Source organism: Elaeis guineensis, chromosome 5 (assembly GCF_000442705.2).
Source record: "Elaeis guineensis isolate ETL-2024a chromosome 5, EG11, whole genome shotgun sequence".
NCBI lineage: Eukaryota > Viridiplantae > Streptophyta > Magnoliopsida > Arecales > Arecaceae > Elaeis > Elaeis guineensis.
The window spans coordinates 113,679,974-113,752,062 of record NC_025997.2 but is presented as its reverse complement, the minus strand read 5'-3'; the positions used below and the strand labels follow the sequence as shown (position 1 = coordinate 113,752,062).

General features: G+C 41.3%; 1 protein-coding gene and 1 pseudogene across 7 annotated transcripts; one reads left to right on the top strand and one right to left on the bottom strand.

Annotated features, from left to right (window-relative positions):
- Positions 1-25,606: 25,606 nt before the first annotated feature.
- On the top strand, positions 25,607-47,332 carry LOC105045536 (pentatricopeptide repeat-containing protein At2g41720). Of its 7 annotated transcripts, none has more exons than XR_832077.3 (11): positions 25,628-26,063; positions 27,505-27,677; positions 28,954-29,059; positions 30,941-32,050; positions 32,138-32,243; positions 32,329-32,533; positions 34,193-34,328; positions 42,793-42,897; positions 43,699-43,819; positions 46,646-46,749; positions 46,938-47,332. XR_832077.3 is itself a non-coding variant. In XM_010923846.4 (11 exons), the coding sequence occupies exons 3-11, from the start codon at positions 27,511-27,513 to the stop codon at positions 46,961-46,963; spliced, it is 2,082 nt and encodes a 693-aa protein (XP_010922148.1). In that variant the 5' UTR covers positions 25,924-26,063; positions 27,174-27,324; positions 27,505-27,510; the 3' UTR covers positions 46,964-47,332. The 7 variants fall into 7 exon arrangements, 5 of the variants coding, with proteins under 5 accessions (XP_010922152.2, XP_010922148.1, XP_010922149.1 ...); XM_010923846.4 differs by lacking the exon at positions 46,646-46,749 and adding an exon at positions 27,174-27,324 and having other exon boundaries at positions 25,924-26,063; XM_010923847.4 differs by lacking the exon at positions 46,646-46,749 and adding an exon at positions 27,174-27,324 and having other exon boundaries at positions 25,924-26,063; positions 27,495-27,677.
- Positions 37,828-41,930, bottom strand: LOC140857757 (uncharacterized; annotated as a pseudogene).
- Positions 47,333-72,089: the final 24,757 nt, after the last annotated feature.

The window sequence follows — 72,089 nt, the reverse complement described above, 5'->3', positions numbered from 1 at the left end:
TCCATCCGATCTAAAAGAACCGGGCCTTCGACTTTGCTCATGTTAGGATGAGGTTCTTCTCCTGTTCCTAACATGGCTGTGGGGGCACATTAGGACGTTGTAGGGCCTCTCCCCCCATCCGATCTTAAAATAATCAGACTTCCATTTTATTTATGTTAGGACGAGGTTCTCCTCCAGTTCCTAACATGACCTTGGGGGCACCTAAGGGCCGTTATATGGGCCTCTCTCCCAATCCGATCTTAAAATAATCGGACTTCCATTTTATTTATGTTAGGACGAGATTCTCCTCCTGTTCCTAACATGACCTTGTTTTGATTGTTTGAAGGGGTTATCCCCAGTCGTAACAAGCCCATGTCGAAAGGGAAAGACATGCAAAGTCGAAAGAAATTTTGATTCAGAGCAAAGTCGTTAGTAATACATTTACAGGCTTTTCGAGTCCCATGGTCGTGGAAGGTCTGCTCCTCCTTGAGGTCCTCTGGTGACGGAGTAGATGATCCCGATTGGAGGCCGATCTCTGGGCTGCTCTTCCCTCCTCGGCGGCTCAGGCTGCGGTAGGGCCCGTGGTCGATCTTCTCTATCCTCAGGCCGACGTCGAATGAACCTATCGAGTCGACCTCGCCGGATTAGCTCCTCGATCTCGTCTCGAAGCTGGATGCATTCCTCCGTGTCATGGCCGTGGTCACGATGGTAGAGGCAGAATTTGTTGTGGTTGCACTTCTCGGGGTGCGTGCGCATCCTCTCTGGCCTCGAGAGCTGCTCTCTGACTTCCATCAGCATCTGGGTTTTCGATGCGTTGAGGGGGCATAGTTGCGGAACCTTCATGGGGGAGAGCCCCGCCGAGCTCGGCGCTCCGGGCTTCCCTGCCTGCGTGCTCGAGGAGTCTGGACGCACTTGTGCCCGGGAGGAGTTCGAGAACGTGGTCGAGCTTCTCTCATCCCTTTTTCGACTGCGGGCTTACTCGAGTCTCCCGCCTACCGCTCTCTCGCGGTCTCCTCATCCTTCATCTTGAAGGCTTCTTCCGCTCGGGCATACCCTTCGGCCCGAGCCAACAGGTCAGCAAAATTTCTGGGGTACTTGTTCTCCAGGGAGAATAAAAGGTCGTTCTTCTGAAGGCCGCCCTTCAGAGCGGCCATTGCTACCGACTGATCCAAGTTCCGGATCTCCAGTGCGGCGACATTGAAACGGTTGATGTAGGCCCGAATGGACTCCCCCTCCCTCTGCTTGATGTTGATGAGGGACTCCGAGCCCTTCCGGGGAAGCCGGCTGCTAACGAAATGAGCCATAAACTGGTGGCTCATCTGATCAAAGGAAAAGATGATACCCGACTTCAATGCCGAGTACCAGTTTCTCACCGCTTCCTTCAAGGTAGATGGGAAGGCTCGGTATAGAATGGCGTCGGGCGTGCCACGAAACAGCATCATGGTCCGGAAGGCCTCCAGGTGGTCAACCAGATCCGAAGTCCCATCGTAGCTTTCAAACTGGGGGAGCTTGAAGTTCGGCGGGATTGGCTCCTGCATGATCATTTGAGAAAAGGGGGGGTCAGTACAAATGTTCTCATCATAAGCGGGGGGAGCGTGGTGGAGTTCTTCGATCTGTCGGTTCATCTCCTGAAGTCTCCGGTCCAGAAAATCCTCTCGACTACGGGTCTCGAGTGTCTTCTGGCAAGATGGAGGTAGAGATCTTTCGAGGGTGGAATCGTGGTCTGACTGTGGGCTTTCCACCCTTGGATTCATCTTTCCGGGAAAGACTGGGCGGCTGGCCCAAGTGGCCCGTCCCACCGTCGGATTTTGCAGTTCTGGTGACGCTCTTTCTGGTCGCACTGATGCCTGCGGCTGCTGCTGCTGTTGCATGGCCTGCACAGCTTCAGTGAGGCCTCTGACCTGCTGCACCAGTAGGTCGAATTGCTCCGTGCCAACCGCCGTTGCCGGATGAGGGGGTAGAGGCTGGGAGACTGGAGGTGAGGTCGGAGCCTGAGATCTGACCGTGGAGGCTGTGGATCGCCATGTGGATGCTTTGCGGGGAGGCATCGGGCGAAGGTCAAGTGGGGGAAGGAGGAGTGGATGTCAGAGAAGATGACCAGAGGCGGTCCCGTTGAGCGCTCCTTTAAGAATAAGGGTACTGCAAAGGTTCAGACCGCCCTTCCTCTAGCGCCAATCCTATTGGTGCAAAAATCTGCCTGCGTCGGAGAAGCTGGAGTAGAGGGAGTCGCGGTCACCGTCGGGACCTGCAAAAGAAGTCTAAACCGGAGGTGGGGTTGCTCCGGCAAGATCCTCCGACGCTCAAGTCAGTTCTCTGCCTCAATAAGAATGAAGTGCTCGAACGAAAATTTTAGCAGAATTTTTGGGATAGAAAATAGAGCTTAGAGAATAACGTATCTGGGGTCCCCCTTTTATAGGCGGAGGGAGCAACAGACTGATAGCGATGTCTGTAACCATCTGGTAGTGGGCCGCCCAGAGTCAGGAGGAGTTTGTTACGAAGAGTAGTGGAGTGGAATCGTGGCTATCACCTGGACATGCCACATGGAATCTATCGCGGGGAGTGGAGCGACGTCCGTTGTCGTGACTTGCTAGAGGATGGAAGAATCATGCGGTATCCGTCGCAGGAAGTGGAGCAGGATCGTGGCCATTATTGCGGTCTGCCAAGGAGTGATGGAGCCGCACGGAATCCATCGCAGGAAGTGGACCAGAGTCGTGGCCGTTACTGCGGCCCGCCAGGGAGTGATGGGGCCGCGCGAAATCTGTCGCAGGAAGTGGAGCAGAGTTATGGCCGTTACTGCGGCCCGTCAGGGAGTGATGGGGTCGCGCAGAATCCGTCGCAGGAAGTGGAGCAGAGTCGTGGCCGTTGCTGCGGCCCGCCAGGGGGTCCAGGCCTGTCGGTCGGAGTTCGGCTGGAGTGTCTGGCGGAGATAGGTGATCAGCTACCCGTCCGAGAGGAGCTCGGAGTCCGGATGAAGTCTTCCTTCAGTCGAAGTCGGGGATGAGGTCCGGCTCCCGTGGGAGTCCGGACGGGGTCTTCCCGCAGCCGGAGTCGGAGACGAGATCCGGCTCCTGTAGGTGTCCGGACGAAGTCTTCCTGCAACCAAAGTTGGGGGCGAAGTCCGGCTCCCGTAGGAGTCCGGGCAGAGTCTACCTGCAATTGGAGTCGTGGGCGGAGTCCGGCTCCCGTAGGAGTCTGGGCGAAGTCTACCTGCAATTAAAGTCAGGGGCGAAGTCCGGCTCCCGTAGGAGTCCGGACGAAGTTTGCTTGCAGTAGAAGTCGGGGATGAGATCCGACTCCCGTAGGAGTCCGGATGCAGTTCACTTGCAAGTGGCGTCGGGGGCGAAGTCCGGCTCCCATAGGAGTCCGGATGAAGTCTTCCTGCAGCCGAAGTTGGGGACGAGGTCCGACTCCCGTAGGAGTCCGGACGAAGTCTTCCTGCAACCAGAGTTGGGGGCGAAGTCCGGCTCCCGTAAGAGTCCGGGCAGAGTCTACCTGCAATTGGAGTCGTGGGCAGAGTCCAGCTCCCGTAGGAGTCTGGGCGAAGTCTACCTGCAATTAAAGTCAGGGGCGAAGTCCGGCTCCTGTAGGAGTCCGGACGAAGTTTGCCGGTGGTCGAAGTCGGGGACGAAGCCCGGCTCCCGTAGGAGTCCGGACGGAGTCTTCCCGTAGCTGGAGTCGGAGACGAGATCTGGCTCCCGTAGGAGTCCGGACGGAGTCTTCTCGCGATTGAAGTCAGGGGCGAAGTCCGGCTCCTGTAGGAGTCCGGACGAAGTCTGCTTGCAGTAGAAGCCGGGGACGAGATCCAGCTCCCGTAGGAGTCCGGATGCAGTTCACTTGCAAGTGGCGTCGGGGGCGAAGTCCGGCTCCCGTAGGAGTTCGGATGAAGTCTTCCTGCAGCCGGAGTTGGGGACGAGGTCCGACTCCCGTAGGAGTCCGGGCAAAGTCTTCCTGCAACCAGAGTTGGGGGCGAAGTCCGGCTCCCGTAGGAGTCCGAGCAGAGTCTACCTGCAATTGGAGTCGTGGGCGGAGTCCGGCTCCCGTAGGAGTCTAGGTGAAGTCTACCTGCAATTAAAGTCAGGGGCGAAGTCCGGCTCCCGTAGGAGTCCGGACGAAGTTTGCCGGCGGTCGATGTCGGGGACGAAGCCCGGCTCCCGTAGGAGTCCGGGCGGAGTCTTCCCGTAGCCAGAGTCGGAGACGAGATCTGGCTCCCGTAGGAATCCGGACGGAGTCTTCTCGCGATTGAAGTCAGGGGCGAAGTCCGGCTCCCGTAGGAGTCCGGACGAAGTCGGCTTGCAGTAGAAGCCGGGGACGAGATCCGGCTCCCGTAGGAGTCCGAATGCAGTTCACTTGCAAGAGGCGTCGGGGGCGAAGTCCGGCTCCCGAAGGAGTCCGGATGAAGTCTTCCTGCAGCCGGAGTTGGGGACGAGGTCCGACTCCCGTAGGAATCCGGACGAAGTCTTCCCGCAACCAAAGTTGGGGGCGAAGTCCGGCTCCCGTAGGAGTCCGGGCAGAGTCTACCTGCAATTGGAGTCGTGGGCGGAGTTCGGCTCCCGTAGGAGTCTGGGTAAAGTCTACCTGCAATTAAAGTCAGGGGCGAAGTCCGGCTCCCGTAGGAGTCCGGACGAAGTCTGCTTGCAGTAGAAGCCGGGGACGAGATCCGGCTCCCGTAGGAGTCCGGATGCAGTTCACTTGCAAGTGGCGTCGGGGGCGAAGTCCGGCTCCCGTAGGAGTCCGGATGAAGTCTTCCTGCGGCCGGAGTTGGGGGCGAAGTCCGGCTCCTGCAGGAGTCCGGATAGAGTCTACCTGCAATTGGAGTCGTGGTCGGAGTCCGGCTCCCGTAGGAGTCCGGACGAAGTCTGCCTGCAATTGGAGTCATAGGCGGAGTCCGGCTCCCATAGGAGTCCGGACGAAGTCTGCCTGCAGCCGGAGTCGGGGACGAGGTCCAGCTCCCGTAGGAGTTCGGACGTCGCGAAGAATCCGGTCGATGCTGGCAGGGTCCTGTCCGTCGGCAAAACTTGGGAGTGTTGCGGGGGCTCGGCCGCCTGGGAGGTTTGAAGAGACATTGTCGGAGGTCGGAAGTTGGTTGGATCCTCGAAGGGTCACTCCTGTCACGAACTTCGGCTGGGGAGGATTTTATACCCAACAGTGGGGATAAGTAGAGTTCATCACCATGAAGGGGTCGGCAAAGGTGGACTTTTGTCCCATAGTCTCCCCACTAAAACTTCTAGGTAGCTTCTCATCTGAGCTTTTGACACCGACTGAGAGGACATGTGGGTAACTAGGATATGATGTAACAATATGTAGTGCAATTTTTTTCTTTTTTTTTTCTCACGTAGTCGCTTCTATTGTCCTCTTCCCTGTATCCTATTAAAAATTCAAAAATATGAAGGAGGAGACGTGAGTCTTATTATGGCAAAGATTTTTGTAATCTTATTCTTTATCTGGATGTTGTGATATCTTTTTTTATTTAAATTTTTCTTTCTTACGTGATCTCCTTCCGCGTTTGGATCCTATCAAGAATTTAAAATTTAAATTTTAAAATGAGAGAGTGTGTTGTGATCTCTTTTTTCATCCGGAGCCTCTCAATTTTGAGTCTGACTAGAATAATTTGGAGGGTACTGATTGTTTCAAAGACATTCAGATCTAATCAATATCGACCGACTCAGAGATGCTCAGTCCGGATCTTATTTCGGATTTGGCCTCGACTTAGACTCGGGAGCTTACGACTTCGATAGAATTTCGGCCTCATGGGAGTCAATTTCTCCAGAAGGTTCCTGCAGATTTTCTCGTGCCAGCTTGGCCCGCATTGCCACGGTCTGAGCCGGAATTTCATGCAGGGACCCCTGTGCGCGCGGATGCCTCGGCCTCAACGATCTGAAAGAAGAGATCGGCCGTTCATTGTGTGCCATCAGCTCCATCGAATCGGTCTCTCCAGGTTGTGTTCCAGCTGTCGCCGTGGTCGACTGATCCACTACATGAATCTTGCTGTGGGTTCTCGTTACGCCCGGCTAGGCTACACGGAGCAAGTCTCGTCCATCGATGGATGGGAGAGGGCGGCGATGATCAATGGACACATGAGGTTCGCGATCAGAATCAAATCTAAAGCGCATGGTGGTTGCCTCGCAAATCGTCTGAAGATGAGTCTCAGAACGACCGTGCCATCTTCGTCGTTTGTCGGGTGGCTTCGACCGCCTGGATTTGGAAGACATCGGCGCCACGGGCGAAGGGAAGTTCAGGTGGTCGAAGCTAAAGGAGATCGGCACCAGAAGTAGCGAGCGAGCTTACCAGTGCCACTGAACTCGGGAGCTCGGATCTGGGTAAGATCGGTGCTGTTGGGGGTGAGGCGCGAGCCAGGGAGGACTTTGGAGCCAGTAAGGGTGCGCATGAGTGCGCGGGAGGACTTCGGGGCAGTAGAAGGCTGCTTCGGCACCATCGGTCAAGGATGTGAGGAAAACCGGCACCGGCCGAAGTGAGGCATGAGTGGGGGAGACTTCGGATGCTTGGATCTGGTTTGGGCCGGCACCGCGAGGGGTAGGTCAGCACCGTCAAAGGTGGATCGACGCCGTCAAGAGATGGACGCGTGAGAGAGGAGAGAGAGCCCGGAGCCACTGACTTCGGTGCAGGCAGAGGTCGGACATGCGGAAGCATTTCGAGGCCGTGCAGATCTGAGAGGGGTTGCCGCGAGCGGGGAAACTTGGAGAGAGCTCGGATGGTCAGATCCGAAGGGCTGCCATGGCGAAATGAACTTCCAGCGATGGGTGCTCGGCCAGGAGGTTGTAGGCCTCGTTGGTTCCGTCGCCCGCAGTCTCGGAAGCGGTCGGAAAGCTGCCATTGAATGCGTGCAATGAGATGTGATCAGTTCTTTTGGGATTGCTTCAATTACTTCGACAGCAGCTCTTTTTTTTTGTCCTATTAGCTCTGATTGTCCTCTACTATCGTTGGAAGAAGGGAAGTCACAGTTTTTTGTGGACGCTGGCGTTTCACAAACTTATGAAAGTGCTGTCCGGGCCCCAGGGAATTTCAATGCAAGCAACTGTATTTGGAAGTGACGTTGGGACGGCGCGATGAAGTTTTTTTGACCAGAATTTGGATCGTCTAATCGATTTGAAGATGGGCGATCGGATCTCATCAGCGTCGAAGTAGTTTGATAAAATCTCCTCTCTCTATTTTATTTTATTTATTTTATAATTTTATCAAATTTTTTATTTAAATATCGAAAAATTCCTGTCGGAATCATTTTCGATCAGAAATTTTTTTACAGATTCTACCACCACTATCCGACAATTACCGATCTACCGTCGCTGTCCAACTTCAGTCAAATCTGACCTCAAAATAGATTTCTGCATTAATAGAATCTATGAAAGCAAACTATATCTGGGGCTTGATTGACCTTCCATCGACTGTAAAGCAATCGGAAACAAATTGATTCTCAAGATTAAGTGGAAGGTGGATGGATTTATTAAAAGATATAAATCTCATTTGGTGGTAAAAGGTTATATCCAACAGAAAGATATAGACTATGAGAAAATCTTTTCTTCGATAGTTAGATTTGCTTCTGTTATGGTATAGGAGGGGAGACATTATTAGTCCCACATTAATTATGTGTAAAAGAGGACTCTAGCTTATATAGGAAGGGATCATCCATCTCATGTAAAACATCTTTTGGATTGAAATTCAAATAGCATTGTGGAGATTATCCGTCGTCTAATCCAACACCTCCTCCTCGGATTGTCACTAAACACTTGCTAACAGGACAGACTCCAAGGTTGAAGGGAGATCCAAAGAACTATGGCAAAGCAACCATACATCATTGGCTGTTGTCCCCCTAAGGTCGGGATCCTATTGATGCCGATGAACATTAACCCGACAACATGCACGGATGCCGACTCATGCATGGAGCACGTGGCATCTACTAAGAGAATATTTGCTAGATAAATATTAATAGTATTGATAGTAATAATACTAATACTAATACTAATGATGATAATAATTATGATATTAATATTGTTAATGATTCAAAAATATTAAGCATGGATTTAAAAAAAAAAAATTTTTTGATAGCTGCGTATAATTTGTTGTAATATTTTTTTTTCTTTGGTCAAAGGTGACAGTTGTCAGGCATTGCAATTGGAGGATAGTTATGCATCGACGAAGTTGTTAGTTGGACAAAAGTTTTTTTTTTTCATATATATATATATATATATATATATATATATATATGTCTTTGATAACAAATACTTGGATCATATTGTTCTACTGTCTTATAATATTACTATAAAAAAAGACTATAGCAGTGCTTATACGGTAGCGGTTTCTAAAACCGCTACTATAGAACCTACGACAATGAGACCTATGGCAGTGGTTATGGATAACTACTGCCATAAGTCCAACTTACGGCAATGGTTTAACTGCTGCGATAGGTATAATCTACGGTAGCGATTATGGATAACTACCGTCGGTGGTGGTTACGGATAACCGCCACTATAGGTCAAACCTATGGTGGCAGTTACTGTAACTGCTGCGGTAGGTTATACCTACGACAGCGGTTATGAATAACCTCTGCCGTAGGTGATCTACGACAGTAATTATTATAACTATTGTCGTAGGTAAAAATTTTGTCATTCCATAACTTTTGATCTAGATAAAAAATTTCAGTAATTTTTTTTTAATTTCATATAAATTTTCGAGATCTACATAGCTACGATGATAATTTTGAAGAAAAAATTATTTTATCTCTCAAATTGGAGTTTTAAAAAAATTTAGTCGATACTTACAAATAATTTTAGATGATTATGTGAACCTCTAATAGTGAAATCAAATTTCAAGTACATTTTCACCATTCATTTTCTAAATAATTATCATTAGAGTATCCTCATAAAAGACTACTTTGATCTGATACCTCTAGCTTTATCGATCATTAAAATTTGATTTCGACGGTCACGAATAATCATACGGTGATCTGATAGATAGAGACTACCGATGGGTCTAGAAATTTACGACGATGATTTTGATAATATTTGTAGTATACTATCAAAATTTTACTTCAATCAGACATTATTAGTATGGTCAATTTAGTATGGGATGATTTTGATCGTTAAATAAACAATTAGTAATCACAAGGCCAATTGATGTCAGATTGAGGTGATTTTTTGGATAAATGATCTTTGTTAGCACTTTAATCATTTGTATGGTGATAATCATAAAATTCAAACCATATGTATATATTGGAATCCACTTGAGCACATCTTACAAGAGCACAAATACAATTATTTAAGGAATTTAAGAATGAGTAGCAAGTGACATATAATTTTAGATCGTTCATATATGCGCGGTTTGAATTTTACGATCATAACCATACAAACGATCAAAGTAGTAACAAAGATCATTTATCTAAAAAAAATACCTTATAATCGGATGTCCTTTGGCCTTTTCATCACTCATTTTTTATTTAACGGTCCAAATCATCCCATGCTAAATTGATCATGATAATAATATTCGATTGAAATAAAATTTTGATAGTATAATACAAATATCACTGAGATCATCGTTATAAGTTTTTGGATCTATCGGTGTTCTCTATCTATCAGATCATCATGCGATCATTCGTAATCGTCAAAATTAAATTTAATGATCGACATATCTAGGGCTGCTGGATCGAGGTGATCTTTTATGATGATACTCTAACGATAATTATTTAAATAATGAATGGTTAAGATAGATTTTAAATTTTAAAATTATAGCATATTCAGAAAAAAATATAAAAAAAAGTATATTCTGCCTCTATAGCAGCGATTGCGTAATAACCGCTGCTATAAGTCTATGACAGCAGTTTACTAGCTGCTGTCATATGTAGTTATGACAGTGGTTAGATATAACCACTACCATATCTCTACTTATGGCAGCAATTATCACCAACTGCTGCCATAGATTGACCTATGGTAGTGGTTATCGATAACCGCTACCATAGATCAGCCTTTGGCAGTGGTTATCGATAACTATTATTGTAGGTCCAACTTATGGTTGATTGTGATATTCTTATATCGGTTGTAGAAGAAATGAATGACCTATATATAATGACTTAAGTAGTCAACCAGTGACAGTATGGGCTTGAATATTTCGCGATCTCTCTCTCTACTTGGACCTCGTTGAGGTCATTGCCATCGCCCGACCGTTGCCATCGCCCGTTGTCGCCACCGCCCTCCATCACCCCTCACTGCCCCCCTCCCGTCTGCCGTCGCCGACTGCCATCGGCCACCGTCCATTACCTACCGATCATTTTGATCGATGAAAGACTATGGCAACGATTTGACAATCGCTGCCATAGTATCTATGGCAACGGTTGGCATAACCTTTGTCGTAACTTAGCTACAGTAGCGGTTGGATAACCACTACCATAGCTGTAAGGCAGCGATTGCTATAGCAGCGGTTGTAAAATCGCTGTCATATTTTTTTTTGACAGTGGTTGATACAACTACTGTTGTATCCCAAAAAATCACTGTCATAGACCTACGACGACAGTCACAGTGGCAGCGGTTAGGCTATGATAGTGCTTTTTTGGGCTACAATAGTGATTTTTAACTGCTATCGTAATCCTATTTTATAGTAGTGTTATATCATGTCATGATAAATATTTGAGCTATATTATTCTATAGATTTGTACCATAAATTTTTGATTATATATTCTTTGGCATCTTGTTGTATCTCTGTATCATTTTTAAAAATTTTTGATGACTATTTTTGGATTCTTGTAATTATATCTCAATATATATATATGTATTATTTATAAAAAAATTAGTTTATATGTATTCCTTATTAGTTTTGATTTCTTGTATTATGTTATTACATATTCTTCTTTTGAATATTATGTTTTGCTAATTACTAATTTTATGGATATTTATAATTGTAGAAATGGATGTGGTTAGGATTTCATCTAAACTCATGTTGAAAGAAATTATATCTAAATTAGCTCTTCCAAAACCAATCAATGGAATTGAGGTGCGAGATGACATGTATCTAAGATCGTTTATTAATATCGTGCTAGCATAAGGGAGGACTCATCTGAGGTGACTAGGATTTGGGGATGATCTAGTAGCTATCAGGTTGAATTGGAAGAAATCGCTGCTGGATTTATAATTAAAAAGTTGAAGAATATATTTAATTTTAAAATCCAAGATTTTAATTATGAAGATAAAGAATATTTTAGGTATCTGTATAAGAGATTCCACAATGCTCGTAATAATCTTGATGCTCAACATAGACAATTATAATGGGATCATTATTTATGTATTAAGAGATATAAAAATTTGATGGTTGACTATGATGTGCTCCAAAAGGAAGTGAAAAAATATTAAAAAATATTTTATCCTGACTCTAGATCATGTGTAGGAAAAAATAGTTTTTAAAATGGTGGGATCATCTTTTTTTATATTTTATCTAGTCTATAGAGTTTTGACGATTTTTTCTATATTTTGATCCTTAATCCATGGCGTTAGATCTTCTCTTCTTGTATTTTGGTACTTAATCCATATGAGACAAAAGAAACTCATCCTTTTTTTATATTTTGTAGTGTGGAAATAATGCAATTGTAAGTATAATATATCACATACATGATGCATCCATCCTTACATTCATTGACTGATGAAATCAATTTATGATTATTTTTTTGATAATATATAGTATCCCTTACTTCAGTTCTTTTATATGTATGTGTACGTGGGAGAGAGAGAGAGAGTCCTCACGCTGATGCCAAGAATCTCGATGACTACTTTATGATTTTCAATAGAGCTAATAGTTATAAATTCAATCCTTGACTTCTTCCGGTATCCCTATTATAGAGTGCCTGAGAATATGTTTAGATCCATTGGGCCTAGAAATATATAGATAAAAAAATAAAATGAAGTAAAATAAGAATAAAAATTTTAACCATCTTAGTATTTTGAATGGCATTAGTGGTTAGACAGCATTGATGAAAATCAAGTCAATATTGAGAATATCATCATCAATAAAAATATAGTTTTAGTACTAGCTTTCTTATTGCTTTGCATCCATATTTACTATTTAAATGTCACTCTCTAAGACCTATATAAGTAGTATTTATAAAGCTTCTAGCTTCCTTGAGTTTAACCTTAGAAGAAGAATTCTTATGTATAGATATATCATTACATTTCTACAAGTATGAAACCTCTTCACAGTTTCGAATTTCATAAGTCTGAGGAATTACTGAGACATGCAGATCCTAAGATTTTCTAATTACTGGATGATGTCGCCTCTTTTTATTGGTGAAGAATAAAACATACGCTATCTTTTTTTCGTGCTATTACTACTTTCTGCAAAAAAAAAATTCTTCCTTCAGTTCTTTCATGTTCGCTTTTTTTTGGTTAATTTTATTTTTAAATTATTCATAAAAATATTTGGCATTGTGATTGTTTGTTTTTTTATTTTTTTTTACAAATATTTTTTTCTATGGTAAAAAATATGAATCCCAACGGAATACATAGTAGAATACGATAAGAAGAATAAATATTATTGTTCGATGAAAGGATAGAAAATTGAAGAGGACAAATGATAGTTTGGATAATAATATTAATGTTAGGATTTGACGCCTCGAGATTCAGCCCACATTGATCCTACAGCGAGGTTTGCGGCGAAAAACGGAGTCCAACGAGACCAAGATCATCTGAAACGGAGCTCGGATGGAGGAGATACGAGCTTTTGAAGTCGGCACGACATTCGAGGCGGTGGAGGACCGCCGGCGGGCGGCAGCGGCGCGGCCACAGGCGGAGGCGCGCGGGACGCGCGACCCAGGCCCGCGTGGGGGGGCCCGCGGCCCAGGCGGGCGCGCGGCCCAGGCGTGCGCAGGCCCACGCGCAGGCGCGGCCTAGGCCCGCGCGCGCGGGTCGGCCCAGGCCAGCGGCCTGCTGGCCCCCTTGCCCCGGTCCACCGTGGACCGGGCGGTCCATAGAGGGGCCTGTGGACCGCGTGGGCATTTCCCACGTGTTTCTTACGGTCCACGGTACTATTTCATGGACCGGAGCGCGATCCGACGGCATGGGTGGCTCTTGATCTTGATCGGACGGTCTGGGACGTGATTTGGGTTGATTAAGGAGTCCTAATCACGATCTAAGTCGTGATTAAGGTCTATAAAATCCCTGTGATGAAACAGAGATGTGGGTGGTTGGTTTTTCTCGCGCCGTACGAACCCGATAGAAGAGAGAGAAAGAAGCGAGGGCGCTGAGAGAGAAGGAGCAGGAGGCTCTTGGACAGCGGTCGCCAGGCTCTTCAGGGGTTCAGGGGGTCTCCAAGAGAGAGAGAGAGCTTTTGTGAGGGGAACTTCAGGTGAGAGAGAATTGGGTGTACAAGGGTTGAGGGTGAGGTCTCCTCTTATAAATTTTTTTTTCATAGTGAAGTTTGCATGCCCCGTGGAGGCGAGCCCTTTTGTGGCTGATCCACGTATTTTGATTGTTTTTCCTTTTATTTTGTTTCTTCTTTCTTCCTGCTGCATCGCGTGGTACTGAAAGGATCTTGGGAGGTGGTGTCCTGGCCAGACATCCACCCAACAAGTGGTATCAGAGCAAGGCGGTACAAGGACGCAGATTGCAGTGGTGGTGAGCAAGACTGAAGATGGAGAAAACAGGAACAATCAAGATGGAGATCAACAAGTTCGATGGTAAGAGCAATTTCTCCTTGTGGCAGGCAAGGGTGGAGGACGTGCTCATCCAACAGGGGTTGATCGATGCTCTCTTGTGCGATGAGAAACCGACCACCATAGAGGTGCGGGATTGGAAACGACTACAGATGCAGGCGGTGAGTACCATCCGCATGTACCTGGCGGATGAGGTGGTGATCCATGTGCTGAGCGAGACTTCCCTGATGGTGCTGTGGTCGAAGCTCGAGGAGTTGTACATGGCGAAGTCTCTCACCAACACTCTTTTCCTCTGAAGGCAGTTTTACCAACTGCGGATGACTGAAGGACAGAGCGTGCAAGAGCATTTGAGCCACTTCCAGAAGATCCTCACCGACCTTCTCAGCATTGGCGAGAACCTTGAGGAGAAGACCAGGGCGCTGGTTTTGCTGGCGTCGCTTCCCCCTTCGTATGAGTCCTTAGTGACTGCACTTCTAGTGGGTAAGAGCACAATCAAGATGGACGAGGTCACCGCAGCGATACTCTAGAACGAGGTTCTCAGGAGGGAGAACCCAGCTTCGAGCTCAGGTAACGGTAGCTCAGCTTTGGTGGCTTCTGAAGGAGCAGGAGGCGGTAGACGGAGCGACAGGAGATCGCAACGAGGGCGGTCTAAGTCCAGGAGGCTCTTGAGCAAAACTAGGTGTTACCGGTGTGAGGAGTTGGGGCATCTAGCCAGAGATTGCCCTCAACTGAAAAATCGGACGGTGGCTGCTGTAGTGACGGCCGGCAGTGATTCAGATGGAGATGTCCTGGAGATATCTGACGAGGTATCTACTTCTTCCCAGCAGTGGATATTAGATTCTGCATGCCCCTATCATGTGTGTTACAGAAAGGAGCAGTTTGACTCCATGGAGAACAGTGAGGGCACTGTATATCTGCCGGATGGATCGAGCTGTGCGATCAGAGGCATTGGGACGGTCAGCTGGAGGACACATGACGGTGCAGTGAGGAGATTGGGGGAGGTCCGATACATACCCGATTTCAGGCGGAATCTTATCTCACTTAGCAGACTGGATTCGAGAGGCTACAGGACGGTAGCTGGTGGAGGAATCCTGAGGGTGCTACGCGGCGATAGGATTGTGCTGGAGGGGAAGAAGGGGAGCAGAGGATATTATTACCTGGCAGGGAGCCCAGTGCGAAGTGGAGCTTCGGGAGCCAGGTGGAGCCCAGAGCGAGGTGGAGCTCCAGGAGGCGGATCGGGCACGAGACAGGAGACTCGGGAGGACGAGAGGCGACGTCGCAAGGTAAGATTCCTATTGCCGCAGGATGATGCCCCGAGCAGGTTTCAGGTCAAGAGGAGCACAGCATACGACGGAGATGGGATCGAGCAACCTGGCTCGACTCCCATGTTTGCCCATCCATGATCAGCAGGCGATTGCCCCAGGGCATCGGGGCGAGGAGATCCAGAAGCTCTCAGAGTTTGGAGGAGGCTGAATATCGAGTCGAGGTGGAGATTGTTAGGATTTGATGCCTCAAGATTCAGCCCACATTGACCCCACAGCGAGGTTCGCGGCGAAAAACGGAGTCCAACGAGACCAAGATCACCTGAAACGGAGCTCGGATGGAGGAGATACGAGCTTTTGAAGTTGGCACGATATTCGAGGTGGTGGAGGACCGCCGGCGGGCGGCAGCGGTGCGGCCACAAGCGGAGGTGGGCGGGATGCGCGACCCAGGCCCGCGCGGGGGGTCCCGCGGCCCAGGCGGGCGCGCGGCCTAGCTGGGCGTGCGGCCCAGGCCCACGCGCGCGGGCCGGCCCAGGCCAGCAGCCTGCTGGCCCCCTTGCCCCGGTCCACCGTGGACCGGGAGGTCCACAGCGGGGCCTGTGGATCGCGTGGGCGGTTCCCACGCATTTCACGCGATCCACGGCACTATTCCGTAGACCGATCGCGATCGGATGGCCCAGGGAGATTGCGGTGACGATCCAACGGTTCAAGAGGTTGATTTGGCTTGTTTAGGAGACCTAAACCTAATCTAATTAGGTTTTAAGCTCTGTTTAACCCTTTAAAAGGGCCTGAGACGAACAGAGAAGGTAGTGGTTCGGTTTCTCACCGTACAGAGCCGTACGAACCCGATAGAAGAGAGAGAGAGGCGAGGGCGCTGAGAGAGAAGGAGCAGGAGGCTCCTGGACAGCGGTCGTCAGGCTCTTCAGGGGTTTAGGGGGTCTCCAAGAGAGAGAGAGCTTTTGTGAGGGAAACTTCAGGTGAGAGAGAATTGGGTGTATAAGGGTTGAGGGTGAGGTCTCCTCTTGTAAATTTTTTTTTTCATAGTGAAGTTTGCATGCCCCATGGAGGCGAGCCCTTTTGTGGCTGATCCACATATTTTGATTGTTTTTCCTTTTGTTTTGTTTCTTCTTTCTTCCTGCTGCATCGCGTGGTACTGAAAGGATCTTGGGAGGTGGTGTCCTGACCAGACATCCACCCAACAATTAAAGAATTTAATATTTCATACGATGATATATATTCCACAATTGGCATTAAAAGATGCTTCGATAATCATGCATGTGAAGAGATTCCTATCTTGAATCAAACAAAATTGTTGGTAAATAATATGTCCAATGGATCTGATAATTCTCAAAGTATGATTCTAAGTGTTATAGGTGAAAAAAATGTTGCACAAAATATTCCTTTCAAAGTAGTTCAAGAAGATGCTGAACCACTAATAGTTTAAAGTATATTTTTTATATATTAAAAAATTATTTATCATGTAAATTTTGTTTTTTTATATATAAATGGTATTTGTTACATTGAAGTTTCTTGTTATCCAAATACCAGCATAAGGAAGTGGAGAATCCGATACAGTTTCTACAGATCGACTATTTTTTTGTTAATAAAAAAAATTCATTATACTTTCAAAATTGAAGTAAGCACTTTCGTATTATCTATTTTGATATTTTTTTGAATCATACTTTATTTAGGTATTTCAATTTTTTTTTGATGTAAGAAAATTTAGCATACCTCTAAATTTAGGATTATTTGAGCATGAATGCTGATTTTATAGAGCTGTATTCTCATACAAAGATCATATATGCAAATCATGTGATGTGGTTAATGCTGTATATACTTTATGTTGTCAGTAAGAAAGGGTGGATCTTTCACCGCTGTAGAAAATTTCATCTTATTTGGATTTTTTATTGGATTAGGGCAGGAAAAAAGTGCTGAAAAATTTTGAGAGAATATAAGAGCCTACAACTCTATCTTCTTACTTACACCCATAAGAGCAAATATTGATAATAAAATCAATAAGAAACTAAGGTTATATGTGTTTTGGATCAATAGTTAAAATCATCAGCGCATCGGTTCGCTCCTCCCGATTGATGGAAAAAAAGTCTAAATTTATTCAATTGTATATTTATGATATCGAAAATGAAGTTAAGAACCGAATGAAGGCATTGAACTCAAATAAGGATCCTTCAGTTATAGATAAGAAATTTGTAGATGGTCTGATGACCATGTTTAATTGTGAAAATCAAATTATCAAAGCTTTTAGAATGGTTAGAGATCACTTTAAATAATCAGAGTTTTTATCCATTCGATTAAAATTACTGGACAAGTGTTGTGGAGATAGCATATAATATAATGCTCCTTCATGTTCGAAAATAGCTGGTTTGATAGTTGGTGATTTGAGCCATGTCGATTAGCAATGTAATATTATTGTTGAACACAAAATAGAAGGTTTAAAGTGTATTAGTGACTTACATCCTAGCTTTATGACTTTGTAGTATCTAATTCTATTTTTATATAGTGAAGACGGTTTCAAAATTGATATTATGTGTAAAAATAATCAATATAAATATCGAATAAATAGATAATATGTTATCATGAGAGAATTTTATGCTTATAGATCGCAACAGAGAATGTATGAAGGAAAGACATTGATAAGCGGAGGAAGATTATTCGATAATATATAGTTAATACTTTTTTATGTGTTGAAGATAAAAGACTTAATTATATTAGGAGAAATCAAAAGAATCTTTGATCCAAAATTTATAAAGAAATTAAAGATACCATTGCAAAAGATAATGTTGATGGTAATGCTATTGGAAAAAGAATAATATTATCTTCCAATTTTATTGGGAGTTCAAGGTATGTAGTTTCAAACTATCAAGATGTAATCGCTATTTACAAATGATATAGACATCCTAATCTATTTATTATATTTTTCTATAATGCTTAGTGGCCAAAGATCCAATCCGCTCTAAATTTAATTCCTGATAGAGGCTCAAATATAGAACAAATATTGTTAGTAGAATTTTTAAAATGAAAGTTGACGAGCTAATGCTGGATATCATCAAATGCCAGCATTTTGAAAAAATATTTGTAAATATTTTTTATTATATTATATTTGGATGTTAGAGATCAGTATATCATCATGACTTTGTATCATATCTTGATTTTTTTTACCATCTGCAGCTTTATATATGATAGAATTTTAGAAAAATATTCTGCCTTATGTTCATATATTACTTTGGTTGGATGCTAATCATACATATGTGATGTCGGTCAACATAGACTCTATAATCTATACAGAAATATCTGATAAAGATAATGATATGATTAGATATGAAGTAATTATAAAATTTATGATATATGGACCATATGGAGTTTACAATCCCAGCTCAGCATGTATGTTACAAGGCCATTGTTTGAAATATTTTGTTAAGAAATTCAGATGGAGATAACAATTGATGAAAATGGTTTTACCATTTATAAAAGAAGAGATAACGGATGATTTGTAGTAAAAAATAGAGTTAAACTTGATAATGGATTTGCCATTCCTCATAATCTAGATTTGGTAATACATTATCAAGTACATATTAATGTTGAAATGGTGCACATTAATAAAGGTGTTGATAGAACAAGAGTAGTAATGATAGAAAATTTTTTGGTGGATGAGAATATTGGAGATAAATAATATGAACTAGTTGGTGAGATCAAAATCTAATTTGATTGTAGGTATCTATCGGCATATGAAGCTATGTGGAGATTATTTCAGTTTTAATCTATTTTAGATAACCTATAGCCGAGCATCTTTCAGTGCATTGTTTGTATATGAATACAATTATATAACATGGAAATCAAATCTTATCATTCATCCTTAATAGAAAAGATTTGAAAAAATGATGTTCATAGAATGATTGTAAACCAATGAAGTATATAAAGATACTCGCGAGTTAATATATACTTAATTCCCTATGAAATGGGTATGGAATCTTAAGGATAAACTTTGGACCAGAAGAAAGCAGAAAAGGTGGATTAGTAGGATTGTTTATGTTCATCCCAGTTCAGGTGAGCTATATTATTTTAGAATTTTATTGAATGTGATTAAAAAATCAAAAAATTTTAATGAGATCAAAACCATGAATGGTACTATACATCTAATATTTCAATCTATATGTAATGTGCTTGGATTGTTAAGTGATGATAAGGAATGGCATGAAGTATTAGAAGATACATCTCATTGGGTGACATTATCTGAATGGAGATAACTTTTTATTATGTTAGTCATTTACTATGAGGTTGTCAATCCCAATAAGTTATTGAAGATACATTATAAAATATTTGCTGATGCTATCATCCATAAATTATAAGATATTTTAGAGCTACCTAATTTACAGATACCTGAATGACAGTTAAAAAATCATATTTTATTTGAATTAGAGAAACTATTTAATAGAAATTGTTGTTCTCTTTCTGACTATAATCTTTCAATGCCTAATAAAATTATAGTAGGTGAAATGAATAATAGATTGTTGAGAGATGAGTTAGATTATGATATCCGCGATTTATAAAGAAAATATTTTATATTATTGAGAGGGTTAAATAGTGAATAAAAAAATTATTTATGATACTATTTTGGATGCCTTTAATAAATTTGAAGGTAGATTATTTTTTTATTTATGGTTATGGAGGAACTGGAGAAACATGTTTATGGTCATGGAAGAACTGATAAAATATATCTTTAGTAAGTAATAGTTTCAAAATTTTGTTTCAAAGAAAATATTATGCTAGCTGTTGATGAATGGATGGACAACGCATTCAAGATTTAAAATATCGATCCAAATTGATGAATGCTCTACATATGAGATAAGAAAGAAACTTAACTTATAAAATTAATCAAATGAACTAGATTAATAGTTTGAGATGAAACTTCAATAAATCATAAAAATTGTTATGAAACTCTCAACATATCTCTATAAGATATTTTAAATACAAAAGATTCAGATACTGAGGAAAAACTATTTGGTGGAAAGATTATATTGTTTGAAGGAGATTTCAGATAAATTCTTTCAGTCATTATTAGAAGAAATAGGAAAGAAATAATAGATGCATCAATATGTCAATCATATCTATAGAAGTATTATAGAATTTATCTTCTAAAAAAAATATGTGTCTATTGGATAGTAGTATAGATGAAGAATCCCAAACACCGATGCTTGATTTTAGTAAATAGATTTTGGATATTGGTGATGAAAAATTTTCTCATTAAATTAAATGAAGAAGAGGAAGAAAAAAACTAAATAAAAATTCTGAATAATTTGCTTATAAAGGATAATAAAGGCCACATCAAAAGTATTGCTTCTTCGATATACTCTGATTTTATGAGAAACCATGATGATCTTAATATTTGAAAGAAAGAGCTATCATTATATCTACGAATAAAATGGTTAATGAAATCAACATGTATATACTTTTTTTGGCATTATTAGAAGAGAAGATATATTTGAGCTCTGATACAATATGTAAAATATCAATGAATGCTGTCGTTGAAGATATTCTTTGTCCTGCTGAATTTTTAAACTCTCTAAGAGTTAATGGCATCTCACATCATGAATTGAAGTTAAAAATAGGTTATTCTATAATTCTATTACGAAATATTAATCAGAGTTCAGGTCTGTGCAATGGTACTAGATTAATAGTAACATGTTTAACTTCAAAAGTGATCGAAGTAAAACTCATCATAGGTAGCTATATCAACAGCAAGATTTATATTTTGTGTATTATAATGTAAGCCACTGAAACAAAATGATCATTTATTTTCAAAAGATGATAATTTTTAGTAAGACTTTATTATGCTATGACAATTACTAAAAGTTAAGGCCAGACATTGAAGTTCGTAGGATCATATTTACTAGAATCTGTATTTTATCATAGTCAATTCTATATAGCGGTTTTATATGTAATGTCACATCATGATCTCAAAATTTTAATCAAGAATGAGTATGTTGGTTTTGAAGATTATATAAAGAACATTGTTTATAAAAAAAAATTTAGAACTTCTTTTAGATGCCTTTACTATTTTAAAGTGATACAAAATGATTTAATGAATTCTCCTCTTCTTATAATCCATTTTATGTTTTTTTTTTCAGTAGAATAGAAGAAGAAATGGAATATACTTTATTATTAGACCTGTGGCTCAAAAAACACAACTGAAAAATTAAAGGCAGGCTTGCAAGGATGTGGGATTCAATAAATTATAATATTGAAAATCAATTGATGAGCGTTGACTGCATTTTGATTGATGAAAAGTTATGTTGTTCTTTTGTTGCCTATCAGTACTTTCTTTTATATATATATATATATATATATATGTTTTTTAGTATACAGAGAATTTTTATTCAAGATCAATAAGAAGAGAAGATGTCGAGTAATTTAAAAATTTGCTTAATGAGGGAAGAATTTATTTTTTTCAAAATTTTTATTTTACTTTAAACAAAAGAAATTTCAGGACTGCCATCTGTAGTTATATCATTTATATCCATCGACGAACAATTATCTGGCAAACTAATAATAATAATGATTCTATTTTCCTCCAAAAATTTAACTTTGTCAATTTTGATGAGCTTTTGTCAAGAAATTATAACAATATCTATTAAACAGGTAAATACCGGTTGTGGATAATATCATTCGTACTATTATATTTTTTTAGTATGTATATATATTTTATCTTTTTTTTTCAAGATAAAAAAGGTATGATGTGATTATATTCACTTACTAATTTTATAGATATCATTGGTTATATTGTTGCCATTGGGGCCCTCGATCAAATGCATAGAAGGCAAAAATTGATTTACAAAAGAAAATTGAAGATTGAAAATTTAAGTTTAGAACTAAATGCTCCTTTCTTACATATCTTTATGTAATATGATAAAAATATCATAAAATATCATAGTCATCTTATTTGATTGACAGCATGAAAAAAATTTGGATTACATTTTGGAGAAAGTTCACTGAAAAATTCTATGAGGATATCATATGACAAAGAATGAAAGAATATGCGGTTATTATCATTTTGGTTGGCATTATTATGAGGACATACAAAGGTATTTCATTTCTCTTTATATCTATTTTTTCAAAACAAAAGATTAATGGATTCATATATTCTTTAATAGAAAGAATATGCTTATCATCGTCCTCCACATTCAGATACTATATAAATCCCTAAATATCTAAAATTATAGACTATCGAAACAAGTTATGTAATACAATTTTATAATATTACCCTTGATAAATATATAATTTGTATAACAATATTTGGATGTTGCTAAAAAATTAGTGTGCAGCCTTGAAATTGCCAGTTGCTTCAATTACATTTATGTAGCAAGAATAACAAACTATTATCGACCCTCGAGAGGAAGTTATTGTCCACAAAAAAATGCTTAAAGAATTACTTGAATTAGAATCGGATCAATTTCGGGTATAATCCCAATTTTTTTACGCTCAAACATATTCTTAACCAAGAATCTCAAATTTATTTGATATTTTTTTAGGATACAAAATTTATATGCAAGTTAAACTTGAAATTGGTTGATACCACTTATGACTGGCAGTACAAAGTCTGCTTTAACTATAAATCTATGATGAAAATTTATGATGATGCTTTTTAGTGTATGATGATGCTTTTTAGTGTAATCATTGCGGTAGGAATAACCAACCTCTAGTATCATGGTAAAATCATAACCTCTTAAGTTTACTTTGTCTCCCTGATGAATTAGTATTTTTTTTCATAAAATGAATCTCATAAGGTTCTAACATCCTTTGTAAAATATAAATTGAAGACTACCATCCAAGATGATACAGGTGTCACAACTTTCATTATATTTAGAAAATTGGGTCAGTAGCATATTATTATACCATCTATTAATTTTCAATTGGATTCAAGATTTTACAGACTTGCTCTTCCACCAATTATGAAGAAGGTTCTTGACAGCACTTATATCTTCCAAGTCATATTTTGGTTCGTAGAATTTTAATGATAATTTTTTAAATTAAAGTAACAAAAATTTATGATGAGAATGGGTTTGGGTCGGTAGATCCTCGTCATAATTTTGATTCTGAATTTTTATCGGTTTAAAATCTGAAAGAAGTTGTTATTTCAATTCATGACAAAGAAGTTCCAATAAAATTTTTTCAGAAAAATTCTACTGCAAAAGCGCCATCGCCCATAGCTCAATAATATTTTATATTTATTTATTATTATCCTACTACTCTCTAATAATGAATTAAATAAATTTTTTCTTGTCCTATTCAAAGATCCATCTTCACTATCAGTCATTAAGAGACATTGCACAAGATAATTTATCGACAATCATTATTTTATTATTTTTTATTTTTTATAAATTTAAAAAGATGGATAATTTCATCATCTAACATTTATTTTTTTCTATTTTGTAGCTCAAGCAAGGATCATTCAATTTTTAGAGAACAAGAATGTTGTTATTTGTGGTAAGTATTCGTATATTTTAAAATATTTTAGTTCTATTTTAAAAAAATATATTTTTTAAATATTTATCATTAATAATATAATATTTGTAAAGGTATCTATTATTATATATATTAAAACGAAGCAATCGTGTTGCTATGTTTCTGTTTGACACGTGGTTTTCTGGAAAAGGGCGAAAGAGCCGCGTGGTGTTTTGGAAAAGCGACCCCCTCTTTTCTATCTATCCCAGGCAAAGCCCTCCCTCTGCACTCCCGAGCAGAGAATGAGCGGATCGCGAGACAAAGCCTCCGTTCGTCCTGTGTAAAAACCTTCGTCCGTCCCATATAAAAAGTTCCAAAGGTGTTTTATTTTTTTTGGTTTTTGGAGCGTCGGGGCCATCCTCTCTCTCACTCGCCGTGAGCCTCCACACTCCTTTTTCTTCTATGGTGCATGGACTACTTCCCCTCCCATCTCCTCCCTGCGAAGATTTTTGTTAAGTATCTTCTCCCATCGAGGTTTTTTGATAGAATCTAAAATTCATGGACAAAAATGTGATGGTGCAGGAGGGGTGGCATTGGAGGCCCCCGGCATGGCATCATCATCGTCCTCGGCGTTGGTGAGGAGCTCGATCCCGTTCGACTTTACCGAATCTAGAGTTCTTGGACAGAGATGAAATGGCACGGGAAGGGTGGGCCGCGGTGTTAGAGACCCATGGTGTGGCATCGACGTTGTCGTCGTCCTCGGCATGTCGCGTTGGCTCGAGAGGCTTTGGTGGACGAATGCCGATGGTTGAATTTCAGCGCACTCCGGATAGAAAATCGTGTTAGTCTCGAAGGTCATCTTGTGGGCTGGCTCTCAGTGGCTTTTCTTTTTATTATGAGATTTATTTCTTCCTTTTGCTAATATCAACAAAAGAGACAAGCCTAATATGGAGAGGTCACTTGCTTTGATATAGTGGGTGGTGTCGATCATGCGGTGGGCGGAACGGACGGTGGAGACATGACGGTGAGATGAGGCTTTAGGTGGAAGGGACCGGAGAGGAGTGTGGGGGTGGTGGTGGTATTTGAGCCAGTGAGCGGGCCATGAACAAAACCAAAAAATTTGCACTCGGTGTCGGGGGTGGAAATCGGAAGGGATGGAAAAAGAATTTGGTTGACGGGTTACGTATGTCAACATAAGTAACTTTTTTGTTAATTATACCTTGAGTTATTTTGTACAGAAAAATAGTTTGGAATTCATTCATTAATCACAGCTGTACATCTATGATATGATGACTATGATAGGATAGATTTTGGTAGCCGGTACATAAAATTTGATAAATTTTATTTTTATAAAAAAATAATTTTTTATTAAATTAATTATAATAAATAATAATTTTGCAAACATCTCAACCATATGAACTTCTTAAAAACCAAGAGTGTTATTAGTTTGCACCCACCTCAAAATGTGGTATTTGCTTCAAATTTTGATTACAGAAATTTCCTACAGCTAGATTTGATGCTGATTAGTAATCTCAAGCATGATTCAAGTAGTAATATATCTCAACATAGAGTAAAATTTATTTTAAAAAATAAAATTCTAACCGACAGAGGAATACGATGTTGGAGCACCGCACTCTAGGACGAGAGCACGACGAATAGAGCCAATAAGATCTAAATTGTGCAATTGATGATGGAGACCATAAGATCTAAATTGCGTGATTAATGTGGTGCACCATTATGTGGTATTTCATACCTCCTTCACCATTCTATCAAAGTTTATCATGATCCAGACTCTAATTCAAGGTGACAGTACCAATTGAGAAGATGTAGGATAAAAATGTCATAAATCTTTATGATGTATATCTAGACATCTAATTAAATTACAGCTAAAACATGAACCTATATAATTACACTATTGAGGTAGAAAAGAATCTATAATACAATATGGATTTATTAGCTCACATGATTCTCGATGGGTCTTATATTTCCGCTCATCTTTTGCTTAAGACTCATTATGAGGGATCTATTTTATATTATAAAATAATATTATTTGTTCATGAGATCTAGATGATATATATTTTAGATAAGAAAAAAAAAAAAAATCCCCGCGCATCGCGCGGGTTATATGCCAGTTTTACTTAAAATCCCGTCGCCAGGCGCGGTTTACCTGCTAGTATCAGCATTTATGAATTGTAATTTGTAGGGTAGGAAAAAGCCAAAACAAAAAAAAAAACAAAAAAGAGAAAAGACCATCAACCCAAAAACTGGGGTGCCTTATCCTCCTCTTTCTCTCTCGCGGTCACTCCCGATTTGGGCTGCAGCGGTCCCCAACTCACTCCATTCCCATGGCCACCGCCCCCTCCGAACCCCCCAACCCTCCAAACCCCTACCTTAACCCCCCCAAAACACCCCAGCCGCCGATATGGATCAAACCCACTCCCAGAACCAAACAAGACCGTTCATGGGAGGAGAAGAAGCTGGTCGGCTTCGTCGACTACGACAAGGGCAGGCACTGCGTCTCCACCGAGGTGAGCGGTGTCGGCAAGGACCGAATCCCCGCCAGGTACCGCCTCCGCGTCGAAGGCAGCCGGTGGCAGAAGGATTGGAAGGTCTCCGAGGTCGTCGACCAGGTGCTGAGGGTCGACCACTGGGAGGACATCGAGGGCGTTCTCAATTGCTGGGTCGGCCGGTTTGCGAGGAAGAACTTCCCACTTCTCATAAGGGTATCTGGTGATCCTTTTCTTCTCTTGCACTTAATCTTTAGCTGAAATTTTATCTGATAATTCGAGTAGAAGTTCACCGTAATGGATGGAATATTATTGTTGTAGAGTCAAAAGCTAAGTATTAAGCGAGGGAAATTAATGTGGCCTATCTAATCCACAGGCTGGTAAAGGTCACACGGAAAAAAAAAGATCATTTGGTGTCATATCAATGAGCTTTTTAGACAAATATTTATATGATCCGTGAATCTATTGTGTTAAAAGGGGCGGGGCTTAAAATTAGGATTCAAGTTAATTACCTGAGAGGATGATGGAACAAGAAAGAAGCATGATACAAGAACATAATATTGGTAACGCTGAGCGTCTAAACATGAGTATTGCAGTTAAAAAAAAAAAAAAATCCAATGAACATATTAACATTGCATGTTGGATTAGACAAGCAAAACAAAGAGCTCAAACATTGGGAGATTTGAAGGTTAGTATATAATAAGGGATTCAACTGAATGGTAATTGATTTTGGGTACGTTGGGTTCTAGCCGCATGTGATGTAATGAAATATTTACCTGTATTTCTTCATGTTGGACTGTATCGCTGCAATGTGCTATGACTTGTAGTGATGTTGGCGGGAGAGTAAAAAGGTTATCTCTCATGATGAATACAGGCCTGCACTTTAAGCCTCAGCATAAATGCATAGAAATATGAAAGAACATATATTGTCCACACAATGATTTTTAAGATGCTCCAAAATGTATATATGTACAAATTAGGCAACCAATTTTTTTTTTTTGGGAAAATATGATGGTTTAAATTGCATCTTTTGTCTAGGGTTAGGATGGGATTGGATAGCTGAGTATCATTACATGAGTCAATGAATTGGTCCAGTTCTTATAAAAATCCAACTTTTGTAGGAAACTCTGATTTGTTGGTTAGACTCATAGCATATCATTTTGCTTTCATCTTTTGGAGTTACATGTCATTCATATAGTGTTGATTCTGTCTAATATAATAACAGCTACATGATATGTGAATGCATTCACAGCACTCATGTAAGGCATGTATTGTTGCCACATAGTGCAAATTGACTCCTTTTCATGTTTTGTTTGTCACTTGTAGAAGGATCGACTTAGCTGATTCGGTAGACATTGTGCATATCTGATGATGTCTAATCAAGTCAAGTAATCTATGGCAATCGTGCTTTTGTTGATTTGTATCGAGTAACACGAGGCATGTATGGTTACGCGAACTAAATGCACTAATCCTTTAGGTAGGTCATCCTGAACGTATCGAATGCTTTTGGTCAGCATGTGACCTCACATTACATGTTGGCAAATATGTGTAATTTTGTATATTACTAAACTGCTTCTTTATTATGAAAATATCTTCACAAAACATTCTATAGGGGGGATTGAGCAATTTTTTTTTTCTGTTTTGGAGTTTATTGTAGGAAATAATGAACACCGGATCCCTTCAACATGCTGTTCATGTGTTTCACTGGATGAAAAATCAGAAGAACTATTGTGCTCGGAATGACATATACAACATGATGATAAGGTTGCATGCCAGATATAATCGAACCGATCAAGCACGTGGCTTATTCTTTGAGATGCAAGAGTGGAGGTATGGATATAAAAAGTTCTAACCATATTACAGGGTACCGCCTGCAATGTTAGATGCTGGCCTGGATGGTTGATTACAAGTTCTGGAATAAAGATCGTTATGAATTTTTATAGTCATATCATGGAATGGTTGGGTTAGACTAAGGGCCTGTTTGGGAAATTCAGCTAGATTTCCTGTTGGAATCGTGGATTGGGAACCCTATTTGGATATGACCTATATCAACCCAACACCTCCATAGCCCAAATCCTATGGGAGGAAGAAAGACCTCCATATGTTTTTTTCTGCAGACCAAAGGGCCTGTAGGCTAGAACTTAGATGAAGATTTAGGGGAGTCTGCAGGCTGTTTGACCAACAAGACTGATTCATGTAGGATGTTCTCGCATAAAAATCATATGGGATTTGTGGGTTGGGCTAGTACAACCCACAAAATCATGGGATTACAGGCCGGACTAGGTCTGTACAACCAGCAAAAGGATCTCAACAGGTCTTTTTTCTCCCTATGGGATTCGGGCCGGCCCACTCTAAAGCTATTCCTGGGTGGTTATGATTCTTTTGAACACAGACCTAGCCCAGCCTACAATCCTATAATTTTGAGCTCATAGGAAGGAAAAAAAGATATAGGCCTAGCCCAACCAACAAATCTCATATAATTTTCAATCCAATCATCCAAACAGGCCCTAAGTAGTTTAATGATCCTATATTTTTCATTGCATCAAATTTTGGACTGTTGTTTTTAAAACTTGAAGACATGAAGTTTGTACATGTGATAGTGGCATCATTTTTAGATCTTGAATACCATATCTGAGAAATTGAATTATTAGTCCTATAAAGCAAGTCATTAATGTTTTTTCAGCCATACCCTTCAAAGAAAGAAAGAGTATTGTTAGCCATCTTTTGGAACTAATTTTGCTAATACATTAATTTCTATTTCAGTTCTGTTTGATACATACTATGGATTTGAGGAGAAACAATATGCTTTGTTTATCATACTTTTATTTCTTTTAGTTATTTTTTCATCATTTTTACAGCTGGAAATCATTATATTCTGAAGACAGATCCAATAGTGTATCACTCAGTTTTATTTTATTTTCCAAATTCTATTGTGCTTATTTGAGAAAATATTGCCATTTCTATCTTAATACTATAAAATTTAAATGCGGATGTCATCCTTCATTCAATTAATTTGATAGGGCAGACAAAATTGCTGTACTATGTTTAATATTCTCTTGCCTATTGTTACGGGTTGGCTGATAGCATGCCTCAATTTTCTTTGTAGATGCAAACCTGATGTTGAAACTTACAATGCTCTCATCAATGCACATGGTCGAGCTGGTCAGTGGCGCTGGGCTTTGAATATAATGGAAGATATGCTTCGAGCTGCCGTATGTATCTGTATTTTTCATATCTGATTGCACTTAGTGGTTTGCACCTGATATTTTTGTACTTATTTTTATGTGGAGGTTGTGTTTGAGCTTGTTTTGGTCAACTAGATATCTGAAGTCTCTTGATAAATAACTATATGGCGCGAACCACTTAGTCCAGTCATGTTCAGAATTATGTTTCCTTGGTGTCTTGCTTATGTCTAGCATTGTTTACTTGTTAGTACCATAATAGTAATCCATATTACTGCATGTTCCTGTTCCATTGGTATCTCATGTCGTTTAATAGTTGAATATATCATAACTAATCAAGGATAGAAGACCTGGTTACCGTTCCATACTAGGCATACCATGTCCGACTGGTAGCAAACTGGTTCACTGTACAGTGTTGGTCCCTGATTACTTGCATAACTGGTCCGCCTCAGTCTGAAATGCTTAGAATCAACTGGTATAGACCAGCAGCTGCCACTTCTGCTTGATACTGGTCAGGAACAAATCAAAAGTAGCCCAGCTGCTTTTTTCCCTGTTTTGCATTAGAGCAGGAAGAAGAGAGTGATGGAAGGAGAAAGACAAGGAAGCTTGTGAGCAAGATTTTCTGAACTGGTACCGGACGCCGTTCCAGTCGCCGGCCGGTGCGGTATGGTACCGGTTTGGTACCATACTGACACATGGTATGGTAGGCATGCCGGTCAAACCAGCACGTCAATTTTTTTTTAATTTTTTTAAGCAGTATTTAATATTTTTTTATAAATTTTTTGAGAAATTTTGATCAATAAAACTATTCTTTGATCTCAAATTATGGCTTTAGGAAGAATGAGTATCCAAAAAAAATACCACCCTTTTACAAAGTAACAAATAATTCAAAGGAGAGGCCAGATGTTTGGATTAGCAGTCCTGACAAGTTGGCAGCCCTTTTTCTCTTTCAATTTTATTAAGTATATCAATGATCTTGCAATTCTTTGATCTTGTAAGACCCTCATTCATAATCTGATTTTACAGTTCTTTTTCGAATTTTATTTTTTTAAATAATTTTTTATTTTAAAAATATATTTTTAATTCTAAAAATTATATACGTAACGAGAATTAATGATTTTAGTGTCATTGTGTAGATCTTCTATAGATCTACAACATATATTAAAATCAAAGAAATTTTTTTTTTGACATAGTTTCTCCTTGTTTTTCCATTTTCCACGAATTTAAAAAAAAAAGAGAAGGGAAGGTGAAGAACGAAAGCTAGGATCGAATACGTACCTCTAATCAAGCTTGATTGCGCATTTTTCGACTGTTCTGAAAATGAAAAAGGGATGAAAGATGCCTCTGCTGCATCGAAATAATAGAGAGAAAGCCTTTTGGCTTCCTCTCAGGCCCTTCCCCCTCTTAAAACAGCCGAACCGGTGGGTTTGGTTCGAAACAGGGCCGAACCACCCGGTTCGGGTTCAGCGGTTCACTATTTTTTTTTTTTCTGTGCCGGTTTTCACGGCCGAATCGGGCCGTTTGGCCGCCGGTTCGGTTCGGAACGCCTCGAACTGAGCGGTTTGGGATGGTTTCGAAAACCATGCTTGTGAGAGCTCAGGTCCTATTGATGCGGCCCATTTGCTTTTTGCGTTGCATCTCACCTATTATCCATAAGACTATAACTCCCTCTTCTGTAGACTACCAGTCAAATATTTAGATATTGTCATGCTTAAGAACCTTGCTAGTGTGTGTCTTGTTTTGATTCAAATGAATATGCATACTGTTGATCATATCTTTCAGCTTTTCTGACAAGCTCTGCCATCAAAATAGATATTCCTTTCTCTCTTATGGATCTACAAGCAATGATTTCATAATTAGTATTTTACGTTAATTCTTTTTGCTATTTAATATTTTCTAAATCACTTACAGATACCTCCTAGCCGAACTACATACAATAATTTAATCAGTTCTTGTGGATCTGGTGGCAACTGGAAAGAGGCTCTTGAAATTTGCAAGACAATGACAGAAAATGGTGTTGGACCTGATTTGGTGACTCACAACATTGTTTTATCAGCTTTCAAGAATGGGGCTCAATATTCGAAAGCTCTAGCTTATTTTGAACTTATGAAAAAGACAAATATATACCCTGACACTATCACTCTTAATATTGTTATACATTGCCTTGTCAAACTTGGACAATTTGGAAAAGCTGTGGATATATTCAACTTAATGAGGGAAAAAAAAGCAGAATGCCCCCCAGATATCATAACATTTACCAGTGTTATTCATGCATATTCTGTTTGTGGACAGATTGAAAATTGCAAGGCAGTATTTGACATGATGCTTGCTGAAGGGTTGAAACCTAATATTATTTCTTATAATGCACTTCTTGGTGCTTATGCTTCACATGGAATGCATATGGAGGCGTTAGCAATTTTTAAGTTAATCAAGCGGAATGGACTCCGACCAGATACTGTATCATATACTTCCTTACTCAATGCCTATGGCCGATCTGGACAGCCTGAGAAGGCCAGGGAGGTCTTTGACATGATGAAACGAAACTCATGCAAGCCAAATAGAGTTAGTTATAATGCATTGATTGATGCTTATGGATCTGCAGGAATGTTGGAGGAAGCTGTAGAATTGCTGCGTGAGATGGAAAAGAACGGTATTCAACCAGATAATGTCTCAATAAGCACTCTCTTGGCAGCCTGTGGCCGATGCTGTCAAATTGTTAAGATTGACTCAGTACTTTTAGCAGCGAAGTCCCGTGGCATTAAATTAAATATAGTTGCATACAACTCGGCCATTGGGAGCTATATGAGTGTTGGGGAATATGATAAAGCTTTAACATTATACAAGTTGATGAGAGAAAATAAAATAAAACCTGATGCTGTTACCTTTAATATATTAATTAGTGGTTTATGTAAGGTAGGAAGATACATGGAATCTCAGAAATTTGTCAATGAGATGATGGACATGCAGATTCCTTTATCTAAGGAGGTATACTCATCTTTGATCTGCATGTACAGCAAACAGGCAAGTGCTAGTGACCTGCATGATATTTTTTGATTCTGAATCTACTTCAGTGCAAATTATGATGTCTTATAAGGCTTTTCCTTTCAGGGTCAACTAACAAAAGTGGAATCTACTTTCAATATGATGAAGGAGACAGGCTGCTTCCCTGATGTTATAACATACACTGCCATGATACATGCCTACGGTATAGTAGGTAATATCTTTCCTTGATCTGTAACAAGGATAAAATGTTGGTAAGAGAATTTTTCTCACAGGATATTAATTGTGGACTGCTTTAGAGAACTGGAAGAAAGCATGGGAGATTTTTCAAGACATGGAAAAAAATGATACCCGGCTAGATCCTATTGCATGTTCATCCCTTATGGAAGTTCTGAATAGAGGATGTCAACATACAAAGGTTCTTCAGATGGCAGAGTTGATGAGACAGAAGCACATTCCTCTAAACTCAAGTGCCTCTTTTGAGATTATTTCTGCTTGCAGCATGTAAGTTACCTGTTTCTTACTAAATGTAATGCTTTAATTGAGAATTGATGCTTCTAAATGGTAATTATTGCTTGTTGCTTGTCTTTGTTGTCATTTATATCCTTTTCAGATGATGATTGTGGTTGAGCTTATTAATCGAAGACCAATATCATTATTCTAACAATAACGTTGTTATATATGATTAGAAACTGATTAATGTGGAAATTATTCATGACTGTTTGATGTTTAGAAGACTATAGTTTCTGTTTTCTTCATACTAGCTTATACTCTTGGGACCGTTATACTTGCTCCTGCAATTGGAAAAATTTCTTAAACCTCTTCCAGTTTATCTATCGAGTTGAGTACTGAACTAGTACTTATTTATTTTTTTAGAATAAACTAGTACTTATTTATTTTTTTCAGATGAAATATTCAATGCTTCCAATTTCACTTTTCCTTTGTTTGTTCTTTATCATTCATGGTGTTTGTGACTGCAGTTGTTGGCTGTTATTTAATATGGGGTCACTTTTTGCATTTTCCTTTTTTTTTCTTTTTTTTTTGACATAGCCTCTTGGGAAGTAAATTCACTTCCACCTTGGTTATTCCTTCAGAAGGCCATCATATATTGCCCCATCAGGTGATACAAGGATAGTTTTCATCAAACTTCTTTCAATACAGTATGCCTGACCTTTTTCCGGTTTTTCTTTCTTTTTCTTACTTATGTTGACAATTAAATACATTTGATGATGACTATGATTTCTAACAAGTGCACAAACATTAAGTAGTTTACTACCCATATATGGTTGATTTCTGGCGTAGAAAGACGGATATTATCCAGAGAATCTGTTAAAACTTCTAATTTGGTTGCTGGCACTTGCTACTTATGGCATACAGAAGCATACTTGATAATCCAGTAGCATTATGTAACTTTTACTCTCTCTCTCATCTTTGATATGCAGTTTAGAATTCATATTTAGTTACAAATCTATTTTATAAATTGAGATGCTTCTCACAATTGCCTATCAACCCATTGTCGACCTGCAACCTTCTTCATTTGGGCTTGTATGGGTGGGCAATTCTTTGGCCTTAAAGAAAACAAGTGAACAGTCATCCCATGTGTAGTTCACCCTCAGGATATTTTGTGCAAGTAGTTGACCTCCTCAGCCTCTCTGCATACGAGGGGAAGGCTGCATGCATCTGACCCTCCCTGGGCTTTACAGCCTTGTGCAATGGGATGCCATTTTGTAAACCTCCTCAAACCCCTAAAAGAGGGCTGGCCATCACTTGTAGATCCACCCATGGTATGAAAGCGTGAAGCTTCAATCTTAGATATGACATCTAGATATCTTTAAAATTTCTCTTCTTAATTGTTTCTTATTTTATCTATTCTTTTCTCTAATGTCTGTTAACAGACTGGCGCCTTTCAGTCTGCAGCAGTTTCATAAAAAATTATTCCTGTTTTCGGACCTCTTAGGTTGTCAACCCTACTTCACCTCATATTATACATGTTAATCCTTCCTGGAATTCTCTTAAGTATATGCCAGAATACCTAACTGCTGCAAATCATTCCATGAAGGTTGTCGTTTAAACTTCTTTCACTGTATCATTAATTTCTTGTCTTGAATTTGATAATTCTTCTTTCTTATCCAGAAATTTAACTACCATTTTTTCCTGTTCAAGGCTAAGAGACTGGAAAAAAGCAAGCGAAATAGTTGAACATATGGAGCCCTCCTTATTCTCATCACTTTCACTTGGGATTTTAAATCAGCTTCTTTGTTTTCTTGGAAAGAGTGGGAGGATTGAGACTATGATAAAGGTAATTATTGCATATTAGTGGGATCATTTGTCAAAAACTTCGGTATAGCTGTTAGTTTTCTTCAGGAACCAAATAATTATGCATATGATATTCTTTCTGAGCACTTGAATATGCCATCAAACTATCAAAATGTACTGAGTTCAGATATATCTATGTGTAATACAAGGGACACTGACATATTTTTGACTAAATATTCTTATGCATTCATGGACGTTAGTTATAACTTACTAACTGTTACTTACAAGCCTTGCCCGTTTAATTGGGTTGACTATATGATTCATAATGGTTCTATTTAGAGTCTTTTATCTGATAAATTGGTCAATTTTTTTATACTTCACCATCACACTGGTAGTGTGGCTCCCTCCCTTTATTCCCGTTATTACTCATTTTTTGTTATGAATGGATGATATTTCATATCAAAAGATCCACTAGTAGATATGATGTGTCAGGTGACATGTCTGGTTATTATTACTATTCTACCAGGTATTGATGAACTTTGTGCTGGTAGCATGGTACATATCATGCTATGCTGTGCGGGTTATTCCATGCTGGTGTTGGCATGCATTGTCACAACAGCAAGCCAGGTACTGTCATGCAGCCTATACCGTGCTAGTGCCATGCTGGTGAGGCACTGGCACCATGCATATCCCTGTTGACAGCACTTTGATTCATGTTGGTACAAGAGACATTACATTGTGCATCTAGGCATGTGACTATGCACTTTTTATCTTTCTACCTGAGATACTTCTGCTTGAATAAATTTTATTAAAAGGAATTATTCATTCTCATCGCATTTTTGATTGGTTCCCAGATGCACACATTATATCAGGCTGTCGGATATTGTTTTCTTATAATTTGTGAAATGGCATTGTCACAGATATTCCAATATCGCTTTCTTATAACTTGTGAAGTTGATGGTAGTGGTGGTACTATTGTGTAACACCTAAGCACAATCTGTATATGGTCGGGTGTCAGGTTGAAGCAGCTGCAGTGTTCTGCGGAATATTTCATGGAACCTTCTTGAATTGTGGTCCATAAACAAAGACAAATTTCTGGACAAAGATTCATTGACGTTAATTGCCATTGTTCTCCAATGACTATTTTGCATATGATTGATACATATTCAGTTTTTACACTAAATGACTGTTAATTTCCAGCATCAATATTCTATGAGTTACTGCAGAACACTTGAATCGCCATGAGCTTAACTTGTGATCTATCAAAAGTTGAGAATTTTCTATATGGGCTTTCAACTAAACACCTGCCCTGTGTGATGCTGAACGCTTGGTTAAAGGCAAATTTTGCGAGTGGCCTACCATGAAACTTAAAGATCAACAAAAGGGTAGAGAGACATGTACTCTTTATGGTTCACCTTTCATGGTCTCCTTAGACTTCCAAGTGTTTAAATGGAATAGGAAGAAAAGAAATGGTATGATTAGAAGACTGCAAGAGCACTGAGCATAGTGATGTTGAAATATGATCCTAGTTTTTTTTTTTTGATGATCAAATCCGTAAGAGATTTAGTTAGTTCAAATTGTTCAAATGATTCTCTGTATTAATTACAAGAAAGTTCAATAATTCACAAAACTTTCAAACAATGTTCGCTGTACCGGTACTGGTCGGCGTGCCGGTGCCGGTGCCGGATCGGTACGGTACCGGTACCGTACCATACCGACACATGGTACGCCCCGGCGTACCGGTCCGGTACCGGTATATAAATTTTTTTGATTTTCAATTTTTTTTTAATTTTTAAAGTTAATAATTGATAAATACAACCTCAATATGGCATTATATTGCATATTATTGACATATTTGGGTTCAATTTGGAGTTAGGTTGCGGTACAAAGATTCTTGATCCAAAATTTCAAACATATATTTATTTACATTATATTTCAACTATGTCATCTTAAAACTAAAGAAAAAATATATAAAATACGCATTAAAATGTATCTAAATATTTAAGTACAAAGCCAAATAATTGATATACGAACCTTAAGATGTACTCTGCATTTAATTTCTTGTCGAGTGTCTGTGACGCTCGTAGATATCTGGATCATCAACATAGTCTGAAGGGACATCAGTCCAACCCTCTAGCCAAGCTGCACCGTACTCTCGAATATTCATCATCCCATAAGGCATCCTCTCTGGATTGTAAGACATCTCAGACTTCTCGCTAAAATTCTGACTCTGAGAAGTATCCTCGAGATGATGGTATGGTTGTGGAGGAGCCCATCCAAATATGTCAGTAGCAAAATCTGATCCTGGAGCTGCTCCAGGCTGCATAAGGTAGTAACCACTAGAAGATGATGCCTCAGATGCACCATATGCATATGGATCATAAGGTGGCTGTGGATAATAGGATCCATAAAGCGAGGATGATCCAGATACATCCATGGACCCTACTCCACGTGCAAGATCATCCGCAGCTGCATCATGTGCTGGACGACCTCTAGGAGCCCGTCGTCTATATGAAATCGACTCTCCACGATCTCTACCGATTCATCCACCATGATCCCTATCCTGTGTGACATGCGTAAACTGAGACTCATCGGTGAATCGAATATCACCCTGTGGCTGTGTCTCATAAACGGTGGTCTCTTGTCCTCCAGTTCCTCCCTGATCATCAGATCCATGGCTACTACTACCAGTATCATCATCACTCTCCCTGGTGTCCGTATCTGAACCAGATCGCTCCTGTACTCTCGAGAGTGGTGCACGTGCAACTGTCTTTTCCTTCCCCCCTTGTGCCCCTCTGTGACTGAGTTTCCTGTGATTGGGAGGATGAATGCCTTCTTGCTGGCTACCGGGAGGAACGTCTATACATCTCTCGCTCGAATCTCTGGAAAGATGTATCGGATAGCGAGTCATGTGATGAATGAGTCCCTTATGTCCCCTCAGACTGTGGCTGATCAGCTGGAATCCTATGTGAAATATTTTTTTTCTGCCCATTGTCTTGGATCCACCCTGATCTCCCTTGCCACCACACTGGCTGGTTGTGGAGGGGATCCTGGCTCATCAAGCTCTGGCTCCTACTGCTGACCTGCAAGCCATCCGATGATCGGATCGTCATCCTCATCGGTATAATCATCCAGCGTCGGATCAGTGTACTTCAACTGAATTTCCTCCTGAATACATTTTAGTCTCAACCTCAGATTGTAGTGAACATATACAAGATCGTCGAGATATTTTTATGTCAGACGATTTCTCTGTTTGCTGTGGATAAGGGCGAAAGTGGACCAATTTTGCTCACAGCCACTAGCAGAGACCGTCTGAGAAAGAATACGGACAGCTATGTGTCTCAAATTTTCTGCTGACGTTCCAAAATGAATCCACCATTCAGCTATAAAAGTAAAATTATATATCAAATTTGATGATATTATTAAGCAAAATTACATATCAATCTACATTGCTCATTATTGATATGTAATTTACCTGGATTCATCTGCTTTTTGCTTACGACAGCTGATGGGACTCCAAAACTGTCTGATCTCTTTCTAAACTGTTTCGTCTGAAATAAAATATATTTATTATTTATAAATATATCAGATCGAATTCAGTTGAATAATTACATCTGTTTTAAACTAGCATACCTCTTGCAGACACAACGACGCGATTTCTGGATCGGGCACCATCTTATATATGACATTGCGAAGAGCAGCAAGAAGCTCGCTATTCATATCTATCCCCGGAATAGTATACTGAAATCTCGGATTCAAGTAATAAGCTGCAGATAAATTTCAAGACTGATTAAGCATAATTTTATTTTCATGCTTCGAAAAAATATTTTAAAACATTCTTGAATCCAAACTTACCAGCTAGATGCAAATCTCTGTCCATCTGATAGTTCCAACGGCGCTCAATAATGTTAATGAATTATTGAGCATGCTTAGGATCATTCTCACTGATCTGATTCTTTGTCCTCTCCATCATGTAATATAGGAAGCCCATCTGGGGGTATCTCTCGCTGTCTACAGCGCGAAGCACCTCATATAAAGGCTTGATAGCCTTCACTATCTTCTCAGCTCGCTGCCAAAATGACTGACTCGTCATCAAGTTCTCCACATGACTTCCATCAGTGCCGGCCCTCGCATATTTGCTCTCTTGCCACTCGGCACTGACAAACATCTGACGTAGGGCTGTTTTCTTCTGAAGAAAACTATCAAGTGCTATGTAGTTGGTAGCAAACCGTGTGATACCCGGTCGTAAGATCTCCCTCCCAGTATACGTCCGCATCAATGAAAGAACCCATGTGTGGTTGTAGATGAATCTAGTAATGGTCTGGGCAATCTCCACTACCTGCTGCACTCTGCGAATCTTTTCGATATCTATCAATATAAGATCAATGCAATGTGCAGCACTTGGGGTCCAGTATATCTGCGGTCGCTGCTCCATCAGCAACTCTCCGGCAGCCTTATGTTGTGGTCCGTTATCTGTGATGACCTGCACGACATGCTGCTTACCCACTGAATCAATCACCTTTTCCATCAGACCAAGAATATATGTGGCATCGTGCATCTTATCTGAAGCATCGATTGATTTGTAAAAAAATATTTTTCCATCACAGTATGTCAAAAAATTAATGATGCTTCGTCTAGTAGGACCTGTCCAACCATCACACATCACTGTCAAACCGTATGTAGGCCATTTATTTTTGTAAGAAGCAATCCATCTCTGCAGATCCTCCTTATTGCTGTCAAGAAGCTGACCATAGATGTCCTTAGGTCCTGGAGGATCTACATCCTGGCCGGCAGCCTCTATGGTTGAAATAGCAGATCGGTAGTAAGGATTGGCTGCTGCATTTGCTGGAATATGGCTGAAATGAAACCATGATCCAATAGCTCGCCACATATCCTTCTTCTTATCTTTTTTCAGCATACTGTCAATTCTCTGTTGCTTTGAATCCTTGTTGGACAAAGCATGTGGATCCAAATCCTAAATGCTGGCTCTTGCTGGAATATCTCTGGAGGACCTCCTCCTACTGCCAAAAGCTCCTAACAAAGAAGACATGCTGCGTCTGCTCCCTCTACCACCAGGCTCTCTGACTGAGGTAGTCCTCCTGAACTCGAATTCTCTCCTACCAGTCGCTGATCCAGATCCTGATTCGTAGCATGATGGTCCGAATCGGTCTCTGTACCGGGCCATCTCCTCCTACTGGTATTGATCCGCCAAGCTCGCATGAATGGCAGCCTCAATCTGTGCCTCCTCATCATCTAGAGCAGAAGCCTCCTCTGACTCTCTAGAGTGATAAGAAGGTGGCTCTGCAGCTCGATGGTCTACTTCGATCTTTTTCTGCTTTGTCCTTTCCTTCGTTGCTTTCGAATCAGCAAAGTACTTTTTCATCAATTGTCGGATCTCTTGCGGACATTTCCGACACATCGACACATCAGGATAACCACCAGCTAGGTGCTGCTTCAACCTAGTCACTCCTCCTCCCTTGAACTTTGTGTTGCACCATTTGCATCTCCAATGATGCCGAGCCGAGAGCATCTCGCCATGATCCCAACCGATATCACGCTCTTGATCTTTTTTCTTACTCATTTCTGCAGATATAACAAAATACTAATTATTTCAAATTACCTGTAATATAACACTAATTACATATATTTTTTATTTGATAATATTTTTTACTATTTAAATATTTACAAAAAAAATTTCAAAAAAATCTCAAGTTAGATTCAAATATTTCAATTGTTTTGAATCATTCTAAACATTATTCTCAATTTCAAAACTAACACTGATTTTTTATTTTTTTAATAATTTTTATATAAATAAATATATACTATAAAATACCTGATTAATTAAAGTGAACGAACGTCATGCTCTAAATTTTTTTCTTATAAATATATGCAAGTATAACAAACAACGATAGTTTAACGATAATTAAAATAATTATATATAATTTTAAAATAATTTTAATAATTATTTTAAAATTTATAAATTCAAAATAAATATGTTATATGCTTCAAATAATATTTTTAAATTAACTAAAATATAACACTATTTTTATATATTTTTTATTTTATAATTAAAATTTTAAATTTAAATAATTAAAAAAATATTTTTTTAATTTCAAATATTTGAAAAAAAATTAGAAATTAGATTTAAGTAGTTTGAATCATTCTAAACATGATTCCCAAATTCTGATTTTTTTCGTAAAATTTATTTTTTTTAATTTTTAAATAAATAAATATTTAAAAATATTTAAAAATATATAATTAACGAAAATTAACAATTTTGTTGTCATCGTGTAGATCTTCCAAAGATCTATCACATATAATTAAATCATCCCAAAATCACAAGATTTTGGCATGATTTTCTTTTATTTTCATTCTTTCTCATTCTTATCCTATTTTTAATAACAAAAATTAAAAAAAAATATTTACTAAGAAAATAACACATTATCTTACCTCCGACCAAAGATCAGCCTCTCCTCGAACCACTCTTGCAATTTGACGGAATTTTTTTCTTTTTTTTCTAATTTTTCGGAGGTCTCAACGGTTTCGTTGAGACCTTCGAATCCTCGGGAGTTCTCTGAGACATCTCAGAGAACTCCAAAGCAGCAGGTAAGGCTTTTTATGCATGTGATCTCCGACCCCCCCTCGTCACTTTTGGCACATGGTGTGTCGGTACGGTTCGGTTCACACCGAATCAGACCGAACCGGACCATACCGTCCGGTTTTGGACGGTATGGAAGCGAACCGGACCGAACCGCTCGGTTCGGTACCGGTTCGGGCTGTTTCTCGAAAAAAAGATCTGAACCGGACCGTTTGAGCACCGGTCCGGCTCGGTACGCCCCGTACCGGACGGTTCGGCCCGGTACGGCGAACCCTGCTTTCAAATTATTCTCGATACCATGAACAATGATAAATAATTAACAATTTTTTGATGAACGACTTGCATATTATTGATTAATAATTTTATTTTTCTGTAGGAATCCCTATTGTTTATTGTTGTTGACTCTTTTATGCTTGCTTCACATGCTCTAGTATATAAATGGAGTGATGTTGTGCAGCTTTCAAATCTCTATTAGTTAACTGTTTTTGTGTTTGTTTTATTCCGAACTTTTTGAAAACTTGGTTTCAGAATTCCTGAATGTTGTACTTGTTATTCTATCAATCCCAGTTTTGGTAAGGAAAAAAACCTAAGATGACCATTTTAATGGCTGGTCTCGCAGAAAGACCAAACTCTGGAAAGAATTTTTTTAAATTGTAATTGTAAAAAGGGTTCATGCAATAGATACTTGCTAAAACATCTTGTTGGTTGCATTCCATGGCTGCTCCATGCATTATTCATTATATAAGAAGATATGTGTAAAAGGTGCTATATGTAAATGTTTATGAAAAAACAAAAGTTTTTCTATTTTCGGGAGAAGGGGGCAGTGTAGAATGCCCCCAAGATTTTATGAAAGACCAAGTAGAGATGCAACAGTAGAGTATAGATTAATGCTATCTATTGAAGTATTTGAAGACTTCAAGTCCTTCCTGATCAATGGAGTAAGTGAATATTTTCAGGTAAAAGGAAAAGTTTTTCTCCATGTAAGTTATAACTGTTTTTTTAATAGATAAAGAGCATATATGCATATTTGCAGATCAAGACCTCCATTAGCCCAGAAATTCCATGATACTATTCAAATTTGTTTTACATTACCCCGAATGAAATATTGATTTAATTTCTTCTGATTCCTCCTCTCATTCAGCCCTTGGAACTTCTAGCTAGTGATGAGTCCTGTAATCTCTAAATGTAATTCTCTCCATGTTGGCTAGCTAGGAGCTCAAAATTTAATGATGATGGTGTTGGGAAGTAGGAGTGGTTCACTGGGTAAACACTCCAAAGGGTCGAGTGAGGAGAGAAATGGAAAAACTTGCAGTAAGTATTTCCATGATGGCTGATGAAAAGTTAAACTGGGGCCCATTTGGAAATTGCTGGGATGAAGGAAGCTTATCTGAAAAATATATAAAAGAAAGGTCTTTATATGTAACTAACATAAAAGGAAGGGGTTATATTCAGAAAACCTTTCCTTACCTCTTAATCTGTCTAATATATGAAGTCAATCATTTGTATTATTTATCTCCAGATATATATATAATTTCCCAGAAGTTTAGCAGTAGGAGATCCTTTCGAATGTGGAATTATAAACTAAGTGCTCTCTGTAAGATTAAGTTTTCCCAACAATCCAAGCAACCATCAATTCCAGACTATTTTTGATTAGTAATCTCTGCATTCTGACTATTCAGTGACAACTACTAAGCTCTAGTAGCTGGATTAATTCAGTGATTATTTTCCTATGAGTTCATAACTTAATAGACTCTGTTGAAAAGCTTAACTAAACCTGAAGCAATGGTGCTTTAACATGTTATGATGTATCTGTGATATTTGTGTCCATTACTTATTGCATCTACTGTTAATTATGAAATGATTGCGGGACTTCTACACTGAATTGCTTTTTTACCTTTTATGTATGCAGCTTTTTTACAAGATAGTGACCTCAGGTTCAAATGTCAGCTCTGCAACATACTCGATTCTCTTGAAAAATCTTTTGGCTGTTGGGAAGTGGCGGAAATATATCGAGGTGCATAAAGTTGTTATAAATTGGGTGTATTACACCAAATAACATGCAAATGTTGTTTGCTCTTTAGTTTAGTCAAACATTTTTAATTAATGTTATGGTGGTATTAGTGTCTATTCACTCACAATCACATATGGTTTGGTGAATAGAAGGAAGCACAGCATAAAATTCATGTACTTTTTGACAGATTGATCAATCTTCTCTTTGGGCTGTCCATTATATCTTTCCTGTCGTACTTCTTGGTCTTCTATTATAGCTTGCATCCCTCGAAATGAAAAACAAAAGACACCATTTTAAATATTACCTACAATGACAATGGTATACCTTCAGTTCTGTTATCTACCACATCATTTACCACAAGGACCATGTGCGCTATAAATAAACATAGTCCATTGGCAGCTTTGTCAAGCCAAGCCTCGAAATATCTTAAATATTTTTTTTCCTTATCTTGAAGCATTGGAGAACTCACTTTATAAAAAATGATGGTGTTTCTTGTTCTCCACCTTTCCCTGCATGATAAGAATTGTATATTGAGAAGACACAAGCTTTATTCCCAGCATTTCAATGTTAAAGAAAATTATCTTGAGTTGATTCATTCCTTGAGAATCTGGTTTCAGTAAGTCCTGTTGAGTGGTGATAGCCTTTGATGTGGTGGTTACTTAGATCAAGCGTTACATCTTTTACAGCAGCTTCATGATTATTTCCATGACTACCATCAAAGTAGTAGTAGTAGTAATTGCTATTGTTGTATTGCTGGTATTAGGCATTGATTACAAAATATTAATGTAAGTTTTGCATGCACAGGTGTTGCAATGGATGGAGGATGCAGGAATTCAACCATCCCTTTATATGTACAACAATGTTCTCCCATATGCATGGAAGGACAACAGCATGGAGCATGTTGTTCTCATCCAAGAAAGAATAAGTAAGATAACAATATGCATACATCCGTACACAATGTCCACACACATACACATATATCCAGTGCTTTGGTTAGTCCCATCTGTTTGCTCATCAAAAAAATGAAAAACAAATCTGTTTTGTGAGTAATTTGACCAACCACCTGTCATGAACTTTTTTATTGCTCCGTGTTTTTGTTGGAGGTGCATTTACATGTAATCTGTAAACTATTATTTTGTCTATAAAGATAAAAGTGATGTGGAAGGTCTACTCTAGAAATGTGAGGTAGTAGGTGAAAATTTAAAAATGGGGCTCTTTGAGGATATGCCTTAGTGGTGCAATGAAAATGTTGCTCCATTGTGACTTGTAGGTCATAGGTTTGAAACACAAACAATCTTTTTGCATGCAGGCTACATACATTTGATCCTTCCCTGACCCCGCAATAGTGGAGTGCTCTTTTTTTTGCATGTATTAATATTTGAAAGTTGTCCATAACATAATTCAGATGCTTCTGTATCTCATTTGATATCTTTAGAAGTCATCTTAGCTATCATCCTCAGCAGATTAATGGTCTTGTTGTTGTACTTTTGCAGTATCCAAGTGTACCCTTTACTATAAGGTTGCGTTTGGTGCATTGCCAGACAATAGTAATCTGAATTACCTGCAATCTGAATAGATTGCCAGTAATATTGATTACTGTGTTTGGTATACACAGGTAATATTGCAGAAAAATTACTGGGAATCTTGATTGACATGTTTGGTATGACAATCAGATTACTGGTAATGTAACATCGAATTTTCAAAATACTCTTAAATCAAAGTATTAGTTTAATATTTTTAAATTATTTATTTAAATTTTTTAATGATAAAAATTATTATATGAATTTTTTTAATTATTTTTAATACTTATTATTATTATAAAAATTATTATTTTTAAACTATTTTTTTATTTTTTTCTCCTTCTCCTCCCCCCACACGCCATGCCCCGACCCCCCCTTCGCTTGTCGTGCCTCCGGCACCGCACCCCGGCCTCCTTGGCCACCGCTCCCCGGCCCTCCGGCTGCCTGTCGCGCTGCCACCCCTCGGCCCCTCGGCCGCCCGCGTTGCCTTGGCCACCGCACTCTGGCCGCTCGTCATGCTACCACCCCTCCCTGGCCCCCCGGCCGCCCGTGCTGCCTTGGCCACCGCACCTCGGCCCCCCGGCCGCCTGTTGTGCTGCCACCCCTCCCTGGCCCCTCGATCGCCCAAGCTGCCCTGGCCACCGTCCACCTACCCCCCGGCTGCCCGCGCTGCCTTGCCCACCGCCCCCTGCCTTTCGACCACCCGTCGTGCTGCCTTCGATGAGGGCCATGAAGGCGGGGTAGGAGGTGGCAGGGGCCACTGGAGGAGTTGGGGGGGGGGGGGCGCACGGGTTGGGGGGAAGCGCGGGTGGTGCCGTGCGGGGAGGGGAGGCCAGTTTCGTCAAAAAAATTATTACAAAATTATCTCTTGAGAGGTAGTCTGGATAGCTGCCTCTCTCCTTGGTAATCTGGATTATCAATCCAAAAAGCATACCAAATATGGTAATCTAGTGGGGCCCTTTTAAATTGCTAGCAATCTGGATAGATTGCCAGCTACCAAACGCAACCTAAGGTCTTTTCATTGTTTGCATATGATTCCCCCCTCTATCAAGCTTTCTGTAATAAAATGCTTTCTTCTTTCATGACACCTCAAGCTCACAAGGATAGCTTTAACATAATTTCTAGGCTTTGGAAATGTATCAGCTTATTTAGTTTCTATTGTGTTTTGGTTGAGGTGGCTAGGAGGTCCCTCGGTAATGAAGACTGCTAATGCCTAGGCAGTTGTCTAGTGTCTGAGGTGTTGAACAAGAAGAAATCTGAAGAAGGCAGGAGAGAGAGAGATGAGGAGGAAGAAAATCACACAGCAACAAAGAAGAACAGACGATAAACAGGGAATAAGGAAACAGTTAAAGGATTATGAAGACAAGTTAGAGGAATAAAAGGAAAAAGTTGGGGGGAAAAAGGAAAGGGGGAGAAGTGGGAATGCAACCAATAAAAGACACTTGATTATTAAGGTATGATAATGTGGAAGCTAAGAGGAATTTGAAGTGAAGGAGAAGAGAGTGAAAGTAAGAAAATAAAAGGAAAACAACAGCAAAACTAAGAAATGGGAGAAGAGAGAGAGAGGGGAGGGGGGTTTGTAGAGCATTGCTAGATCCTAGGGCTGGGTTCCGTTACAGACATCCACTCAGGTATATGGAATAGGTTCAGATAAGTGAAGTCGTCGGTTGCTAAAGCTAAGTTGCTTTGATAAGCAATCTTTAGAATATGAAGTTGTGAACAATCACTGTGAAAGAATCTTGTTCCCTCGATTTAAAATAGCAAGAGTTGCCTATACATACTTACCTTTTTTTTTTTTTTTGAAATTCTCTCTCCATCCTTCCTCTCTCTCATAATATGTGTGTAAGAGACGGAGAGGGAGATCCAGTCATCCTGTCCAGAAATGGAGGCAGAATCAATGTTATGTCAGGTTTAAGATGAAAAGATAGAGAGAATTTAGAGACAGCTCAGTAAATGTGTAAGTTCTTTTCTTTACAAGAGGTGGAATATAACAATCTGTGTGATGCATAGTAATTATTCACTTGTAATGCACTGTATGTCCCATAATAGCTTCCATTCTTTGACACTTTACTGGTAGTCGACTATTTGCCGCTATTATCTTGACACCACATAAGAGTCGGACCAAGTGATTTATTTATGTTCTAGGTAATCCTGATTCAAAATTAGGAATATATTGATTTTTATTGTTCCAAAAAAATCTTTGATGTATTTTACTTTTTTTTTCCTGCCAGAAAAGAAAAGAACTTGAAGTCCTTCATGTGAAGAAGTCTTCTTCTTTTCTACCCCCCAGAAAGTACTTGAATTCTCTTCATGCAAGACAAGATATTCTCTTCATGTAAGACAAGATCTATGATGCAAAGAACAATTTTGGGCTGGCATATTCTGCTAATGGCTGTGTCTGTTATGATTTGATCTTTATGTTTAAGTATATGCTGTGTACAACAGATCTTAATTAGATTTTTAATGTCTTAGGGAACTCCTATTGAGTTCTTTTTTAATCTGTTTGAAATTTTCCTATCGCAGGTTCTTTGAGAGAAAACGTTCCTTGAGCATTGAAGGTCAAGCATGCTTGAGATTTCACAATGATGGGCTAGCCAATGGACAGGGCTGCTGGAGCCGACCGTATCTCATGTTCATAGGAACAGCTACCTAAAGAAATGCGATACATTTAGCATGCAGAAAGCATAAATGAGTTAACTAATTCATGGGCTTGTTTGGCAAGGAAATTCAAGAGCTTTATCATATACTGCCACCACCTCACTAAACACGTAATTCAAGAATTAGGAGGCATCCAACTGGTTTGTGCAAATCATAGTGAAGATTACACATGGTGCCAATGTATATTCTGTTCTGTATAGTTGGACTGTATGATGAAATTATTTTCATAATTGATTTCATCTCGATGCAGAAATTTGGCAGATCCTCTTCCTCTTTTTCAAGCTTGTTGATTATAGTGAGAAAATTTCTTTCCAGGTATCATCGCCAGCCTTTCATAAGAAAGGTTGTTAATTAATACAGTTGAGTATCTTTTATGATATTATGCTGGTTTTCCTTTTGGCTAGATTTTCTGTTGCAGCATTTGCATTAACAAAATGGTGGGGCCAAGTGCTGGATCATCTGTAGAGCCTTGATGTTTCCATGTTTAACTGTTTTGCTTTTAACAAGCTTTTATTATGAAATTAGCAAATGATGTGGGGTTGACTTTCTCTCCATCATCTGCAAAGCTGGAAAATAACTAGTTTAGATGGGTTGTTTCACCGGTGAGAGGTTTTTTCGAGTAAAAGGTAATGGAAGCGAGACACTTCCTCATTATTGTATTATTTTGGCTAAATGAAGCTTCATCAGGTGGTGCAGTTGTTGGAAGGTTTGTCTGATACAAAGTTTCGATCGGTGAATCTCCACTTACTATTCTATCCGATAAACAACATTTCCATCTACTAGAGGGAAGTTACAAGTCAATTTACAATAAGCCAAATAAACTCACCAAACTCGAGTCTCCTGGGAAGAAAATAAATATTGATGCGTGATTTGCATGGTCTTGTATTGTGTTGTTAGAGTTTATCTGTTCTCATTGCTAAACTCCCTTTTTTTTGGTTAAAGTATTATCTTCAGAAGATATGATCAGTTCCTTTCCTTTCGTTAAATATTCTAGCCTCGCTGTTATCGTACCACATGCTTCATCTCCTTTCATTGAAGTCTATTACTGAAATAGAAAAATGGTTGATTTCATTATTTCAGATAATATCTTGGTCTCAAAGTTGAATCTTCTATTTTTTCTTTCCTTCTGTAGAACCTAACATCCAATGGCTATCAGATTTTCAATGGTCAGAGAAATTTTCTTCATCTGATTTTGACATCGCCACTCGTCCCAGACTGTTTGAATTTCCATTGACAGACTAGGGATGTTCAACCTTTAAAGAAGACAATATCTAAAGCTTTTGGCGAAGTTACAGATAAGCATGAGGTGGTCGACTGTCTCCTCTTTCTTATAGCATAACTGGCACACTAAATTTACTCTTAGGAGGCGTTTGGTTAATAACCGAGATCAAAATAGAAATGAGAATGGGAATGGCTTGGAATTGGAATCGGAATGGTTAAATCTTCTGAAGCGTTTGGTTCGTGATCGGAATGGAAAATTGAATCTATAGAGCAGAGTAGGGATTGAGTTCTATATAGATTGACCCATTTCCATTCCACTCTGGAATCGGAATCGAAATGGGACTTCTCTCAATCAAACGGTTGGAATGGAAGTCATCCATTCCGATTCTGATTTCAGACCTCCATTCTCGCGAACCAAACACTACGTTATATCCTTTCGAAGTAAGTTATCAACTATGAGAATCTTTCTATGATAGCAAAGCCAATTTAAAAGCTTGACTTTCTCCGGAATTGGAAGTTTCCAATTTATTTTTCCAAACCGAGAGATTATACCTCTATGAGTAAATAAAGCATAGCATTGTTTTGCCGAAAAGTTTGTAGATGTACTCCAATTCCATCTGCGGTTGTTTGCTTCTCTGCTAAAGATTACCAATCCCAATTTCGAATCAAGTTCTTAGAATTCAACCCCTGCAGCAAACATTATAGGACTTCTAAAGTTTTCAATCCAGTTGTTCCAGGATAGAAAGTCAGCCAGTGTTAGAGTTTGATCGAGAGCCATTAGAAAAAGATTGGGAAATTGGAGCCATAATGGATAACAACCCATCCATGTGTCGAATCAAAAAGGAAGTCTGCCTTCCATTCCTCACTATCAAGATAGTAATTCGTTGGCATAACTTGAAAATCTTTAGAACTCCCTTTCAAAAGGGAGAAGCCATCTCTAACCATTATCAGAAGAGCTAGCAAGTGGCTTGCATCAATAATAGATTCTGTAAAGTAGCTATTGTCAAGGTTTTTATTGATTCTCATGCAACTTTGCCAGCCACTTGAAAAAGAGGGCTTGATTTAATGAGATGAGATCAGATATTCCCCACCCTCCTAAGATTTTTGGGTGACAGTTGTTTCCAGCTAGCTAAATATTTGATTTTGCTACATTGGCTTTGTCCACTCCAAAGAAATTCTCTACATATCTTGATGATCCTTTGATTCCACCCCATCGGCAATTGAACAACGGCCATCCAATAAATTGAAATGGCTTTAAGAACAGAGTTAATCAACGTATGCCTTCTTGCTAGTGTTAAGGTTTTCTTTTCTATCCTCCAAGCTTCTTTGTAATATTCTTCGGTAGAAAATTCTACTTGGCATTCTTCAACACAAAATGATGAAGAGGTAAACCCAAATACTGAATTGGAAGATGATCAAGCTTGCATCTAATCATTGCTAAAAAACTCTTTGCTCTTTCCTTTTTTATATGCAGGCCAATGTGCTGTGATTTAATGAAGTTAATCTTTAGACCTGAAAGCAACTCATAAGCATAAAGAATGAATTTGAGAGAGTTGAGATGCTTTTTATTTGCATTGCAAAAAATCAACGTATCATCGGCAAATTGAGTATAGTGGAGTTGACCAGTGATTAGCAAAGGATTAATGCCATAAAAGAGTCCTTCATATCCTACACATCTCAAAATTCGAGTGAGAGTATCTGCCACCAAAATAAAGAGCATAGGAGAGAGAGGATTACCTTGCTTCAGTCCCTTCTTGTTCCAAATCTATTTTCCTTATTACAGATCGTGCAGTTGTGAGAAGAGATTTAATTTAATCTATCCAACATTGACTAAATCCCATACTTTTGAAGCAGCTCAAACATGAAATTCCATAATACACTGTCAAAGGCCTTTAAAAAATCCAATTTACAAAGCAATCCAGGCATCTTAGTTCTTTTTACTGAATGCAATCACTTCAGCTGCCGTGATAAAGCTTTCAAATATCATTTTATCTTTGACAAATATAGTTTGAAAGTCTAAAACCAGTGAACCAAGAAAAGGTCTTAACCTCAAAGACAAAACCTTTGATATTATCTTAATTACTCCATTCTCAAGACTAACGGGTCTATAATCTGCCACTGACAAACTATCAGATTTTTTTGGAATCCATACTACGAATGTGTAGTTGAGCCTTGTAAGATCAACTGATAAGTTGTACAAGGCATCAAATATTCTTAATCTCAAAGATAAAATCTTGAGCTTCTTCGGAATAGAGCCTCTTCCAATCCAAATCGATGACCTTAGGTGCTTTTGATCTCAACAAGGTTCTATAATAAGAATTGAAGAGCTGTTGTATATTTTCTTGATTTGCGGGAGTTCGACCTGCATCACTTTTGACTTCAAGAATTTGGTTCCTCCTCCTATTACTTGCAATTATGTGAAAAAAGCGAGTATTTCAATCACCAGCTTTTAGGCATTGACGTCTAGATCTCTGCTGCCACATGATTTTCTCTCTCTTCAATAGGGTGTCAAGCTGATCCTTGAGTTCATCACGATGCTATCTTTCCTCAGTAACCACTCCATCATTTTCCTCTTTAATGTCTAGCAGATCAATTTTTGAGCATATCTCCTTTTTAGTCATTAAGAGGTTGCCAATGTTTTCTTTACTCCACTTTCTCAAGGATGTTCTGATATGTCTAAACTTCTGGATTAAAGTAGCGACCACATCGTTAGACTAAGATACTTCATTCCACCATAATGGGATTAACTCACCAAATTCAGGATAAGTATACTGCAAATTCTCGAAACGGAAAGGCCTATTAACACCAACCATTGGTCTGACTTGATTAGACAAAGATAGTTTTGATGGCATGCGATCCGATGTTCCTTAGGGGAGTGAGAGAGGTAAGCGGGAACTTGATGTGCCAATCCACTATCACAAACATCAATCTAGCTTTGCCAAACAAAATTTTTCCGTGAAGTTTGATTAGGTAAACTTTTTACTCGCCATATTAATCTCCAGTAAACCAAGTGAATTCACAAAATAGTTGAATTCTCTAGCCGCCACTGCACTATTGGTTATACGTATCCTCTCCTTTTAAAAATCTAATGACATTGAAATCGCCCATAATTGCCCAAGGCCCACTGATGATAGATTGTAGAGTTTTAATAAAAGGTTGTAGAACAGTTAGAGACTAGTAACCTCTTGTTCTCAACCATGTTGTATGAAGGCACTATGCTATCTAATTGTTACTATTAATTCTGTTGGAATAAGATCTGTTCTCTAGGATATTGCATAAGCTTCCACATTTTGGATCATGCAAAATCTACTTTCCCGGTTTTGGGTCTCTCCTACGGCTTTTCCCAAGTATTATGCGGGTCGTAATTCACAATTGTACACAGGTTCAAAGTATAAGTGAGAAGATAAAACTGGTTAGCAATAGAAGAGATTGGGTATTGTATCTTGTAGAGGAATTGGCACCTAAAGCGAGCTGACAACAGGCTTTTCAGAAAAAAAGTGAGCTGGCAACAAAGGAAACATGTCCTGTCCTGAATCGTGCGGTCTCAATTTTGAGGATTTTTTATTCATTTACTATTATTTTTAAAATTATTTATTAAAATAATATTTTTGAAAAAATATTTATCAAACTACTATTCACAAAAAAGTCATCTTAAGGTAAGACGACTTTAGATGCCATCTGGACCCTCCTCCACGCCATGTGGGAGGATGTGGGGTGGTGAGTCAGTCAATAATATCGATGTTTGAGAAGGCGACTTTCATAGTCGCCTGATGGAAGGGCGACTTTTATAGTCGCCTTATGGAAGGACGACTATATCAGTCGTCCTCCCACAGTTCCAACCACCGAGTCTTAAGGGACTTATCCAAAAAAAATAAAAATCACAATCGGCCCCTCTCTTCCCCACGACAAATCAATTGGTCCCCCCTCCTCCTGGTAACACTCGGTTCTCCCTCTAACGACACTCGGTCCCCCCTCCTTCCTGCAACACTAGGTCCCCCCTCCTCTCTACATGATCTCTCCCTCTCGGTCCCCTCCTCGCATGATCTCTCCCTCTCGATCCCCCCTCCTCCTCATGCGATGCTCGCCGCTTGGTGCCCCCTCCTCCCTGTGTGATCTCTCCCTCTCGGTCCCCCTCTTCCCCGTGCGAACCCCGCCGCTCCTCTCGATCCTCGGTGCAAATGCCCTGCCTCAGTCCCCTACGGCCGTCCCCCTCTTCCTCTCCGACGGCCCTCCCTCCTCTCGGTGTGAGAATCCTGATCCCCTCCTCATCTCTGACGTACCTCTCCGTAGTGCCACAGGTATTCCTCAAGGAGAAATTTTTTTTATTTTTATGATTTATTATTTTATTTGAATTATAAATTTATTTTTATAATGGTTAGATGGTTGGGCCCAAAATCCGTGGTCCAACCATTAAGTTTATATTTTTTAAAAATTTTGCATTATATGAAATTATAGGTCTGTCTTTTGATTAATGTACATATTTTTAAATATCCGTATCATTATTTTTTTTGTATGGATGGAAGAATTATGTAGATTAGTCAATTGATTATCCAGTTTGGACAGTTTGAGAATTACAATTAATTCTATAGGTAATTATGGTAATCAACCGATGCACAATAGAGGCCGAAAGAAATTTCGGACAGTATTTTCTTTTAGTTCTCACACATTTTCAACTGTGTGGGGAGAACTAAGAAAAAATGCTGTCAAAATTTTTTGCGGTCCCTATTGCGCATCGGTTGATTACCATAATTATCTATAGAATTAATGCAATTCCTGAATGGGATAGGACCTAACTTTACCTAGGTAGATAGTAATAGGATGCATTGATTAAAGTCATTTGAAATATTAAGTACTTCCTTCCCAGTGAACATCTATTTATATGTTCATGCAGTTACTTCTCATAATAATTTTCGGGGTGTATCTACCCCACTTGTACAAATGGGGATGGGTGGTTCTCTATCTGATGCACCTCTAATGGCCGATGAAACTGGATATCAGTACGAAGGCACCCCTCTATATATCATTGATGGACCAGCAGCATCCGTAATTAGTAATCCTCAGTACATAGTAGGTGCAGAGTCTGCGTATCAATATTCATATAACACCACTACCACTGTATTTGATGATGCGGGTGTCAGTTTTAGTTATGCGACAGCTACCATGGAGCACATGGAGCACGAATCTGATCCTGTCTCACTTAATTAGCCACGTACAACACGTGCCGGACTAGGAGGATTGGGAACTGTAATGGCTGAGACAGCTTTATTTGAAAATGAAACTACTGTTAGTTATGATCCTAATCCTACTGATGATGAAGATGAGGATAATAATGATGTAGAGTCTGATGGTAGTGATAGTGGAGAATCTAGTACAGAAGAGGATGTCCAACCACATGAGGCACCTCTTGTTCCTGAATTTGGGTTAGTTGATGCATCCTTATGATCAGACTGGACAGCCGGACGATAGTGACGGGTAGATGAGGATGGTCTAGATGAGGATGGTCTAGAGAAGGATGGCTGAGGAGGCTGACTGGAAGGAGGCTAACTGGATTGATCACTTGAGAGATTCGAAACAAGAATATACATCTGTTGGTCGATCCGGACAATATTCTGCAAAACTGTAGCCAATCCAGTAGAGAAAATATTTTGTCTTTCTATTCCACCTGATTCTCTTTGTATCGTAGTTTGGAGCACTCTGAGAGTGCAGATAACCTCACCTAGCTGATGTTGCATATCTGTATGAGGTGAATATCTCTCTAATTCTTCGATATGACAGATCAAATTATGAATGTCTTGTCTTATATTTTGTATCGTTGAAATAAGATTGTCCAATTTTTGCTCGAACGAAGAACTATGTATGCCGCTAGGATCCATACGTGCAGTACTCACTCCTAAAGATGAGGACTAAAGAATAGATGCAATCTCCCGAGTGATTGCATTGATCATATCTGGAGTCATCCTCACTTGCTCAACAGGTTCCATACACTCCGTAGATCTGAAAAGTCCTGCTTCACTCCTATATTGAAGTCTTTCTTCTTCAGCTGAAATATCTTCCTCCATATGTTCTCTACTTCCATCTTTTCTAATTCACTCACCATCAGTTTTAAACCAATGCATTTTGTGGAGGGCTCATTCGTTGATTTTGCTATCTCTACCTCTAACTAACTTCATAAACATTAGGGTTTCAGCTATGCAGATGAATTTCCATCCCATATCTCTAATTAAGTTTACAATCTCGAATCTCTTTGAGTCTAAAAAATTTATATTAACAATACAGTCTGAGAGAATATTTTTGTCACTTACTGAAATTCTTGGAGGAGGTGATCTTGAAGGAGGTGATGAAGCTGGTGCTTCGCTTGCTTCGCTTGCTCCTCTTCTCCTGCTTTCTTTACTTCTGGTTGCTCTTTGGCGTTGGGGAAGATGCATCTTCGGAGTCATCAGGTTGAAGGTTGGTCGAGAAGGAGATGGAAATGAGATTTTTGGTTTGAGAAGGAGATGGGAAGGAGATTTTTGGTTTGAGATTTAAGATGTGAGTGGAGACGGTATGATGGTTGTGGAGATGGAGAGCTATAAATTTTGAGAAAAAGAATAAGAAGTCGATATTTCGAACTAGTTCGGTGACTTGGGTCGAATCCAATGAATATAAAAGCGATAGAAGGAAGGCACCTAAAACAGACCCAATGTAGTGGATATAGGTGCCTACATCCTCAAGTAGGTGCCTACATCTGTGTCTCTGTTTACTCATTTATTTTACTATCCATTAATTTTAAAACATAAATGTAAATAAGCAAATACCTCCTATTTGGAATCAATAAAAATATCAAAAAAATTAAAATCCTTAAGAATAAGAAGTCAAAATTTGGATTTTAGTTCAATTTTTTTTAAAATCCGAAACTTTTAAAACTTTTCATCTTCAGAACAAATATGTTAAAGGGTCTCAAAATTTATTAAAAATTATTTTATGACTCATTAACATCCAAGAATCAATTACTGTCAATTTTAGTTTTAAGAAAATATATATTTTATATAGCCCTCCATATAGGTGCTAGTTTACTGACTTAAAAACTTTTCAGGATCCTTAATGACAGATAGTCACAAATTATGTCCAACTGGCTTCAACAAATTTTGATAAGATAAGTTTAATTCAAACTACTTTGAATCAAAGGTTGAATTATAAACTACTTTGAATTAAACTTATCTTGTCAAAATTTATTGAAGTCAATAGGGCACAATTTGTAACTATCTGTCGTTACAGATCCTGAAATTTTTTAAGTCAGAAAACTAGCATCTATATAGAGGACTATATAAAATATATATTTTTTTGAAACCAAAATTGACGATAATTGATCCTTAGATGTTAGTGAGTCACAAAATAATTTTTAATGAATTTTGGGACTCTTTAACCTATTCGTTCTGAAGAAAGAAAGTTTTAAAAGTTTCGGATTTAGAAAAAATTTGAACTAAAACTCAAGTTTTGACTTCTTATTTTTAAGGATTTTAATTTTTTGATATTTTTATTGATTTTAAATAGAGAGGTATTTATTTATTTATATTTATATTTTAAAGTTAATGTAAAATAAATAAATATTATTTACACAAAAGGAAAAACATAGAAAAGGAGAGAGTCACCCTATCAAAGGAAGAAATATTATTTGGGGAGAGTCGCTCAAGAATGTTATTTATGCAGAAAGAAAGACATAGAAAAAGAAAGAGTCATCCTATCAAAGGGAGAAATGTTATTTGGAGAGAGTTGCAGAGAAATAATATTTACACAGAAAGAAAGACATAGAAAATGGGAGAGTCGCCTTCGATAGGAGAAATGTTATTTGGGGAGAGTCACCCTAGAATGTTATTTACATAGAAAGAAAGACATAGAAAAGGGGAGAGTCATCCTATCAAAAGGAGAAATATTATTTGGAGAGAGTCGCAGAGAAATGTTATTTAGAGTCGTCCTATCAAAGGAAGAAATGTTATTTGGGGAGTCGCAGAGAAATATTATTTACACAGAAAGAAAGACATAAAAAAGAGGAGAGTCGTCCTATCAAAAGACAACTTATAAAGCGGCCTGACATAGAAAAAAAAAAATTGCCCTATCAAAGGGTGACTTATAAAGCCGTCTTATCAAAGGATGACTCATTTTTCTGGTCCACCTATCCCCCAGCTGGTGGTTAGGTTGGTGAGTTGGCAAAAAAAGTCATCTTTTCTAAGGACGATTTTCTTCTGAGCAGTATTTTCATAAATAGTTCGAGCTCAGCATTATTTTGATAATTTTTTTTAAATTAACCGTAAATAGATAAAAAATCTCAATCTTGACGATTATACAGCTTGCTGCATGATGGGCTTAAAAACCTAGAAAATGGGTAAACAAACAAGATTATGCGAGAAATTCTTTGTCCACTGTCCTGATGGAGGGTCATGCAGTGCAATTAATAATACATCATATATTTAATATAGTTTAATTTTTTTAATTTTTTAAGATAAAAATATTTTTTCTACAAAAAATCATAAAAATCAATACGATATTATACAAAGATATAAAAAATTATATGTATTGTTCAACATGCCATATAATAAAAAAAAATTATTATTACTTCCTGATATTTTATATGACTTTTTATAAATTTTATGATATTCTGGATATTATTTTAACATCTTATTGCTTGGTATGATATCATGTGTTAGTAATATTACTTTTCGATAATTATTCAAGGATACAAAAGGATATCATATGATGCTATATTATTATTATAATATGCTATTATTTTTTATGACATCTTGTTGTTATAAAAAAATTAAGAAAATAATTGAACTGCATTAAATATCTGTTTCTTTAACCTATTCGTTCTGAAGAAAGAAAGTTTTAAAAGTTTCGGATTTAGAAAAATTTGAACTAAAACTCAAGTTTTGACTTCTTATTTTTAAAAATTTTAATTTTTTTGATATTTTTATTGATTTCAAATAGAGAGATATTTATTTATTTATATTTATGTTTTAAAGTTAATGTAAAATAAAAAAATATTATTCATACAAAAAGAAAGAAATAGAAAAGGAGAGAGCCGTCCTTTCAAAGGAAGAAATATTATTTGGGGAGAGTCGCTCGAGAATGTTATTTACGCAGAAAGAAAAATATAGAAAAAGAGAGAGTCATCCTATCAAAGGGAGAAATGTTATTTGGGGAGAGTTGCAGAGAAATATTATTTACACAGAAAGAAAGACGTAGAAAAGGGGAGAGTCGCCTTCGATAGGAGAAATGTTATTTGGGGAGAGTCGCCCTAGAATGTTATTTACATAGAAAGAAAGACATAGAAAAGAGGAGAGTCGCCCTATCAAAAAGAGAAATATTATTTGGGGAGAGTCGCAGAGAAATGTTATTTAGAGTCACCCTATCAAAGGAAGAAATGTTATTTGGGGAGTCGCAGAGAAATATTATTTACACAGAAAGAAAGACATAGAAAAGAGGAGAGTCGCCCTATCAAAAGATAACTTATAAAGTGGCCTGACATAGAAAAGGGAAAAATCGTCCTATCAAAGGGTGATTTATAAAGCCGTCTCATCAAAGGATGATTCATTTTTCTCGTCCACCTATCTCCCAGCTGGTGGTTAGGTTGGTGAGTTGGCAAAAAAAGTCATCATTTCTAAGGGCGACTTACTTCTAAGCAGTATTTCCATAAATAGTTTGAGCTCAGCATTATTTTGATAATTTTTTTTAAAATTAACCGTAAATAGGTAAAAAATCTCAATCTTGACGATTATACAGCTTGCTGCATGATGGGCTTAAAAACCAAGAAAATGGGTAAACAAACAAGATTATGCGAGAAATTCTTTGTCCACTCTCCTGATGGAGGGTCATGCAGTGCAATTAATAATACATCATATATTTAATATAGTTTAATTTTTTTAATTTTTTAAGATAAAAATATTTTTTCTACAAAAAATCATAAAAATCAATACGATATTATACAAAGATATAGAAAATTATATGTATTGTTCAGCATGCCATATAATAAAAAAAAAATTATTATTACTTTCTGATATTTTATATGATAAATTTTATGATATTCTGGATATTGTTTTAACATCTTATTGCTTGGTATGATATCATGTGTTAGTAATATTACTTTTTGATAATTGTTCAAGAATACAAAAAGATACCATAGGATGCTATACTATTATTATAATATGCTATTATTTTTTATGACATCTTATTGATTGTTATATGTTCTGTTATTATTTATAATATCTGGTTAATTGTTATGATATTCTGTTATTATCTATGACATTCTGATCAAGCATTATCAAAATAGTGTAAAAGATATTGTTGGGTATAAAATACCTGCGGCCGAAATTCCCATCAGAAAGGCTCCGCCCGGACTCCTACGGGAGCCGGGCTCCACCTCCGACATCAGAACGGCTCCGCCCGGACTCCTACGGGAGCCGGGCTCCACCTCCGACATCAGAACGGCTCCGCCCGGACTCCTACGGGAGCCGGGCTCCACCTCCGACATCAGAACGGCTCCGCCCGGGCTCCTACGGGAGTCGGGCTCCACCTCCGATATCAGAACGGTTCCGCCCGGACTCCTACGGGAGCCGGGCTCCACCTCCGACATCAGAACGGCTCCGCCCGGACTCCTACGGGAGCCGGGCTCCACCTCCGATATCAGAACGGTTCCGCCCGGACTCCTACGGGAGCCGGGCTCCACCTCCGACATCAGAACGGCTCCGCCCGGACTCCTACGGGAGCCGGACTCCACCTCCGACATCAGAACGGCTCCGCCCGGGCTCCTACGGGAGCCGGGCTCCACCTCCGATATCAGAACGGTTCCGCCCGGACTCCTACGGGAGCCGGGCTCCACCTCCGACATCAGAACGGCTCCGCCCGGACTCCTACGGGAGCCGGGCTCCACCTCCGATATCAGAACGGTTCCGCCCGGACTCCTACGGGAGCCGGGCTCCACCTCCGACATCAGAACGGCTCCGCCCGGACTCCTACGGGAGCCGGGCTCCACCTCCGACATCAGAACGGCTCCGGACTCCTACGGGAGCCGGGCTCCACCTCCGACATCAGAACGGCTCCGCTCGGACTCCTACGGGAGCCGGGCTCCACCTCCGACATCAGAAAGGCTCCGCCCGGGCTCCTACGGGAGCCGGGCTCCACCTCCGATATCAGAACGGTTCCGCCCGGACTCCTACGGGAGCCGGGCTTCACCTCTGACATCAGAACGGCTCCGCCCGGACTCCTACGGGAGCCGGGCTCCACCTCCGATATCAGAACGGTTCCGCCCGGACTCCTACGGGAGCCGGGCTCCACCTCCGACATCAGAACGGCTCCGCCCGGACTCCTACGGGAGCCGGGCTCCACCTCCGACATCAGAACGGCTCCGGACTCCTACGGGAGCCGGGCTCCACCTCCGACATCAGAACGGCTCCGCCCGGACTCCTACGGGAGCCGGACTCCACCTCCGACATCAGAACGGCTCCGCCCGGACTCTTACGGGAGCCGGGCTCCACCTCCGACATCAGAGCGGTTCCGCCCGGGCTCCTACGGAGGCCGGACTCCAACCGCGGCCGAACCTCAATCGACAGATCCGCACCCCCTCGGCAGGTCGCGACAACAATCATGATCCTGTTCCAGGTCCTACAGCGGATTCTACGCGGCTCCAGCAGCGGACCCATTACTCCCTGACAGGCTGTAGCAAACGGCCACGATTCTGTTCCGCTCCCTGCGGCAGGTGCTGCACGATCCCACTACTCACTGACAGCTAGCGGCAACGGACGCCGCCCCACTATCCGCAACAGGCCATACGTGGCAGACTATGACAACAGCCACGAGTCTACCCCACCACTCTCCGCAATTAATTCCCCTGACCGTGGGCGGCCCACTACCAGACGGTTGCAGGTGTCACCATCAATCCGTTGCCCCCTCTGCCTATAAAAGGGGATCCAGATACGTTATTCTCTAAGCTCTTTTGCCTTATCTAAAAACTCTGCTAAATTCTCCGTTCGAGCGCTCTATTCTTGTTGAGGCAGAGAACTGACTTGAGCGTCGGAGGGTCTTGCCGGAGCAACCCCACCTCTGGTTTAGACTTCCCTTGCAGGTCCCGGCGGCGACCGCGGCTTCCCCAACTCCAGCTTCTCCGGCGCAGGCGGATTTTTGCACCAACAGGATTGGCGCTAGAGGAAGGGTGCGAATCTTCGCAGCACCCTTGTTCTTAAAGGAGCACTCAACGGATCCGCTTCCGGCCATCTTTTCCGGCACCCAAGCCTCCTTTCCCGGTCCGATGCCTTCTCGCGGGGTTTTTGCACAACTACCTCTGGCTATGACCGCCGATAAAGGGTGGTCAGGCGACCAGTCTCCGCGGGATTCCGTTAATGTCGTCTCGGGGGAATCCCAGCAGGAGGCGATCGGCAAATCAGCTGCACCCCCCAAGCGGCAAAAAGTCGAGGAACCCATAGCCTTCACTGAAGAAGACGCCCAGGGAGTCCAATTCCCTCACAACGACGCGGTCGTAGTTTCCTTGAACATAGCAAATTATGATGTCCGTCGCGTTCTCGTCGACAACGGAAGTTCGGCTGACATCTTGTTCTACAACGCCTTTTCAAGAATGACCACTCTTGGCGGTCATCTAAGGCCGATGTGCTCCCCCTTGATAGGGTTTACTGGTGACGCCGTTCCTATGGAAGGAACGATAGCTCTAACTGTGACCGCGGGTCAGCATCCAAAGCAGTCCAGGGCTTTGGTGAATTTCCTGGTGGTAAAGGCGCCATCTGCCTACAATGCAATTCTTGGCCGTCCCGGCCTCAATGCCCTCAGAGCCGTTGTTTCAACCTATCATTTGAAGTTGAAGTTCCCCACGGACAAAGGGATTGGAGAAGTTCGGGGAGACCAGGCGCTGGCCAGGCACTGCTACAATATTGCCCTGCAAAGAAGCGATCAAGCGGACCTTTGTCCAGTCGACGGGTTGGATGCGCGCGACGACCTCACTGAAGAGAGGGGCGGCCCGATCGAGGACCTAATACCAATTCCTTTGAATGATGGGAATGCGGAGCACGTGGTGTTGATTGGCTCCAACCTGGAGGAGGAGGTACGGACGCATCTCGTGGACTTTCTCCGAAGAAATGCGGACGTTTTCGCATGGGTCCCGGTGGATATGCCGGGGATCGAGACAGAGGTCATGGAACATCATCTGGCGGTCGACCCTAAACATCGGCCAACAAAAGAAAAAATCCGGAGTCATGCCCCAGAGAGGCAGAAGGCGATGGCCGAAGAAGTGGATAAACTTCTCAAGGCCGGATTCATCAAGGAGGTCAATTATCCAGAGTGGATCTCCAATGTTGTCTTGGTCAAGAAAGCAAACGGCAAGTGGAGGATGTGTATCGACTTCAAAAAGCTGAATAAAGCTTGCCCAAAGGACAGCTACCCCCTGCCCAGGATCGACCAACTGGTGGACGCTACCTCGGGCCACGAGCTTCTCACTTTTATGGACGCATTCTCCGGCTATAACCAGATTAGGATGGCATCGAAAGATGAAAAAAAGACTGCTTTTATCACTAGTCGCGGCCTTTACTGCTACAGGGTTATGCCGTTCGGCCTCAAGAACGCAGGCGCAACCTATCAGCGGTTGGTAAATAAAATCTTCAAAGAACAAATCGGCCGAAACATGGAGGTGTACGTGGACGATATGCTCGTGAAAAGTAGATCTTCCGGAAATCATGTTGCCGACCTCGAGGAAGCTTTTGGCGCTCTTCAAAAATACAGAATGAAGCTGAACCCGACCAAATGTGCTTTTGGGGTAACCTCAGGAAAGTTCCTGGGCTTCATGGTGTCGGGGCGTGGGATTGAGGCCAATCCGGAGAAAATTCGCGCCATCCAGGAGATGGCCGCCCCGCGGTCGATCAAGGAGGTTCAGTGCCTCACTGGGAGGATCGCAGCTCTTAATCGCTTTGTCGCGAGGTCGGCTGAGCGATGTTTGCCCTTCTTCCAAACCCTCAAACAGCCGAAGAACTTCTGTTGGACCCCTGAATGTCAACAGGCATTCGAGGAATTAAAGAGCTACCTTAGCTCACCTCCACTACTGGCAAAGCCCGAACCTAGGGAGGAGTTATTTTTGTACCTGGCAGTCTCTCCCACATCCCTCGCGGCAGTCCTTGTCAAAGAAGAAATAAAAATCCAGCGGCCGGTCTACTACATTAGCCGCGTGCTAAGGGACGCCGAGACCAGGTATACTAAATTAGAGAAACTGACCTACGCTTTGTTGATTGCAGCTCGGAGACTCCGACCTTATTTTCAAGGGCACACGATGACGTTGCTCACCGACCAACCGATCAAAGCGGTTTTGCACCGAGCTGATATTTTTGGGAGAATGGCGAAATGGGCAATCGAGCTCACAGAATTCGACATCAACTACCAGCCTAGGCCGGCAATAAAGGCCCAGGTATTGGCGGATTTCATAGTAGAATGCACCGTCCCTGAGGAGGCCGAACCTGAGCAAAGCAAAATTGACGACCTGAAGACTCAACCGGACTCCTCCGACGAAGAAGCCAGTTCCTTCGATGGCTTTTGGACCCTCCACGTGGATGGATCTTCCAACATGGCGGGCGCTGGTGCAGGCCTGATCTTGACCAGCCCGGAGGGAGTCGTTGCGGAGTATGCTCTGCGTTTCGGATTCCCCGCAACAAACAATGGAGCAGAATATGAAGCTCTAATCGCAGGATTAAGGGTCGCTAAGGAGCTTGGAATAAACCAACTCCGGGTGCACAGCGATTCCCAACTTATAGTGGGACAAGTCAGCGGGAGCTTTGAAGCGCGGGAGGACAGTATGGCCAAATATCTTGAGAAGGTGAAGGAATTCACCCCCGCCTTCAACAATTTCGACATCAAGCAAATTCCAAGATCGGAGAATGCCAGAGCCGATTTTCTCTCCAAGCTAGCAACATCGGCTCCGGCCGAATTGCCCAAAAGCGTCCTCTTTGAAGTTTTAAAGCACCCAAGTACGGAAGAACCGCAGCTCGTAATGGATATTGACCACGAGCCCAGCTGGATCGACCCGCTGATAACCTATCTTAAAGATGGGATTCTCCCCCAAGATGCGAAAGAGGCCCGGAAACTCCGAAATCAGGCATCCCGGTACATCCTCTATGAGGGCAAATTGTACAAGAGATCGTACTCCTTGCCCCTCTTGAGATGTCTCCAACCCTCAGAAGCCGACTACGCTTTATGGGAAGTGCACGAGGGAGTTTGCGAAAGCCATTTGGGTGCCAGATCTCTATCCCACAAACTACTCCGCCAAGGGTACTACTGGCCAACAATGCATCATGATTCAATCGAATATGTCAAAAAATACGATCGATGCCAAAGGTACGCCAACGTCCAGAGACAACCTGCTACCGAGCTCACACCCCTGAGTGCCCCATGGCCTTTTGCGCAATGGGGGATGGATATTCTTGGCCCCTTTCCCATGGCGTCCGGTCAAAGGAAATTCCTCCTTGTAGCAATCGACTACTTCACCAAATGGGTCGAGGCCGAACCACTAGCCAAAATCACAGAAGCGAAAGTGCAGGATTTCGTCTGGAAATCAATAGTGTGCAGGTTCGGTTTACCTCGAACACTGATCACTGATAATGGATGGCAATTCGCGGGAGCCAGATTTGCTGAATTCTGTGAAGACCTAAACATCTCCCACAAGTTCACATCAGTGGCCCATCCCCAGGCAAACGGCGAAGCCGAGGTAACGAACAGAACCCTTTTGCAGGGAATCAAGACAAGGCTTGAAAAAGCGAAAGAAACTTGGGCGGACGAGCTTTACCATGTGCTATGGGCGTACCGAACTACCCGGAGGTTGCCTACGGGAGAGACTCCCTTTGCTCTAGCCTTTGGTACAGAAGCCGTCATCCCGATCGAACTTAAACTCCCGTCGGCACGAGTCGTGACGTTCGACGAACCCCAGAATGCACAAAATCTCAGGGCCAACCTCGACCTACTGGAAGAAAGGCGGGAGATCGCTCAGGTCCGAATGGCGGCCTACAGACAGAAGGTTGCCCGATATTATAACGCCCGAGTCAAGAACAGGACATTTAGAGCGGGGGATCTTGTACTCCGACGAGCTGCTGTCTCACAGCCGCAGGCCCAGGGGAAGCTAGCCCCAAATTGGGAAGGACCTTATGAGATCAAAGAAGTAGTCCGACCTGGGACTTATTATCTTAAGGAGCTCGGAGGGGCCGACCTCCCGCGACCATGGAACTCAGAAAACTTACGGGTATACTACCAGTGATTTCATCCTAATCGAAAAATGTGTGCCCACTTGTCTAGGGACAATTCAAGCAGACGGTATCAAAAACGAGAACGTAATCTTACAAAAGTCGAAGGCCCGGTTCTTTTAGACCGGATGGGGGGAGAGGCCTCACAACGCCCATATGTGCCCCCACAGCCCTGTTAGGGACAGGAGGAGAACCTCGTCCTAACTTGAGCAAAGTCGAAGGCCCGGTTCCTTTAGACCGGATGGGGGGAGAGGCCTCACAACGCCCATATGTGCCCCCACAGCCCTGTTAGGGACAGGAGGAGAACCTCGCCCTAACTTGAGCAAAGTCGAAGGCCCGGTTCCTTTAGACCGGATGGGGGGAGAGGCCTCACAACGCCCATATGTGCCCCCACAGCCCTGTTAGGGACAGGAGGAGAACCTCGCCCTAACTTGAGCAAAGTCGAAGGCCCGGTTCCTTTAGACCGGATGGAGGGAGAGGCCTCACAACGCCCATATGTGCCCCCACAGCCCTGTTAGGGACAGGAGGAGAACCTCGCCCTAACTTGAGCAAAGTCGAAGGCCCGGTTCCTTTAGACCGGATGGGGGGAGAGGCCTCGCAGCGCCCATATGTGCCCCCGCAGCCCTGTCAGGAACAGGAGGAGAACCTCGTCCTGACATGAGCGGGGAGTAAGGCCCGGACTCCTACGGGAGCCGGGTCCCGCCACCAAAAGGTTTCGCCCGGACTCCTACGGGAGCCAGGTTCCGCCACCAAAAGGTTTCGCCCGGACTCCTACGGGAGCCGGGTTCCGCCACGAAAAGGCTTCGCCCGGACTCCTACGGGAGCCGGGCTCCACCTTCGACATCAGAGCGGCTCCGCCCGGACTTCTACGGAAGCTGGACTTTACTTATGACTTTGATTACAGAAAGACTTTGCCCTACTTCTTATGAAAACTATGCTGCTTCAACTTCCAGGAGCTTCTTCGAACCTAGCCCCAACTCCAGCGGAAAAAGATCCCGGCAAACCTAACAAGTGGATATCTTTTAACGGCAGGAAAAACCAAAAAGAAGCCCGGCGAAGGATGACCACACATGAACTGAAAAGGTCGCCGACGGTCTTGGAACGGCATGACACAGACAAAGAGAAGGAAAGAAGTTCGGCAGACAATTATTTGACACGAGAGGTAAACAAGGTACTGAGATCACTATTTTATTTGATAGAAGCACACGTTACAGGACCCGGCGGGTCAGGAAAAAGAGAAAAAGAAAATACATGTCTCGTAAAGCACGGTTCGGGCAGGATGATCGGAGGCCGATCCAAGCTGCAAATTCCTCTTCCCGTCTCTGTTCTTCTCAGTCGCATTCTCCAGTGCGTGTAACATCTCTCACCCCATCTCTCTTCATTCTGTCCCCAAAGTTCCGACCTTAGCGAGAAAGGGGTGGGATTGATCTCCGAAGGCGGCGGGGGTAACAACGGCAGTAATGAAGACCTGTTTCAAGAAGAGCCGTAGCCATGACGGCCGCCACCTGAGACGCTCCGGCAAGGTCGGCATGCGCTACTTCCACCGTCTCCGCAACAAGTTCTACCGCCCCGCCGTCGACCGTCTCTGGTCCCTTGGCCCCGACGGCGTCAAGGATCCCGTCATGACTTGTGACGTCTATTCTGCCCTCTTGACCGGTATTGCCCCGCCTTACTGCTCCGAAATTCGTGGGCAGAATAGCTTCTACAACAGCCCCCGATATTAAATCCCTATTGTTGAAGGAATTCTTCCTTGGGCCCCCTCTGAGATGACAGAGATTCTCACCGACTGTCGTCCTCCTCCTCACCTTCCTCCGAGCCCTAACAATCCCCTCAAGAACAGCTTCCAGAGTTGAGGACATGGTGTGGAAACCCTCAAAGAAGGATTGATGGGCAAAAGGCGGCGAGAATTGGCACGAGGGGAGCAAGACTCTCAGGGGAAAAGAAGAACGCCAGGATGAGACCGTGAATGGATCGAAGGGTTTAAATAGCCGGCGGATCCTGGCGCAGTTATGACGGCGAGAATTCCTGGGCCAGATGGTGTGTGCCGCGTGTCGCGCTTATCCGCTTCGTTGCTATCGAGGGTTGACCGCTCACAGATTCCCACAGAGCGACGCCTGGGATCGTGTTTCAACGGGGGTTTCGAAAAGACTTTTCAAGTCGCCTTTGCCAAAAAACGGATTTTGACACGCGCACATTAAGTGGGGGCAGCTGCGCACAGGGATCGAGGGGGCAATTTCGGCTGCGCATCTCTCTCTCTGTGTACTTCCTTCGCTTGAAATTCAAACTTGGAAGTAGGGGGACTGGTGTTGGGTATAAAATATCCGCGGTCGAAATTCCCATCAGAAAGGCTCCGCCCGGACTCCTACGGGAGCCGGGCTCCACCTCCGACATCAGAACGGCTCCGCCCGGACTCCTACGGGAGCCGGGCTCCACCTCCGACATCAGAACGGCTCCGCCCGGACTCCTACGGGAGCCGGACTCCACCTCCGATATCAGAACGGTTCCGCCCGGACTCCTACGGGAGCCGGGCTCCACCTCCGACATCAGAACGGCTCCGTCCGGGCTCCTACGGGAGCCGGGCTCCACCTCCGATATCAGAACGGTTCCGCCCGGACTCCTACGGGAGCCGGGCTCCACCTCCGACATCAGAACGGCTCCGCCCGGACTCCTACGGGAGCCGGGCTCCACCTCCGATATCAGAACGGTTCCGCTCGGACTCCTACGGGAGCCGGGCTCCACCTCCGACATCAGAACGGCTCCGCCCGGACTCCTACGGGAGCCGGGCTCCACCTCCGACATCAGAACGGCTCCGCCCGGACTCCTACGGGAGCCGGGCTCCACCTCCGACATCAGAACGGCTCCGCCCGGGCTCCTACGGGAGCCGGGCTCCACCTCCGATATCAGAACGGTTCCGCCCGGACTCCTACGGGAGCCGGGCTCCACCTCCGACATCAGAACGGCTCCGCCCGGACTCCTACGGGAGCCGGGCTCCACCTCCGATATCAGAACGGTTCCGCCCGGACTCCTACGGGAGCCGGGCTCCACCTCCGACATCAGAACGGCTCCGCCCGGACTCCTACGGGAGCCGGGCTCCACCTCCGACATCAGAACGGCTCCGGACTCCTACGGGAGCCGGGCTCCACCTCCGACATCAGAACGGCTCCGCCCGGACTCCTACGGGAGCCGGGCTCCACCTCCGACATCAGAAAGGCTCCGCCCGGACTCCTACGGGAGCCGGGCTCCACCTCCGACATCAGAACGGCTCCGCCCGGGCTCCTACGGGAGCCGGGCTCCACCTCCGATATCAGAACGGTTCCGCCCGGACTCCTACGGGAGCCGGGCTCCACCTCCGACATCAGAACGGCTCCGCCCGGACTCCTACGGGAGCCAGGCTCCACCTCCGATATCAGAACGGTTCCGCCCGGACTCCTACGGGAGTCGGGCTCCACCTCCGACATCAGAACGGCTCCGCCCGGACTCCTACGGGAGTCGGGCTCCACCTCCGACATCAGAACGGCTCCGGACTCCTACGGGAGCCGGGCTCCACCTCCGACATCAGAACGGCTCCGCCCGGACTCCTACGGGAGCCGGACTCCACCTCCGACATCAGAACAGCTCCGCCCGGACTCCTACGGGAGCCGGGCTCCACCTCCGACATCAGAACGGCTCCGCCCGGACTCCTACGGGAGCCGGGCTCCACCTTCGACATCAGAGCGGTTCCGCCCGGGCTCCTACGGAGGCCGGACTCCAACCGCGGCTGAACCTCAATCGACAGATCCGCACCCCCTCGGCAGGTCGCGACAACAATCATAATCCTGTTCCAGGTCCTACAGCGGATTCTACGCGGCTCCAGCAGCGGACCCATTACTCCCTGACAGGCTGTAGCAAACGGTCACGATTCTGTCCCGCTCCCTGCGGCAGGTGCTGCACGATCCCACTACTCACTGACAGCTAGCGGCAACGGACGCCGCCCCACTATCCGCAACAGGCCATACGTGGCAGACTATGACAACAGCCACGAGTCTACCCCACCACTCTCCGCAATTAATTCCCCTGACCGTGGGCGGCCCACTACCAGACGGTTGCAGGTGTCACCATCAATCCGTTGCCCCCTCTGCCTATAAAAGGGGATCCAGATACGTTATTCTCTAAGCTCTTTTGCCTTATCTAAAAACTCTGCTAAATTCTCCGTTCGAGCGCTCCATTCTTGTTGAGGCAGAGAACTGACTTGAGCATCGGAGGGTCTTGCCGGAGCAACTCCACCTCCGGTTTAGACTTCCCTTGCAGGTCCCGGCGGCGACCGCGGCTTCCCCAACTCCAGCTTCTCCGGCGCAGGCAGATTTTTGCACCAACAGATATCATCTTGGAGGGATAGTGCATTTCGGTTATAAAAAAATTAAGAAAATAATTGAGCTATGTAGTCTAATCGGATGAAGTGCTGTACTTTTTTTTCATCGGAGGTGGACGAGTAAATATTCGTTGCAATGGTAATACCACGTCAATTTGTAACAAGCTAATGAGAATGCTTGTATTTCATCGATTATCGTGTATTTTATCGATTGTCGTAATGATATCTCACACTGTTCTATCAATTGCTGGTTTTTGATTGGCTTGTTATAAGTTTGATGTGGTGTCACCGTTGCAACGAATGTTTACTCGAAGTGGCCAAAGAATTTCAAGGCCGAGCCATATCACCATGGACCTCTGCTGTACTAGTATTTTATGTAGCATGGAGTGCGGAACGACAGCCCCACTAAGTCTTGAGGGGGTGGTAATGGGTTGGGTGGGTTCACGCCGTCAAGTTGGCAGTATTGTACAGAAATCTCGACCCATAACCTAACTCATAACCGGCTCAAAACCGCTCGAGCCACACACGCATGTTTTTGACATTCATGGTCCGAAATGATCCATTAAACCCAAACATAATTTATTTTACATCGTTAATGGACCCAGCTTAACATAACAAACAATTCTTATGCAGTCATGACTCAACTAATTTACATTTTTTCGTTCTAAACACAACGCTACCCTCGTGACCTGATTTAGGTCAATCCCTAACGCATGTTAGATCTATTTTTAAAGGTTGGATTAGAAAATCCGACCATGTCTGACTCTAATTGAAAACTTCTAAATCAAATCAGGATCAAGCAGGGTCAGGCTGGGCCCAGTTTTTGGAGTTGGACCATCTCATCTTTTGCATCCTTCTGTCGGTAACATAAATCATCACCGCTTTCTTGCAGAGAAAATGTTTTAGATTGACCTGAGATGGTGGCATAGATAGTTTGTTTGAGTAGATATATACGTGTTTGGTTTTGTTGAACTCTCTAGTGGTATCGAACAGTGCTGTAAATAATGCATTATCCTGGTTAATGGACATCAATGAAACTGTTATGATAATTAGAATGACCCATATAATCGCTTATGAGAGACAATTGATATAAAGAAGAGATCAAATTTTAAAAATAATACTTTATTCAAATAATAAACGATCATAATGCTAAATAAATACTATAAGGGTTGTTATCGCTCCCTGCTGTTGTCATATATACAGTTACAACAATAATTATCAAGGTTTTAACACGGCCCTTTAAAATCTTGATACAAAAAAGTAAGCGATGAACAAACTCTGAAAAATGAATCATAGCCATCCAAAATTTTATTCGTTTCCTCAAATTTGTTCCTTTAAAGGATGCATTTAGTTTGTGACCGAGTTTGCAATCAGCATAGATTAGAATGGAAAACATGCTGATCCGAATGTTGAGACAATGATGGGATGGTTTTATCCCAATATATGGGATGATATTCTATTCCGATGTCCCACAGAATGTTTCGATGGGACTTGAATCCTTGGTTGCTACCAATTGGAAGGTTCTCCATTGGAATGATGGCTGACTCAAGCTCAGGATTATGCCTAACTTGTGTTCGAGTTTGAAGCCCATGATAAGATCCAGATAAAGCTAGCTAAAAGCTTAGGCAATCACCTAATGTTCCCAAGCAAGAGCTTGTCAACATTGATCTCGCTTGAAAAAGTATCAAAACAGTTTGGATCAAACCGTATATACTTTGCAGAGGATAGTATAACGAACTCAAGAGAGCCAATAGACATGTGTATTCCGAATGGATGACTGGAGGTTCATCCAATGGATGTTAGAACAGGAGATGCTCTGTTCTTTTTTATGGTTAATTATAGCAGTCTTCTTTGAAAGGAAGGCAATCCTTATTTCATAAGTTTATTACATTTTCCCTAAGCAGCGTTTTGAGTTATGTGTCATTAATGACGTGTGTTAATTTTATAATTCCAAGATTTCTTTTAGTTTAATAACACCGGCTTCTTTTTTATGTTATTTAATATTCTCTATCATAGGCTTGAATTAGCTATTACTCCACCGACAAGCCTCCTGATTTCTAATAAGCATCATGAGTCGCTTTTGAGATACCGTTAAGCATAGATTCTTGGCTTTATTACAATATTAAAAACATCCTAAGTGAATCACAGTCCATCTTATGATCATGTAGCCTTCCTACACCAAAAGGTCTGATATTAAAAAGGTTGGGCATTCCTAAAATTTATTGTAATATGCAATATATTAACAATGTTGGTATTAATAGTTCAACTATTGTTAAAATTCATTGCTTAATATACAATAAAAATTTAACGATCGAAGTCTTTTATTTATTATAATTGTTACATTGTATTTTAAAAATAATTAAAAAAAGAAGAAACAAACCGTACCTGATGTGTTGCGCAAGATTCGTATTAATGATGGACGCTTTTGCATGGAGACTCAGTTTGTACAAAATTTTCTACTCACCATGTGAATGTGGATGTTAATGGCACTATTGTAAGTGATGAAAATTTCTGCTTGGTCATAATTAAAGCCTTTTACTTTATATACCATAGAAATTTAGCTACTGATGCCTTTTATTTGTTATATTATTATATTTCATTCGAACAACAGTTGAAATAACAAGAAAAAATCATACCAGGTCATCACATGGGCCATATGCTAGCATATTTCTACCATGCAAGCTACTCATCTGTGGGATGAGGGTGACTCAAGTTTGATAGTCTATTGGTTCAGCAATTTTTGAGAAACTCAGGGCTGATAATCCTATTCTCTATAATGTGAAAATTCTACCATATCACTTTTCTTCAGTTCAAATTACTCACGTACAGGAAAGCCAATCAGCCTACTGATTGGATCTCCAAATAGCATTTAAATTACAGTTCCTTTTGGGACAAATCTTCCACCATTATTTGTTGATCTTGTACAGGTGTACAGAAGTGCTGTGTGCTTCTCTCTTGCTATCAATGAGACCACTTAGGAGAAGCCTTTGTTATTTTCTTTTATTTTTTCTAATAAAGAAATATATACTAAGCAAGCTGATCCCAAAGGGTTGAAGCAAGACTTAATGGTTATGGCCATGGCTACTGAAACATGCTAAAAAAAAAGCAATACTTCGTTATTCAGGCCATGATGCAGTAGATTTACCAATTACCACAATCAAAAAGATGCTAGAAGAACTTTACCAGATGTCTGTT

Bases quoted from the DNA above. Each gene is read 5' to 3' on its own strand.
- LOC105045536 (XM_010923850.4), top strand. From the start codon at position 25,686: ATGGCCACCGCCCCCTCCGAACCCCCCAACCCTCCAAACCCCTACCTT. The intron at 42,898-43,698 runs GTGCATAAAGTT...TTGCATGCACAG, and splicing joins AGTGGCGGAAATATATCGAG to GTGTTGCAATGGATGGAGGA. The intron at 43,820-46,937 runs GTAAGATAACAA...TTCCTATCGCAG, and splicing joins TCTCATCCAAGAAAGAATAA to GTTCTTTGAGAGAAAACGTT.